This window comes from Dreissena polymorpha, chromosome 1 (genome assembly GCF_020536995.1).
Source record: "Dreissena polymorpha isolate Duluth1 chromosome 1, UMN_Dpol_1.0, whole genome shotgun sequence".
Taxonomy (NCBI): domain Eukaryota; kingdom Metazoa; phylum Mollusca; class Bivalvia; order Myida; family Dreissenidae; genus Dreissena; species Dreissena polymorpha.
The window spans coordinates 200,265,285-200,337,373 of NC_068355.1; the positions used below are offsets into that span (position 1 = coordinate 200,265,285).

Below are 72,089 nucleotides of genomic sequence, written 5' to 3' on the forward strand. Positions count from 1 at the left end.
AAATGTGCAGCTCCATGAGATACACATGCATGCCAAATATCAAGTTGCTATCTTCATTATTGCAAAAGTTATGGCCAATGCACCATACCGGGGGCATAAAAATCTCTGACCCGGATCCACCCCAACCTCCATAACTTTTGACCTAGGGGCAGATCAAAATTGCAAATAGTGCAGGGTCGCACATATGCTCATAGCTACCATGTGTGTAAGTTTCAAGGTTCTAGTGATTATAGTGTAGGAGGAGATAGTGACCAGGACGGACAGACAGACGGCGGAGATAACCACAATATCCCCACGCTTTTCAAAAGTGTGGAGATAATTACCATCGCAACAACATTATTGAATGTGAAATCATTCAAAGCAAGTGTAAAAAGACATAAACCATAAACAGCTTAATGGAAAAATCCTAAGAGCGAGAGTGAAGCACGTAGAACACAATGAAAACAAGAGCTGTCACCATAGGATGACATATGCTCCCTATAAATGCTTTGATAGAAGTTATGAGCATTTTTCGAAACATAAACGCAGATTTCGAAACCTAAATGCGACCCTCAGTTCAAGGTCAAGGTCACAGGGGTAAAATAGTTTGTGCCTATGGAAAAGCCTTGTTCATAAACACATGCATACCAAGTATGAAGGTTATATCTCAAGGGACATAGAAGTTATGAGCATTTTTCGAAACCTAAACGCAGATTTCGAAACCTAAACGCGGACCCTAAGTTCAAGGTCAAGGATACAGGGGTCAAAATTTTTATGCGTATGGAAAGGCCTTGTCTATATACACATGCATACCAAATATGAAGGTTATATCTCGAGGGACATAGAAGTTATGAGCAGTTTTCGAAACGGTTAACCTAAACGCAGATTTCGAAACTTAAACGCGGACCCTAAGTTCAAGGTCAAGGTCACATGGGTAAATTATGTTGTGCATATGGAAATGCCTTGTCAATATACACATTCATACCAAATATAAAGGTTATATCTCTATGGACATAGACGTTAAGAGCATTTTGAGAAACCTAAACGCTAAGTGTGACGAAAAGACAGACAGAGGGACGGACAAACAGACAGACGGATGGTCCGATCGCTATACGCCCTCCTCTAGGGGCATTAAAAACTAAAAAAATATTTTGCAAACCTTGAAAAAGGTAAAAATGAACAAAGCAATTATCTACTAGTCGTAAATAACATTCAAGTAACCAACAGAACACTACTTATTGAAGAGAAATGCCCATGTTATGAAAACCCGTACACACGGAATCGAGTTTAAACTAACCCTAATTTAAGAACTCCACCATCTGCTCTCAATGATAATAACATATGTTTATCTAAAATAAAAAAGTATATGTTTAAATGCAAATTATATAACTCATGTAAAATATTAACAAAAGAACGCCATTTTTCCGAAGTGAAGTGAACAGTGAATTAAGCTACAGGGGTGTTCAAATTGAAGATGGGCAAAGCAGGTAACGAGATGTGTGCCCATAGGGCACTGTTCATATTAAAGTATACAAACCAATGGACAACTAATTCAAATTTAGATTGAATGCAGCTCTAACAAAGCAATGATTTATTGCGTCATAATGTCATGCAAAATAACGTGTGTCACTGGGTCTCTCAACTGATTTCAGAGATTTTTTTATATATTCATGTTTAAGCTCTTTCTTTTCTTATGTTCTTATATATCCTGATGTGCCTCTTCAAGTATTCAAGGGACCATTCTGGATACATGGATAACCACACACCTAACACTCTGTAAAGTCTTCCTCCTATGGATACATGGATAACCACACATCTAACACTCTGTAAAGTCTTCCTCCTATGGATTCATGGATAACCACACACCTAACACTCTGTAAAGTCCTCCTCCTATGGATACATGGATAACAACACACCTAACACTCTGTAAAGTCTTCCTCCTATGGAAACATGGATAACCACACACCTAACACTCTGTAAAGTCTTCCTCCTATGGATACATGGATAACCACACACCTAACACTCTCCTCCTCCTATGGATACATGGATAACCACAAACCTAACACTCTGTAAAGTCCTCCTCCTATGGATACATGGATAACCACACACCTAACACTCTGTAAAGTCCTCCTCCTATGGATACATGGATAACCACACACCTAACACTCTGTACAGTCCTCCTCCTATGGATACATGGATAACCACACACCTAACACTCTGTAAAGTCCTCCTCCTATGGATACATGGATAACAACACACCTAACACTCTGTAAAGTCTTCCTCCTATGGATACATCGATAACCACACACCTAACACTCTGTAAAGTCTTCCTCCTATGGATACATGGATAACCACACACCTAACACTCTGTAAAGTCCTCCTCCTATGGATACATGGATAACCACACACCTAACACTCTGTAAAGTCTTCCTCCTATGGATACATGGATAACCACACACCTAACACTCTGTAAAGTCTTCCTCCTATGGATACATGGATAACCACACACCTAACACTCTGTAAAGTCTTCCTCCTATGGATACATGGATAACCACACACCTAACACTCTGTAAAGTCCTCCTCCTATGGATACATGGATAACCACACACCTAACACTTTTTCAAGTCTTCCTCCCATCCATGGATACATGGATAACCACACACCTAACACTTTTTAAAGTCTTCCTCCCGTATGTATCCTCATGCGTTTCTTTAAATCAACACTATCTTTACAAGTATAACCAAGCATGCTTCTTCGTGTGTCTCATCATGCAATCATTCTGGATACATGCATAATCACACACCTAAATTGTGTAAGGTCTCTCGTCTGTATGTAACATCATCTGTGTCTTCAACGAACTACTTTTTTTACCCGCAAAATCACAAACCCCAAACGTGTTTGGTCTCTCTCCTGCATGTAATACATTGTATCATCATGTGTTTCTTCAAGTGACCACTGTTTTTACATGCAAAATCAAACATTTTACACCTGTACGGTCTCTCTCTCTTTTATGTATCCTCATGTGTTTCTTCAAATCACCACTACGTTTACATTCATATCCACACTCCCCACACTTGTACTGTTTTTCTCCAATGTGTATCCTCATGTGTGCCTTCAAGTGACCACTCAAGTTAAATTCATAGCCAAACACCTTACACTTGTACTGTCTCTCTCCTTTATGTATCATCATGTGTATCTTTAAGGTTTCACTCCTGTTACATGCATAACCACACACCTCACACCTGTACTGTTTCTTTCTTGTATGTATTCTCATGTGTCTCTTCAACTAACCAGTACGTTTACATCCATAACCACACTCCTCACATGTGTACGGTCTTTCTCATGTATGTATCCTCATGTGTGTCTTCAAGTGATCACTTCTGTTACATTCATAGCCACACACCTCACACCTGTACTGTTTCTTTCTTGTATGGATCCTGATGTGTCTCTTCAACGCATCACTTTGTTAACAAGCATAATCACACCCCTTACATTTATACAGTATTTCGCCTTTATGTATCCTCATGTGTGTCTTCAAGTTACCACTCTGTTTGCATAAATAGCCACACCTCTCACACTTGTACTCTCTCTCTCCTGTATGTATCATTATGTGTCTCTTCAAATCGCGACTTTGTTTACATGCAAAATCACACTACTCACACTTATACTGTCTTTCTCCTGTATGTATCCTCATGTGTCTCTTCAAGTTACCACTATGTTTACATTCATAGCCACACTCCCCACACTTGAACGGTGTTTCTCCTGTATGTATCCTCATGTGTTTCTTCAAATCACCACTTTGTTTACAAGCATAATCACACTCCTTACATTTATACGGTCTTTCTCCTGTATGTATCCTCATGTGTCTCTTCAAGTTACCACTCTGTTTACATAAATAGCCACACATCTCACACTTGTACTCTCTCTCTCCTGTATGTATCCTCATGTGTCTTTTCAACGCATCACTACGCTTACATTCATAGCCACACTCCCCACACGTGTACGGTCTTTCTCCTGTATGTATCCTCATGTGTGTCTTCAAGTTATCACTTCTGTTACATTCATAGCCACACATCTCACAATTGTACTCTCTCTCTCCTGTATGTTTCCTCATGTGTCTCTTTAAGGCATCACTCCCGCTACATGCATAACAACAAACCTCACACCTATACTGTTTCTCTCCTGTATGTATCGTCATGTGCCTCGTCAAATCACCACATTGTTTACAAGCATAATCACACACCTCACACTTGTATGGTCTTTCTCCTGTATGTATCCTCATATGTGTCTTCAAGTTACCACTATGTTTACATAAATAGCCACACATCTCGCACTTGTACTCTCTCTCTCCTGTATGTATCATCATGTGTCTCTTCAATGCATCACTACGTTTACATTCATAGCCACACTCCCCACACTTGTACTGTGTTTCTCCTCTATGTATCATCATGTGTCTCTTCAACGCACCAGTATGTTTACAAGCATAATCACACTCTTCACACTTATACGGTCTTTCTCCTGTATGTATCCTCATGTGTGTCTTCAAGGTACCACTATGTTTACATAAATAGCCACACACCTCACACTTGTACTGTCTTTCTCCTGTATGTTTCCTCGTGTGTATCTTCAAGCGACCACTGTTTTTACAGGAATAATTGCATAAATTATCGTCTCTGATGAGGCCAAGTTCTCTGGCGAATTCATCTCCATACCATACCAGCAGTTCCTCTCCTGCAGCAATAGAAATATTAACAAGTTATTAATAAAAAAAATGTCCTAGAAACAATCAACACCTTAATTAGACCTTGTCATAAATGTGAATTATACCCCACATTTATTTCTGGAAACGAACATGTGCTTTTATTTTATTTCATTAAATTATTAGTAATTGTGTATTATCTCAACATATTCTATAGTTTTGATTCTAATACTGAAGTGTAGGACAGGTTTTAAGTCAAGCAATTGTTTTAGTTATTTATGTTTTTCTTGCTATTTGTAATTTTTTATGTTGGAATGGTAGAGTAGAAAGGCAAGGTGTAAAAACAAACAATTGAGCCTTAATCTGTGAAAAGGGGGTTTAATGCATAAGCGTAAAGTGTCGTCCCAGATTAGCCAGTGCAGTCCGCACAGGCTGATCAGGGATGACACTTTCCACCTACACTGGATTTGTGCAAAGAGCATACTTATTTTCAATGAAAACAAGGGACAAAATTGTCACAAAACCAGGTTTTCATTGTGAAAAAAAATCTGATTAAGGGAGACAACTGAAACTGAACTTTTGAAATGAACAAACAAATTTAACCCCCTTTGTAAGTTTGTTTCAAAATAAATCTATTTTAAGTTGTGGTGACCTTGATATTGGAGATATTGACGTGATTCTTTCGTGCGACACACCGTCCCATGATGGTGAACAAATGTGCCAAATAATTGTAAAATCTCACACTGAATGACATAGTTATGGCCCAGACAAGCTCATTTATTGCCAATTTTGACCTTTGAACTCAAAGTGTGACCTTGACCTTGGAGATATCGACGTAATTATTTCGCGCGACACACCGTCCAATGATGGTGAACAAATGTGCCAAATGATTTTAAAATATGACAATGAACGACATAGTTATGGCCCGGACAAGCTTGTTCCGCCAGCCCGCCAGCCAGCCAGCCAGCCCGCCCGCATTCGCCAATCTAATAACCAGTTTTTTCCTTCGGAAAACCTGGTTAAATATCATAAATGTGAAAAGTGTTATCCCTGATTAGCCTGTGCGGACTGCAAAGGCTGATTTTTCTAGTCTAATTTGTTCATGTGTTCACAAATTAAATAGCCTCATATCTTACAAGAAATAGTCAGAATCATTGTTGTGTATGTGAGCAATTTTATTTTCTGGCCAGACATTTTTTGTTTCATACCTTTTCTCTTTGTTTCCAACTTTTGTTAAAAAATATACCTGCATTGATTTAATAAATTTCTACTGCAATTCCGAGCTCACGTCAATTAACAACACTTTTAGAATGTGAAAGAAAAACTTTGCAGTAGTTTTGAAAAAATATGCGATTTTATATCCTCATAAACTAGCGATGTAACACTTGAAAACAGGGATGTTTACAAAAGAATTCACATTTTCTACTTTCAATACTTACATTTGACGCAAACTTTCTTTAATTGTCATAAAAACCTAGACAACAAATATTTATTATTACAAAAATAAGGGCATGTAATATTCTTTGTTTGACAAACACATTTTGTTTTACATAGCTCATAATAGGAAAGATATTTTAACATTCAAACAAGAGATGTGTTTGTCAGAAACACAATGCCCCGTACTGCGCCACTTTGAAGCCATATATTTGACCTTTGACCTTGAAAAATGACCTTGATCTTTCACCACTCAAAATGTGCAGGTCCATGAGATACACATGCATGCCAAATATTAAGTTGCTATCTTCAATATCTTCAATATAGCAAAAGTAAAGGGCAATGTTCATGTTTTCGGACGAACTGACAGACGGACTGACGGACAGTTCAACTGCTATATGCCACCCTACCAGGGGCATAAAATTATTGTCGATGGAACCAAAAGCGTGAAAGACAGAAAAAAACGTGCTCATATCTTAACGTTTAAAAGGTCTGAGGCTGCAATATGCAAGGTCCTGTAGTGAATCTCAGACAGATCTCAGACTTGAGAAGTTTGAATTACAGATCCAATGTCGATCTATTTATTTAATACCCAAGGAATTTAATATTGGTGCGGCCTTGTGCTGTGGGGAAACTCAAAAGAACCCATAGGAAACCAACTCATATGCGCTGGTACAGAGAATTGAACCAGTATCACCAATGTAAGACTGCTCTAATCAGGCAAAACTTCATTGAATATCACATATCTTTAGTCATACAGCATGCCTGTATACCTGGTGACACTGGCTTCAATGTACTGTAATAGATGCCTCCTTTGTACTGAAACGCCACAAGGTTCTGATCTGCCTCCTTCATTGCACAGTTCACATATCTCATCCAGTTAGAGGTGGCCTTGTTCTGGGCATCCACAAAGTGGCTCGCTTTGCCTTCCGTATAGATCTGAATTGCATAGAATGTTACCATAAACAACCAACAGATAAGTAAGATTGATACACAAGAAAACATGATACCTTATATACCTTGTTTTTAAGAGCAAAATTCTATTTTTACACTGGAATACCAAAGAATACAATTCTAAACTTAACAGTGGCAGTGACCATACACTATTTTCAACAGCACAAACATACTTAGTAATTTGTTCTTAATTTGAAGTGAAGTTTCATTCATGTAAAATAGTAAAGTACTTCACATCCTTGAATTACACACTAATTTAAAACTAGAGCTTTGTCACAGATGACGTATACCCCCACGTGCCGCATTGACACAGACTATTGTGCATGCTGTCTCCACAAAACAAGAAAATCTAATTTATGGCAATTTTTAAGAATTATTATGCCATAATCATTTATAGCCATTTTGACCTTTGAAGTCTTGAATTCTCTCACATGACACGCCGTCCAATGCCTGTGAACAAAATTTATGTACAGTCATTTTAAAATTTCACAATGAATGACATACTTATGGCCTGGACAAGATCATTTATTGCCATTTTTGACCTTTGAACTAAAAGTGTGACCTTGAACTTGGAAATATCGACGTAATTCTTTTGTGCCACACACCGTCCAATGATGGTGAACAAAAGAGCCAAATGATTTTAAAATCTCACAATAAACGACATAGTCATGGCCCGGCCAAGCTCAATTATGGCCGTGTTTGACCTTTGAACTCAAAGTGTGACCTTGACCTTAAAGATATCGACGTAATTTTTTCGCGCGACACACCGTTCAATGATGGTGAACATATGTGCCAAATGATTTTCAAATCTCAAAATGAACGACATAGTTATGTCCCGGACTACTAAGCTCATTCATGGCCATTTTTGACCTTTTAATTCAAAGTGTGACCTTGACCTTGGAGATATTGACGTTATTCTTTCGCGCGACACACTGTCCAATGATGGTGAACATATGTGCCAAATGATTTTTAAATTTCACAATAAACGACATTGTTATGGCCCGGACAAGCTCATTTATGGACATTTTTGACCTTTGAACTTAAATTGTGACCTTGACCTTGGAGATAACAACGTTATTATTTCGCGCAACACACCGTCCAATGATGGTGAACAAATATGTCAAATGATTTGCAAATATCACAATAAATGACATAGATAGAGCTCCGGACAAGCTCATTTTTGACCTTAAAACTCAAAGTGTGACCTTGACCTTGGGGATATCAAAGTTATTCTTTCGCGCGACACACCGTGTAATGATGGTAAACAAATTTGCCAAATGATTTAAAAATCTCACAATAAATGACACAGTTATGGCCCGGACGAGCATATGACCTTTGAACTCCAAGTGTGACCTTGACCTTGGAGATTCAGGCGACACACCGTCCAATAATGGTGAACACATGTACCACGTAATTTTAAAATCTAATGATTAATGACATTGTTATATCCGGACAAACTTTCGGTTAAAACGCATTAGGTGACCCCGTGACCTAGTTTTTTACCCGGCATGACTCATATTGAAACTTGATCTTGACATCATCTAGATACAACTTCTGACCAAGTTTGGTAAAGATCGGATGAAATTTTCAGGATAGACCGAAAGACAGTCGACTTAGTGACTCCTATATAGCCCCCATTACCAGTAATGGGGGTATAATAATTAATGAATCAGTTTCACAAGATGTGTGAAATCTATTCATGCCAGCATGATTATATAGAACACAAAATCGTTACATCAACTTGAAATGTGTCACCGATAGTAATGCCCAAACAACATATTTGGATTTGGACACGGACAAATCAATATTTAATTCTACAGCCTACACACTAAGGATAATCAGCTTTCAAAGTCTGAGAAAATCTGCCAAGCATAACGAGGCATTAAAGACTTAAGTTTGGGACTATATATTCTATAGTGGAATACCAGACAAAGGGTTCTTACTCTGCCAAAACATTGTCACAGAAAAAGTTCATCTCATAACAATTATCTCCAGAAAATAAAGATAACTCAACTGTGAGAACTTGAATTAGATCAACCCAGTATTTTATGATGTGTAAAACAGACAAATGCCATAACTTTGCCAAAGTTTGCTGCAGCAAGTTTTGAACATTTGAGGAAGATTCACCAAATAATTACAGAGAAAACACAGACAAAGGACCTTAATCCTGCCCAAACTCCTAGAAGTCTCGATACCTTTTTAACGATCATCTACAAATTAAAGTCATTTAACAGTTTGCATGAGATCCGCCCAGTAGTTAAAGTGTTGTTGAAATTACAAGCTTTGGAGTAAACAAACATGCTGAGGGACAGACGGAAGTACCATGTTTAATGCCTCCCACACTGAGTTCTGTGATGGCATAATGCACATTAAATCCCCTTTAGAAACTGCTAGATTATCTAAGATGCATTATGCATTTGTTGAAAATGAAGCTCTTTATTTTCTTAATTTAGACTTTGCGAAATAACCCTTGCATTTCACACTAAAAAAGGTATCCATGCATTCAGCTAAGCATCACCTCACATTTACCTGCCAGCAATATCCTGATTTCTGGTTTGCAGCAATGATATCGCCCCCATACGGTCCAAACATGGCCCTGGATTCCAGTCCCTTCTTGGAAAATATTCCAAGACCAGCTCCAGATATTTTGGACGTTTTGATTTCAAAGCAATCTGGCACGGTATGGTCAGCTTTAAGTGGATCCCCTTCTGGCACCTGCAGTTTATATTTAGGTATATGAGAATGTACTGGAAACACTCGTTTGTATTAGAATATTAAGGTCATATTTAAGGCATATCTTAAATATATAGGCAAACATTAAAACAATGAATAGTTGTTACATTTATTACCAGTAATACAAAATCTCAAGTAACAGTCCTAAAAGCCTAAACGTATAAGTTTGTTTTTCCCTTATTTTCTCTTTCACATGTAGTTTATGTTTTTAAGATGAACACAGCTTCACCTTTTCGTCCTGTATGTAGTTATAGGGCCCATGGACAGGGCAGTTCCCTTCAAACTCCTTGTTGCATTCTCCACAGTCTAAGAGAGCAAAATGAACACAAGGCAATAATCAAACTAAGTAAAAGACTAATGTCAGGCACCGGAACATCAGATTTAAAGAAACCACAAATATGTATTATGCATTATGAATATTATTTAACTGGTAATTAAGAAACATATGTGAAAGACAGCCTTTGAGTCATAACACCCTATATTATTAATATTCCCAGAGTCATCAGTTCGTGCTAATATGGTTTCATCAAATGTTCGTTTTTCTTTCTAAGTTCTGTGTTAAACATAATCTGACAGAAAAGCAAAAATACCCCCATCTAAAAGGAGCATAACAAGGGAGCCATGATGGCTTTAAAGCTCTCACCTGATATCAAGGTACAATTATTAAAATAGGTCAATCATTTGACCTAGTTACTGAGTTTGTTTCCTCCTGTGACAGTTTTACTTTTGGCCTAGATATGGTCAAGAAATTTTTTTTTACAAGTTTAATCCAAAAAATCACAAATGAGGCATTTGAAGTGTTATTACTATTTTTCTCAGATTTGACCTGGGGACATACTTTTTGACTACATCTGACCAATATTATAACTAGCTACTGTCAAGATAAACATTCTGCTTCTAATATGGTAACAAGGTTTTTTCTAAAATTGACCCAGTAACCTAGTTCTAAACGAACTTCATCCATAGTTGCACTTGGCTTAGATATTGTTATATATAAACATTCTGGCCAAGTTTTATAAAGATTGAATCTTAAACAAGGCTTTAAATGTTAAAAGGTTGTCAAAATTTGACCTGGTGACCTAGTTTTCACTCAACTTAACCCATTTTGATTTCAAATATTGCAAAGTTAGCATTTTGACCAAGCTTTATCAAGATTGATTCATACATGTGCCTTCTAGAGTAGTAAGACAGATTTTCTGGGATTTGACCAATTAACCTAGAGTTTTACCTGCTTGCCCAAGGTTCTAACTTGGTTTTAATATAAATATACTAGTACATGTACTGACAAAGTTTTATCAATATTGATATAACTGTTTCCTGGAGAGTCGTTACAAGCCAAATGTTGACCATAAACAACACATGACACCTCATTTAAGACTAACCACAGCAGCTCAACTTGGACAGGTCGCCATGCATAATGGACATGGTGTCCACCTAGCAACTGGGAGTTCATGGGTTTGATCTCCACCAAGGGGGCGTTCTTTAGATCTCTCTGAAAGACACAAGGTACTGGTTCTTGTCCCAGGAAACGGACTCGACAGCGTTTCAAATAAGCCTTAGGCTTTAGATGCAATCGAGCTAAAATAAATAGGTTTAAACTAACTAAAGTAAGTTCTCAGTAAGCTAAAAATGATTATTATGATTGTTGGTCTTAAGTAAGACTTTCAAGGACAAGGTAATGGATATTTAGTTCTAGAGATTACAGAGAAAATGGTCATTATCTCGAGGGTCCAGGTTCATACACCTGGCTAGGTTCCTCTCTAGAAGACTGTACTTGGTCTTTTCTTTTTCATGGGTCTTGGCTTTCTTCATTCTCTGCAATAGATGATATGTAAATATGTATGTTAAGTTTCAGCTCTCTATCAATTGTTGAGTTATGGGTGAAAAAAGGAGTAGTAACTCAGGTTCTGTCAAAAATATCCAAACCAAAATATGGATTGGCACAAGTTCATAAGCTAGGGCTGTCCTTGGGGAATCTATATGTCTCCCCAATCAGTCCCCTCATAAAATGCCAGCATAATCACAAATACTGGTCGCAGCAAAAATTTCATTCTTTACCATCTTCTACACATTAAGATTAATCCAGCAGTGAAAGTTTGATCAAATTCTGCCAAGCAGCTAAAGACTTAAAACACAAAATTTTGGGATTGTATTTTCTTTAGGGGAAAGACATACCAAGGACCATTATTCTGCAAAAACTTGTTGCAGCAAATATTTCTTACTTTATGATCATCAAACATGACTGTCATTCAACTGTGAACGATTGAGCAACATCTTACCAGTACTGTAGTAAAAGATAGGTTGGAAACACAAGCTTCAGGACGGACACACGTACGTATGGACCAGTGCAATGCTTAATACCTCCCTATTTGTTATTGCGATAAGAGGAAAACAAGATATCCGTAACTTATATATACCTTAACCATCTTCACCCTGTCACCCTTTTCGTTCATTTTCATCTTAGCTGGTTTCAGAGAAACGGAGACACTAGTAGTCACAGCATTCTCTGCATTTTCTGCAAACATATTACTAAAATTAAACTAACGTAATTACTAGTCTACATAAGTTTTCCAACACCTTCTTATTTAGCCAAAATAATATTTGTGTGACTCTTTCCGAATACAGGATTTTTGGAACAGGTATCAAGTGCACTGTTTATTTCCACCATTTTGGGTTATAAGGCTGGGGTTTTTTGGATCGGGAAATATTGCATCCTTTTGACTAAAATGTGGAAAATAATGTTGTTGATTTTATGCTTTAAAATTTATAATAAATGTGATTTCAATATTATATTTTCTAAGGTTCAACTTATACAGCTGGCTTTGGAGGTGAATGACATATTGAGACTTATTTAAAAAAAAATCTTTTTTGGAAACCTTCCATTGGGAATCTTTTTATCCCATGTGGGAAAACTATATACTTTTTTTTCGATTGGGAATGGGTCCACCTTCCGTACCCAAATTAGAAAAAAAACACACATACATTTATGTGTGTTGAAAATCCAAACTTGACACACTTATACAACATTCCGTGAAAACAAATTTGTAGTAGGACATTTTTAATAATTTCAATGTAAATGTTCTTGGGTCCTCTCAACCCTAAAATCAAATGTCCAACGAATATTAAAGTCTGAAGTCTTATATCCAGCGATTTCTTTCCTTCTTTATAAAGTACCCGAAAACGACAATTTTCAAATTAGGAAAAAAACAACAAATTTCCCAATTGTTCTCATTTTTTTCCAAATTTAAGACTTAAAAAAAATCTAATGCAACATTTAGTAAGTTTCCCTATGCAGCTCTATGGCTTGAACCTAAGTAAATATAATACTGACAACTTAACAACACTTAGTTATAAATTTTAAAGTATGACAATGTGTACCAATTTCCCAATATGAAGACCTCACAATGCAAATTTTTTCAATTTCCAGGGATCATCCTAGCCCAAAATTTTAGAAAGAAGTGACTTCTTCCAATGGTATTGGGGGTAAGTGAGCGGACCTTTGATCACACGCGTAAAGGTACTTTAATATTAATGTTTCACAATTAATTACCATACATATATCTGAAACAAGGGCTGTTTGTAAAACATGCATGCCCCCCATATGGGCTGTCCGTTGTAGTGGCAGCTATTGTGTGAATACGATTTTTGTCACTGTGACCTTGACCTTTGACCTAGTGACCTGAAAATCAATAGGGGTCATCTGCGAGTCACGATCAATGTACCTATGAAGTGTCATGATCCTTGGCAAAAGCGTTCTTGAGTTATCATCCGAAAATCATTTTACTATTTCGGGTCACCGTGACCTTGACCTTTGACCTTGTGACCTCAAAATCAATAGGGGTCATCTGCAATTCATGATCAATCTACCTATGAAGTTTCATGATCCTAGGCGTATGCGTTCTCGAGTTATCATTCGAAAACCATTTTACTATTTTGGGTCACCGTTACCTTGACCTTTGACCTAGTGACCTCAAAATCAATAGGGGTCATCTGCGAGTTATGATCAATCTACCCATGAAGTTTCATGATCCTAGGCGTATGCATTCTTGAGTTATCATCCGGAAACCATTTTACTATTTCGGGTCACCGTGACCTTTGACCTAGTGACCTCAAAATCAATAGGGGTCATCTGCAAGTCATGATCAATCTACCAGTGAAGTTTCATGATCCTAGGCGTATGCGTTCTTGATTTATCATTCAAAACCCATTTTACTATTTCGGGTCACCGTGACTTTGACCTTTGACCTAGTGACCTCAAAATCAATAGGGGTCATCTGCGAGTCATGATCAATGTACCTATGAAGTTTCGTGATCCTAGGCCCAAGCGTTCTTGAGTTATCGTCTGACAACCACCTGGTGGACGGACCGACAGACCGACCGACATGAGCAAAGCAATATACCCCCTCTTCTTCGAAAGGGGGCATAATAAAATATGCTGAAACACTTACTAAAACTAAACATTTTATTTTAAACTGCCATGATGTTAAAGAGATATAGCTCTCTTAAAAACTGTAAAACGTGTGTTTAATTTGGCCAAAATACACATTTCATTCATATGTAATTACTACTTAAGCCAAGAGCCTGAGGATGCAGGATAAAGGGAATATAGGGCAGAGCCCTAGCATATTGTTCTTTTATTAGTCTTTCTAGGTGCAATTTCTGGTTAGTTATTATAGTACATTGCGAAATATTGTCAACCAGACCATCCGTAACATTGCATGTTTATTCGTCATTCTATAAAAATGTAATAAAGGACGTATATTTAAAATCGACGAACCATTCGTATCCGAAAACGACTGTCCGAAAACATGTCGATATACGTCCTCTGCACATGCATATCGTTTGACGGCAGAAAATTAAAACCTGTAACCTAGCAAATACGCAACCAATATATTATTTGGTTGACATATAGCTTTTAAATACAATATTGCAGTGCTTTACTTTGCTAAAAGATAGTTTAAAATAGCAAGATTACGGACATAAGCAACATCCATGGATTGTACGGGTTTCGGACAAAACCTAAGAAGTTTCATCAGTTACTGCATGTTAGTACCAATCAGAATTCAATAATTAAAAGACCGGACAATGTCTCATGGCGATATAATAAACGCATAACAATAACAATACAAATAGTATATATTCGTAATGCTATATTTTATCCCCTTTGCGCACAATAAGTCACTGTTTGGCATCTGGTTATTTCTATACGATTTTTATCGCATTTGCACATTTTTAACTGAATTTAAATTGGCAATTTATCCCAATTAATTCCGCATTATGCAGCAGTCTCAATTTACAATTTGACTAACGACAGAGGGTAACTTGAACTCTTAAAAACCTCCCGAACATTTCGTGGGAGATTCTTCAACAATGCATGTTTATGTTCTATGCCGGCCATAGCTTAATTATTTCAAGATTTGTTGTGTTTTATTCGATTATAAATACATAAATTGATGTATAACACCCGTACATTCTGAAATACCCCAAATTGTAATTCTCCCAACTGAGTGTCGCGTGCCGGTAATTCTTATGTTTAATGGCATCATTGACTTTTAATGGAATCAGGGATGTATAATAGCTCAAAGTCACTATCATTAAAATCGTATTCACTTGCTGTAAAATCACCTAAAATCTCTTCAAGATTCTCAATATCTGAGAAATTAACAAAATCATCTTTACTGTATGCCATAATGAACAACACTGAGATTGTACATAAAAACATATGTAAATTATGATAAAGGGTACATTAACAAGATAATTGTTATTGTTTGATTTTTAATTGCAATTCCGAAAATGGAAACAGCGTGAAAACAGTCAACGTAGGAACAATTGAAAAGACGCATGCTAATTATCATGATTAATATTCTTAATTAGTGGCAAAGATCTATTGTGATTGTACTTGTTTGTCAAATAAAGGGACTCATCAAAGGTCGATATGTGAAAAAGTTGTTTATGGGTGTTGGATGTGTGACATATTTCGTTTGAGAATATTCTTGTACCGATTGAATGATGGAGGCTAAAGACTTGTTATTACAGTAGACCGCACGTGTATGTTTTGTTAAAGTCAATATAATTAATCTTTTAAACATTGTAATTGATATTATTTATATATAAACAATTTATTTTAATAAACGTCTATTTGAGAATAGTTTTTAGCAACTGATGGGAAAAAACAGATGCAGTATCTGACGCGGTTGAGAACACAGAAAAAATCGGTATCGCGATTTCCGTATTATTTTTTCATCTGTTTTCTAATTAAAATACTTAATATAAACAATCAATCTCCAAGCTTTTCGAACGATGGTAACTTCTTAAATATTTAATTAAAAGCGGTTATAATTTGGTGATCTAAAATTGAATATCGCGTCTCGCAGCCGCTTAAATCGACCGCGGCTGCCAGTAAAACTTTTGATTTTAACTCGACGCAATAACTTGGATAGTTCAAATAAACAATCGAACATAACACAGAAAAAACCTCAATCTATAAACTTGTTAATGAATGTTACTTGTCAAATTTCTGACTAAAAATGACAATGCAATAATATATTTTACAGTGAAGGTGACGATATTTTTACCCGAAACTCCGCCGCAGTTGGAAGACAAAAAAGTAATTACTTTGTGTTTAACTCGTCATATCTTTTTTAATATGTTATGCATTGACATATAAATTAGATATTTAGAAAGAGCAACATTTCAGCTTTCTAAAATGGGTAACATATTAAATATTGAATGATAAATGACGTGACAATCGGGATTTAAATTACCATGGTCAAATATCATCTCGATTAACACCCGATTAACACCGTTAAGCTATTACGCGTTGTCGATAAAAATAATAATTATCGGCTTTTCTGATTGGATTATCAGCCACGACAGCATATTTTCGCCGTTATTGGATTTATGCATGGAGTTGCGGATCCCTCTATTATACATCCCTGATGGAATGTTCCCACGTGCTTGACTGCGTTTTTGAATTAAACTTTTAATGTGTAAGTTTGTTTCTCTGTTTGTGATTTTTGTTAAACTCAGTACTCAAATATATTATGACTGAAATTTAGCAATGAGATTCGGACTGTTTTACGTTGTACAAATCGCCAAGCATAACAATAAATGACCATCACGGAACAATGGCTGTATTGGTTCCCGGCAGCCTTGACAAATAACAAGAGCCGATTGAAAACTGTAAACAAGGTCGGGAGCCTGGCATTCTATACATAGATGGTTACGTCAATTACACTATTGTCGGTAAAACCGGCGTGTACACAATCAAAGACCTATCAATATGTATATTGATAGGTCTTTGACACAATGCCTCAACTGGAATAAACCAAGGCGACTTGCATCAGCGGTCAGTGATGCGTAGCAAATCCTCTCGCTATCAGTAGATCGGATAACCGATAATTGCACACAGCAAACAATTGCAGTATTAGTGACGGCATTGCGCACACGTGCGACAGATTATCAAAGGAGGAAATATAAGAAAATGTTGGCGATTTTGTTATCGCTTTGATGTAATCAGAAAGCGATATCAAGCATCGTAAGGCGACAAAGTCGCCCTCTAGGATGATCCCTGATTTCAGAGTTTTTTTGCGCACGTTTTTCCCAATTGGGCTGGTTCCGGTACATGTACTTTTCCTAAGAGGGCAAACAAATCGCTGCTTATATCAGACATTCAAATAAGTCCATATATAGAAGTCCAAAAGAAAATATCAGATTTTGTGAATCTACCCAATATGATGTAAATGCAAGTAAATCAACACTACCTCTTGCTGAAAGACTCCTTCGCTGGACTACGCCACTGGAAGAATCTTGACCTCGAAATCTCTTTGGAGCCACAAGAGTTGAATGACAGCTCTCGCTTTTCCTTTTATCTCTTTCAAAGAGTATCTCTACAAAGTCATCATCTGAAGATTCAACATTTAAATGATAATAAATTTATGATGCCGTTGTCTCTGTCAAATATTGAATGCATTATAACAGAAGGACATAATTAAGAAATGAAGAATTGATGCATGTGTGTGAACAATCATCTTGGATCAGATTGTCCAGTTTGCATAAAAAGTGTTTACTTTGAAACAACTGTACCTAACATAGAAATGTTCAGCACATACAACAGTTTCACACTCAACCCCAGGGCTTTTTTCCAATCTTTTAATGTGCAAACAGCATATCATTAGAGCACATTTTCTGACCAAGTTTCATGAAGGTTGGACAATAAATGTGACTTCTAGAGTGTTAACTGTTTACATGTATTAGGTTTCATTATAGTCGTATAAGGAAAAATGCCCCGCCCCCTTCGCTGCTATGTATTTAAATAGACCAGAACTATTTTTGAACTCATCCGAGATATCATAAGAAAAAATATGAACAAGTTTCATGAAGGTTGGACAATACATGTGACTTCTAGTGTTTACAAGGTTTTACTATAGCCATATAACTTAGGAAAAATGCAGCGCCTCCTGGTTGCCATGTTTTTCAACCAACCGGAACCATTTTCGATAACATGTTTACAATATAATTGGGTAAAATCTTCTGACCAAGTTTCATTAAGATCGGACAATAAATGTGGCCTATAGAGTGTTACAAAGGCAAATGTTCAATATTTTCGCAAATGGCTCAAATGGCGAATGACAGCGCGAGCCCTGTGAGCCAACAGTTAAGGACGCAAGACGGACAAAAGGCAATCACAATAGCTATAATTGCCATTTGTCTGTCTTGTGTCCTTAACTGTTGGCTCACAGGGCTCGCGCTGTCATTCGCCATTTGAGCCATAAGCACGTTGTGCTCAGGTAAGCTAAAAATAAAAATACCTGAGTCATCTTTTTCGGAGTTTGAATATCTATGAACATCAAGGTTTGAGTAAAGGTCCTTTTGTATTGTCTCTCCACCCATATTTGGTCTGGCACAATATTGGTCAACATTTGAAAGCTCAATCTCTTCCCTTGTCAGAAATAGAGAATTTAGGTAGGCCAGTTGAGCTTGATCCTCGATTGTGTTTGAATGATCAGATAAAGCATTTGGATCATTTTCTGTTCTATTGCCCGAATCTGTATCGACATACTGTTTAGCTATACCACATACAGAATTGTGATCATTTGTTGTTATATTTTCATTGTCCATATCTGTGTTAATATACTGTTTAGCTATACCACGTACAGAATTTACATCATTGGCTGTTGTATTTTCATTGTCCATATCTGTGTTGATATGCTGTTTAGCTATACCACATACAGAATTATGATCATTTGTTGCTATATTTTCATTGTCTGTATCAGTATTTATATACTGTTTAGCTATACCACGTACAGAATTGAGGTTATGTGTTATTATATAACTCTGGTCTGTATTTGGATTTAGAAACTGTTTTGTTGTCCCACATACAGAATGGAGCTCATCTGTTTCTGTATACATGTACGCATTTGAATTTGAAATCGTGTTTTGGTTCACACATACAGAATTTAGGCAAGCTTGTTGCATAATTTCATTTTCTGTCTGTTCTGATTTCACACATTCGGAGGTAAAGCCATCTTGTTTAATATAATCTTGATCCATATGTAAACATCCTGTTTGTTCATGTACTAAATTGAAGCTACTAGTATCTTGTTTGTTGCAATCTGGTTGTCTCTCTTCCCATATAACCTGTTCTGATTTGACACACACAGAATACAAATCAGCAGCCATATTATACCATTCATCAGTCTTGATTTTGACGCAAACACAGTTTAAGTTACCTTGTTTTTGTCCTGAATTTAAGGTCACCACACTTACCCTAGCAGACATTGTGTTCACGCTAGTTTGGGTTGAGGAATCAAATTCCTTATCATCGCACTCTCGCTTTCCATAGTATTGCTTTCTGTCTTTCGTTTTCTTATTGTGAACTCTTTGGAGGCTGCCAGAAGATGCCTTTTTTATGAATGCGTCATTCTGGAAATAATTTACACATAAAACAGGTTCATTCATAGCCAATGTCATGAGATAGATTTATAGATATCAAGGTTCTCAATAACTTTTGAGCCAACAGGCCCAAATGTGAAGCCAACAGGCCTTCTAGGGGAGTCAGGGGGGCATGCTCCCTCTGAAATTTTTAAAATTGAGCACTTGATTTTCTGCATTTTGGGCCATGTTATGTCTATTGTTAATAGTGGTCAACCAAGCACTTATTTTTGAGCATTTTTGTGTGCATTTTATGAATTTGATCTTTTTTAACTAACAAAAGAGAAATGGAAAGAGCTCTCTATTACTTTTGAAAATTTTAAACTCTACACAGGATGAACAGAATGTCAAATTTTTTTACTGCTTTTTGACCGATTCCAATATGCGCCTTTTCATTGTTGTTGCTGTAATGCTTTAAGGGAGATAATGAAGCGACGTCTATGCTTAATAGCAAATAGGAGCCAAATTACCGAAAAGACACCCACATTTCGACAAAGTCAATTGCCAATTTTCCAAATCTGAGCGATTTTAAACCGGCCAATATCTGATTTCAAACGGCCGATTTAGCCAGCAGCCGGCTCTTATTGAGAACCCTGAGATATGATCACAACACTTATAAATCTTTAAAAATATTGCAATTAATTGCAATTACAATCATTACATAGTGGTCTTTAAAACAAATCTTAATATATATTTTTTTTAATATTCTATGTATGAACAAGATGCGTTTGTGAAACACAATGTCCCCCTATATGATGTTTGACCTTGAAGGATGACCTTGACCTTGTGAAGGATGACCTTGACCTTTCACCACTCAAAATGTGCAGCTCCATGAGATACACATGCATGCCAAATATCAAGTTGCTATCTTCAATATTGCAAAAGAATTCATAAAATAAGCGATTTGGGCCACATCTATTTGACCTCTGACCTTGAAGGATGACCTTGACCTTTTGCCACTCAAAATGTGCAGCTCCATGAGATGCACATGCATGCCAAATATCAAGTTGCTATCTTCAATATTGCAAAAGTATTTATAAAATAAGCTATTTGGGCCACATATATTTGACCTCTGACCTTGAAGGATGACCTTGACCTTTCACCACTCAAAAAGTGCAGCTCCATGAGATACACATGCATGCCAAATATCAAGTTGCTATCTTCAATATTGCAAAAGTATTCATAAAATGAGCTATTTTGGCCACATATATTTGACCTCTGACCTTGAAGGATGACCTTGACCTTTCACCACTCAAAATGTGCAGCTTCATGAGATACATATGCATGCCAAATATGAAGTTGCTATCTTCAATATAGCAAAAGTTATTGCAAAATGTTAAAGTTGGCGCAAACAGACCAACAGACAGACAGGGCAAAAACAATATGTCCCCCACTACTATAGTGGGGGACATAAAAACTATATTTTATACTTAATAATCATCTGCTATTTTAAAGTTCAGACTAAACTATACCTTGTGACAATATGATAACAGACTAATACCTCTAAGAACAAAAAACAACAACCAAATACTGTAAAAAACATTAATTCTTTTTCCCACAATAATTTCTTTCGGGATCTTAATCTTATCGTCTATATTACCCACCCATAATTTGCTTTAAAATTAGAAATCGGGCATATATGGGATTATCGAGTAATGGATAAAGATGGGAATAGTTGCATGTATGTGATCGAGACAGTTGACAGGTATGTATCGGGTAATCCAGAGACTCCGGATATTATGATTACTACAATCAGTTACATGTATGAGTTCTCCATGGCTTCAAACTGTATGATAATTGCATAATCAAACATGCAATTAACACTTCTCCAGGTTCGGCATCCTACTGTTTATGTTCAATTATTTCATTTTTAGCAAACACGATGAACATCGCAGTAGATAGTATGGGTCCGCAGTGATTCGCGGTGTTCGCCAAACGGCCCCAGCGCCATTTGATCTGAAAACCCATCGCGGGGTTCATATTGGTAAGCAAACACAGTCAGTGAGATAAACACCGAGGCGAGTGGAGTTTGTTTAAGTACACGTTGCCTGTACTGTACATATGTAAATATTTAATTGTTATTACTTGTTGGACTTTTCTTATAGTTTGCATAAGCACCAGAAATTAACATTGCATGTTTACAATAAGTTAATTTGGCCTGATTGCTCAAACTTTCCATGAATTGTTGCATGACGTCATACCCGCGAATAAAGGGTAGCAAAACTAAATTACTGACGCTTTACACTGATGTAAACAAAGATTATATTTAAGACTTTTGCAAACAGAGTTTTGAATTTATATTTGAATAAATCAGCAAGGTATATATTTATTTTAAATGATTAGTGTTTGTTTTTGCTGATATACATAGGTTATGATTAAAATATTGACATTAAATGTTAAGGACATATCACTTCCTGAAATGGTCAGAAGTGGGTGGGGTAATGTTAAAGAATAATTCCTTATAAAAGCATTCTATATTAAGTTTGGAGAAATATGCATAATTAAAATATCATATACTTCACAGAGGTTGAAGAATTTTTCCAGAGCCACTCGCCCTGCAGGGCGAGTAGGCCTGCCAATCCACTCGCCCTTCACTTTAATCTACACACCCTGCATTAAAAAAATAGATATATATATTTATAGTTATGATCAACCAGAACCTTTTAAACCTACTTAACATAGTGACACTAAATGCAAACAAATTAACTACATTATCTGATGGATTATATTTGCTTTCCTTACGTTTTCTGCACCTCTTTCCTTATCTCAATTCTTTCCGCTTCTCATTTTGACGACCTTTCTAATTCTTTCTGTTCCCTGTCGCCACCACCCTGCAGATATTTTTAAATATAACCCTTTTCCATTTTAATATTTCAGACGAACTTTTAGAGAAAGACACGCTTGATTGACAAACGGTTACAATATGGTAAATTTTGCCTAAGGCTTCTGATCACGAAGTTCGGAATTATTCTGTTTATTAATAATTATTTTTTCTGTTTATTTTTTATTAAATATAAGAAGTATTATAATTAACCAGTGATGTATTATTGTTTTATTGATATTTACATTAAAATTCACAGAATGACCAATAAATTTAACAGTTTTATTCACTTTTAATCAATTAGCTAAGAGCACTGACAACGACGAAAAGAGCACAGCCGATTTAGAGAATTATTTTTACTGTGCCCGTGACGTCATTTTTCTTTGTCAAAACGAAAGTGCAGTTTCTTTGTGTACTAAACATATTTTTTGTTCATTCGAAAAATTGTTTGCAATTTGTATCGATGTGGAAGGAGTTCTGGAACTGAATTCATATTTCTCAACTTGAAAAACAGCACTCGCCCGGTCGGTCGAGTATTTAACAAATTTTACTCGTCCGACCATCAACTTCACTCGCATGTGCGAGCGGTCAAGTGGGTTCTTCAACCCCTGCTTCAGTGATACATGAACCAGTTGTAATGAAATCTTTCAAAAAGAGTAAATAATCACATATTTTCACCTTAAAAACCATTTTAGTCCTGGGCGACCAAAGTCCTTATTTTCTTTATAAATCCACTGTTACCAGCTGGAACATACACCACTGTAGAACAAAGTGTTAGAGTATTATTAAATTTAACACACTAGAAACACTGAAAGAAACATCCTTTTTTGTAAGAAAAAATGTAAACAACTGGAGTCAAAAAATAACACACTTGAACAAGTATGGTGGGCCAGAAATGATAATTTACACACAAGAAAATAAAAGATACAGAAATATTGAAAACATTTAAATAAAATCTCTTTAATTTTATAGCGTATATTAATTATATATGAATAATGATATATGTGTTTGCTAAAGTGATGTTTTACACATTTTCAAAAGTTTTCAATAAAATTTATATTTATCATTTCTGGTCAACCATACTTTTTTCTTTCTATTTTTGGACTCCAGTTGTTGACATTTTTTATTACAAAAAAGGATGCTTTTTTCAATGTTTCTAGTGTGTTATATTTAATAATACTCTAACACTTTGTTCTACAGGGGTGTATGTTCCAGCTGGTAACAGTGGATATACGAAGAAAATTAGAAAATAAGGACTTTGGTCGCCCAGGAAGAAAGAGGTTTTTAAGGGGAAAATCTGTGATTATTTACTCTTTTTTCTAAGATTTCATTAGAACTGGTTCATGTTTCACTGAAGTATATGCTATTTTAATTGTGCATATTGTGGGATGATTGAACTTTACCGGTACGCAACACTTAACATCAAACAGCGTACCCTAACCCTAACACATAACAACTAACGCAACACCTCATAATCTTTTTTATCCTATATCTTTCATTAGTATCAGAGGCCACCACCCCCAAACCCCTGCTTTGTCGATAGTGGTAAATAACTGCGTACTGGTAAAGTTCAATCTAGCCCATATTGTTTCAAATTTAATATAGAAAGCTTATATAAGGAAATTTTCGTTAACATTACCCCACCCACTTCTGACCATTTCAGAAAGTGATATGTCCTTAAGGTCGCGAATTGACGGTAATCGAGGATATAAAGTATTTAGTAATGTTGTGTACATTATCTGTATTATCTCTTCCAACCTATTGACCACAACTGAAAAGCAGGCAGTAGTACCACTAAAAAAACAGTTAGAACTGCAAGTTGCAAGCCGCCTTTCGGATTGACTGAAAAAATATTGTCATCAAAACTGTTCAAATTGGGATTATTTACATTTTACCGGAAGCAGGATTTCTTAATGGTTCAATACGGTCACCATTCAAAACGGTAGCAATCTACAGTCTGGTTCCCGCGGTAAAAGTAAGATTAAAATATATACTTATTTTAGTTTTCAAGGAATTAAATCTAAAAGCATCAGCTGCTACTAAATATCTGTAAATGAATGTGAATTGACATATCTTTTCTTCTGCCAACATTAAACGCAAGTTTACAAACATGAAAATTGCATTTATTATTACGGTAAGTTAACATTATGCAAACTAGGACTTGAAATCTGTCTTTGGCGATTAATTTGGACACACCAGAAATTGATTGCGCAATAATCCATAGGTAAGGGCTAATATGATTATAGGTGCTACCTTATTTACGGGCAAAAGCTTTTTAAGTTTTTTTGATAACCATGTATTTTTAATAATTATATGGACATGATTGTGTTCAAAATATGATAATTGTTGCAATAATTGAGTAATGCATAAAAAAAAAATCAATCTTAAAACGAGTTACATGTTCCAAGCTTAAAGATCTAGCATCTTATATATATTTTTTGTTTTCTAGCCACAGCAATTTATAGCTGGTTCGGTGTCTGTGGTATAGTGGATGGGGTGTCTGCTAACTGGCTTAATCACTGGGAGGTCTCTGTATTGATCCTTTAAGTGGGAGCATTCTTTAGATAACCCTAAAGACATACTATGGCGTACCATTTGGGTTGAAAGTCAAGAAGACCTACACGTTAAAAAGAGAAATGTACGTCGAAGTACAATAATTGTACGTCGACATGAATATAAAATACACTTCGAAGTATATATTTGTACGTCAAAGTACAATTTGTACTTCGACATTAATGTTTGTACTTCTACGTACACATTTTCTGAACAGCCAATTAAAACGCTAGTCTCTTGAGCCGCTTTTCCTTCAGATTTATTCATAATAAATGTTTAAAATCTCCTTTTTAGTTGAGGACAAAAATGAATAAAAATATCAGAATGGCAAAAAAACAACACAGAAGTTTCAAGTATTTAATGCATTGAAATAGATTATATACAAATTTGAAGAAGATCCAATTGTTACCTTTTTAAAATTAAAATTATTCAGCATATTGTGTGTATGAAATGATCATGCGGGGCGGAGTATCACGACCGTCCAGCGCATTACTGTGTAGGAAATTCCCAACGGTAACCAGTTACCAAGCATTAATGGGATAAATAATGTATTATAAACTCCCCGTTTGTCGTATTTTGTGATAACCGTAACTAGCATAAGTCAGAGGTTAATTCCGCCACGCCAGGTCAATAAATACGCACAATATCTATGAGTTAGCGGTCGATAGTTGCATAATATTGGTATAAATTATAATAATAATAATGTTTAATAAATACGCACAATATCTATGAGTAAGCGGTCGATAGTCGCATAATTCGGTATAAATAATAATAATAATAATGTTCAATGTCAAAAATCTCTTAAAGCAACAGACGTAAGGTGTCTTCTGATTGGCTAACACTCAAGGGTCGGTGAAAATTGTACATCGAAGTACATTTCTCGTTCTACTTAGCAGGTCTTGTACTCTTTCGACGTCATGGTACGTCATATAGACACTAAGTACTGGTCCTACCCAGGAAACAGTTTGTTTCATCAAATGTCTCAATTTAACTTGACAGCTTGCTAAAGCAGTTGCATTTAGCATACAGTACACTGTTTAACATAATCAAAATCATGTGATGTGTCAAATCAATTTTGATTGACAAATTTGACAGGATTTTTTTTATCAAATAAGTTTTAGACTGTCAAATAAAAACACACTACGTATTGAAAGCCATACCTGGAGCTTTCGTCTGTATATCACTGACTTCATAAGAAGAAAGATTTCTACTGTTGGGAAACGTTAACACCACTAATTGTCTTCTTATTTATTATCAATGTATAATTATGTGTAACAGCATAACAACATACTTGATTCGCAATTAAAATATTTAATACATACAGGTATCTTGCAGGTTTCTAGTTTTCTTTCCCAAACTATTGTTGAATAGTTAAAATTTTGCCGCCACTAAAAAACTAGCCATTTTGTAGCAATTCTAAAATCACAGTCTAAACTGCATACACTTAGCTCTATACTTACAATTTGAATGCAAATATTAGAATGCATCATGTTATATCATCCATATTTTTTAATTTAAACATTCAAATAACACATAACACAGTACACATAAAAAAGTATGTGGTATTGTGTGGAGATACAAAACACTTCACATAATTTATTTGCACATAAAATAATAGTTACAAAATAAGTAAAACTAAAACACTGTCATCAACCTACATTTCCAGAACATTTACGTATATGAAATTACAAAGTGGTGTTATTGTATTACCTTTTACTAAATTAACATTGCTGGTTTTGTACTAGCCATAAAACATTTATCATGGATTAACAAGTAACAACCAATTTGTTAATTACACAATAGAACGGAAATCATATTAATTGCACTATGCATTTACTAAACAAGCTATTTGCTACTGTTTAGAATTACACTATCTTACTAAAAATGATCACAGGTACTTAGTGCTTTTACATACTTGTGGTAAGTTTTGTATTACTAGTTTGACAATTATCGGCAGGCACTTGTTGATATACAGTCAAAATGTGCATGGGAACTCTCATATTTTTTCAGCATAATTGCCTTCAAATCGTTAATTTAACAACTCTTTGACATTGTTTGCACATCTGATCTTATTATACAATAGCTGATTTTTGTTTATAGATAGACATATATAGACTTTTCAAAGTTCTATAAAAGTTCACACATGTTCCATCCAAGTAAACAAACAGAACCAATAAAGATCGCCACAGATAATAACTGTGTGTATAGCTTGGAAATTTGATAGTTCAGGAATCCCTCCTTTGTTGATTTCTGTAAACCAAAACTTTCAGTTTTGCTGGATAGAATGGCTTGTATGATGCCTTCACAGAACATCTTCTAAAAACGGAAAACCAACAAATATCTTAAAATTTGATCAATAATGCAGACAATTTATAAATGTCTTGTTTTTTTTTGATTTCGAATCTGAGAGATTTTTTACGTAAGATTGTGGTACGAAAATCCAACGGTATCGGATTTTGTGGTTTTAGGCCTAAACTTATTATAGTGATATGTAACCTTTCGGGGATATCGGTAAAGTGCGAGCAGACGAGGTGTAAATACGTTAAAAATTAAAGCTAAAAGACTAAAAAGTTAGATCGGAATATCTTTAAATTTTGTGAATAAATGTGTTTCTGGTGTATAACAACGACAACTTGCCAGAATATTGATAATGATCACACGTAAAACTTCTTTCTGAGACATTGTGTACAGACCGGTCTTACTGACAATAACGAAGTGACGTCACCATCTATGTATAGAATGCTTTCTGAGAGCGAATGGAAAATGCGTCACATATTCTGACAAATAAACAGTAGGGTGTCGTTATTGAAATACCGCGAGAATACTGGAAGAATAGAGATGCCAACTATACTGTTTAAAACAAATAATTTTTTAACAAGCGTTTGTGATTTGTCAGGATAATAATAACAATAAGATATCGAAAAGATCAAAGCAAATAAATTCGACAGAAATCTGAGATTCGGCAATGTATTAAAGACGGGTTATGTTCACCTAAATTGTGTTTGGTAAAGACTGTCACTATATGTAGTGAACCAGTCTTCGGCTTATACCCACTAAAGAAGAGCATTCAGGGGAGATAATTTAGTAATGACATGATTCTGGAACGGTTGCGAAGAAAAACAAATAATGCGAGAATATTCAGTGCGTTTCGCTACACAATTATGATGTCATTGATATAACTTTTCCTGAGGTATGTATTTACATGTGATTTACCATATGTCAAAGTGTTTTTGATTTGTTCAAGGTCATAAATAGCATCGCGAAAATATATGTCGCGTGGCAATTTTTTTTGAGACGTATCCATATGTGGTATTCCTATGTAATTTTATGTCTAAATTCCCATATGTATGAACGGTCAACGCCCGCTTCGCGGGCTTTTGCCCGTATTAATATGTTCAAATACAAAAAAAAATGATATAACAAATCGTCGCAATCGTGGCGTATTAAAGATGGTGTCCGCCTAGCGACCGAGACGTCACGAATAGAAGAAGAGGATATGAGCGTTTTCATCTTAAAGATTTTTACGCAAACCCTCAACCGTACCCAAGAAAAGTATTGTCCACCACACCCATCATCCCACGAGTTCGAGGTGCGTTTTGATATGAATTGCACATGAAAAGTGAATTTCTCATAATACATCTAATTGGCCAAATGTATTTATTTTTTTATTATTTCTTTTTAATCTAACACAGAACGATACCGCCGAACAGCTGACAATATTCCAGCAGTCCAACGGCACTTTCCACGTCGACCGCATGTCGTTTAAAAAACTAATGTCTGTACATGCATACTTGCGACATGAAGATTCGTTGAAGCAGATGCCCTATACTTCTCGTTATGATGTCAGAAGAAGTTAGGCAGACATTGTCGCCGTATTTCACCACAGTTGAGGTCTGTGGTGTGAAGATCCACTCGTCCAAAACTATGTTATGGACTTGATGTAGGTATGTTTTACCCATTTTATTCATGAAGTAGCGTTAGAAGCGTTATTCAATGTGTTATTATGGCACGATTGGTCATGGTCGGCTCGTGTACTACTTACATGTACCCCGGGTACACTTATGTATACCTACGTGTACCCCGGGTACGATAATTACGAGTATACTAAAACGTAACCGGGAATTTAAAGGCTAAATCGGCCGATGTCGGCTTTTTAAAAAATAATTATGTTCATATTTATGTCAATTTTCTGTTAAAAGGCCTCTATATTATCGAAACTCATACTCAAAAAGCATGTTGATGCAGTTTTTTTTAAATTAAAGTTTGTTTCGTAATTAAGGTAATCGGTAGCGCGTTTTACGACATCGGATTTTGGGCGGGAATAATACTCGGGCATAGTCTTATACCGGCCGGGTAAGTTTAAGTATATATACCGTACCTGGGGTACATGTGAGTATACCAATCGAGCGTTATTATGCTTAAGCATTTTCAATCATGTAGTAGCATTAATAGGTAATTATGTGAAAAGTAGTACTAGTATGCCATAATTTCAAGCACATGACTTTTGTTACAGGGTAGTGTAAAAGAGCAAACGGTGGATAATAAGCTGCAAAAAAGTGTTAATTTAATTATTATTATTGAGTTAATTCACAGGTCAATAATCTCCGTGTTGTATATATGCATACACTGCACCTCCATTTTTTATCCTAGCGTGGTCATTACTATGAAAAATTGACTCACACTATTTGAGTTTCAGGTTTATTTATACTATCCTACAGTATTCACTATGTTTCAACATAGCCATATAAAGGGACTTAAACCGACCACAACCACTTTCAAACTTGGCATTGATATTCTAACAAGTTAACCCATTCATGCCTGGCGTCTAGAAAAAAAGGCCTTGGCAAACAGCGTAGACCCAGATGCCAGGGTTTGCGCTGTTTTTGCTTAAAGGAATTTATGTAAGAAATATTCTAAATATAGAAATAAATATACTAGACATCCCTAATTTTGGAAATAAATTGATCCAATTTAGAAGGATTGGAGAGTCCACTAGTTTTATTTTTACAAACGCGGTAGAGGACCACAAAACGATGTTACTGGTCCTATACCAAATCTCCGTGCCTTGCAGTTTTAAAAGAGAAGATTTTGACAGTTTTCAATATTACACTTAATGGGAAGCAAGGTGCCATAAGGCGGGGCAACTTTTCAATCATGGGCACCATTTGTAGAAACTTGGCAGAGGACAACCATGCCATGTATCATGCTTAATGCAAAACGTCTTTGCATTGGGATTTCACCCCTTTTTTACCCATTGACCCAGTTTTTACCCTTTAGTTTGTTTAATTATTTAGCCATACATGTGTGGGCAGACTGTCAGAAAATCTTCCCTGCAAGCCCATGAAGCCAGAATAGGCTACTGACATTTGCCAGTTTTCTTTAAATAACACAGTGTGACTTAAATTTTCAATAGGAAAGTATCGTGGTTTGAGGTTGCATTTACAAGACGCAATACGATGTTAAGGCCCGCGTCAAGCGAATATGGGTCATATGTTATATGCTTCCAGCGTATCTCCAGCCCAGGATATGCACAGTGAGCAGGATTCTCAGGAGATACCACGGGACCGTGCGTGCTTTTTATAGAGGAAAACGTAGGCCATGACCAGACTACGTCAGTGCGCAGACTAGGCTTGAGCTAAGCTGACCGCATATGCTATTAGACTAGACTATTGTTCGAATGACCGGATGTTTTACAAAAACGCGCAGCGAAAGTCATTGTACAAAAGCCAAATAGAACACCTTCATACGAATTGTTTTTACAGCTTAATTGGCTCTCGTTTAATAATAGATGTAAATACCACACGGCAATCTTGGTATATAAATGTGTCAGACTCCAGAATATTTAAATGATATTATAACTTTTTTTCGAAATCACAAATATAACTTAAGATCTGCCACCCATGACGATATTGGTAATACCAAAGCGAATACAGGTTATAAAAAAAACGAGCTTTTTCATACCATAGCATGGATATTTGGAACAGTATATCTATTGCAATAAGAATGACATGCTCTATCCCTGCCTTTAAAAGGGAATATCGGTGCTAGGCTACAGATATCCTGGGGATATATCTAACGTTATATAATGATCGTGATATCATGATACTCCTAGCTCCCTGTCTAAAATTTCGCTTTTGCCTCCTAGATGGGACAACTTGGAGACTCTTCTACGAAACATAACACAGTTTTACTAAATAATATTGTTTATAAAGTTCTCTTTTTTGCTGATATTGATATTAACATCCATATATATCGTTTATGTTTGTATCTATCTAACCATTGTTTATATATAGTTATATTGTGTTTTGATCTTCGTGTCTTGTATATGGAGGAATAAAAGTATATATGTGTCTGTCTAAAAGGCAAAATGTGTGTTATGTATGGGTGTACGAAATATTGTTTGTATGTTTAACCTGTTATAGACCTATATGTGTATGTTATTTCAAGAAGGCCACATTTAAAAAAAGTATTGATTCATCTGCATAATATGTATAATGTGTCATTGTCTTTATGTGTAACCTTCTGTAAATAAAGCTTTTATTTATTTGTTATTATTATTATTATTATTATTATTATTATTATTATTATTATTATTATTATTATTATTATTATTATTATTATGTAACTTGAATGTTTGGAAAGAAAAATGCGTCTTAATCTGATATCAACATACCCTATGTTACAATGATGCAGAAATAAATTCATAATGAGTAATTTGAGGACACATATGGTGTGATCTATCGTAGTAAAATTTGTACTGATTTGTGGTTAAATATACCGTTCGTGCACTTCATAACAAACAGTTCATGCGGTGGATATGCGACTATTAATTGAAAAAAGAACACAACAATACTAATCCTTTGTTTTTTATTAAATAACTTAAACAACGAAACGTTTCTACCTTTATTTCAAAGTCAGGATATACGCCCAAACTGTTTAAAGATATTTCTTGTTGAAGTTAAACTTGAAATCTGTGTACTTTTAACTAAGTTATAAAATATAGTGTTTATCGCCTTGACAAACCAACTACATCTATAAACATTTACTATTGTTATACTCCTTAAAAAGCATACGCACGCTGCACGGTATTCAGTGTGCAGAATAAACGGGGTTGTCAGGGGTTTACACGGGCTGGTCAGAATGTAAACACACAGTTAAGAACTTTATTTTTGCACGTGTGCAGCGTGGATGCTGTGGAACGTATACCCTTATGTAAAATCTGCGATACTCAGATTTGTAGTCCCGAAAAACTTAACCCATTTATGCCTAGTGGACTCTCCCATCCTTCAAAATTGGATCAATTTATTTCCAAAAGAAGGGATGTCTAGTATATTTATTTCTATATTTAGAATATTTCTTACAGAAATTCGTTTAAGCAAACAGCGCAGACCCTGACGAGACGCCGCATCATGCGGCGTCTCATCTGGGTGTACGCTATTTGTCAAGGCCTTTTTTCTAGACGCTAGGGTTAACCACCTGGCTGAGATCAATGTACCTTCAGACAATACAAACACCGTTTCATGTTATAATGCCTCACGTACAAGACAACATAGTTCAGTTTACTTTAAGGATATGAGCGCTGTACCGAAGGATGCGGTGTACACATTTTGCATAGACCAAGACACTATGACCTTCAGTTAGAGTCAAACTGTAACGACGATGTAAGAAGAAGCGCAAACTCCACGCCTGCGACAAAGCCTGCACGTTCCAGAAGCCATATACCAGTGAGGATATCGAGAGGAAACTCTACACCAAATTAAGACTAAAGAATCTTCAGACGCAAGCGTAGGCGTATCAAACATTTCTGTGTACTTCGAAACCGGAAGTCACAGAGCGTGAATAACATTTTAGTTGTTCTATAATACGGTGTGCGGCATTTAAACCAGTGCCATGTACATGTAGATCAGTTATATATAGAGCAATGCCATATCCGATGACAAAAGCATACTACAGTATCGGTGTAGTTTAAATGACGATAATTGAAACAAAAGCAAATCAAAGCGCTAAAGGCACTGAAGTTGTTCGCTGTTTTCGTCCTTGATTTGCTTGTGCGCATTGCACAGGCTTATCAGTGTGCATAGGCTTATCTTATTTGGCATCATTAAGCCCCGTTTTCCCTGAAATCAGCGAATATGTATAGCTTTCAATGATAAACTCTAGACAGGCCAATGCCGTCTTACGAGCTGGTAAATACAATCACTTTTGAAGTAGAGCAGACGCTCCTAAGCATTCGTCGTCGGCAGTGCAGACAGGCGGCGGTAATCGTTCCTAATAGTGAGTTGCGGTTCTTACCGTAGCTAAGGCTTCTAAGCACATACTGATTTGCAAAATATGTTCTGTTAATTTTGTCGGCCGCTAACGCGACCAACTTAAAAGTGATTTTATTTAATCACTTTTTGATTCAACATTGGTCTTTTAGAATATGTAATACATGAATCTATAAATAGTTAAAATATTGTTACTATAAATTTGACACATTATTATTTATGTATTCTTGAACTCAATTCATATTAAATAAGTTCCCATAAATAAAATGGCAGTCCGTTTCAAGAGAAGTTGTTGACCTTGAAATTGTGACCTTGATTTCGAGCTAGAGTGACCGACTGATGCCTTCTTCACATCATATCAATGACCTAAAGTTTGTGGCTAAGTTTTATGAAAATCCTTATATGATTTAAGCACGGCCGTTAATCACGGGCGCCACCTCTTTTTGCGATGCACTACAACTTAATATCGTCCGGTTCATAGGTCCAACGAAAAAGCCTGGGCAACGAATATTTTTCTCCTATTGCCTAACAACACGCGCTATCCCACCAGTGCGGATTATTCTGTCAAATCTATGTTACTAGTCATTTGGAAAAAATCCCACGTGTGAACACCCTGGAATTCACATTTTTCATCAAATTTTGTCTGAAACAATTAATGCTCCGACAAGTAAAATGTGGTTCTTGCCAATTGAAGAACATTTGCGTCATGAATTTGTATTGATTTTTTAAAATTCTATTACCTAAACCAGTAAGGTACCGATGTTTCCTTTCGAAAAAATAGCTACATTAGTATGTTATGCTTTCCCAGGGGACATGCGATTGGCGTGATACGCCATCTTGGTAAGAATGTTGTTTTTGCGCTATTGCTTTACTGTGTGGTTAACATGCAACGGGAACCACGATGGGGTTGATTTGTTAACATGGCATTGTGTTACAATTTCTTAATCCAACCCCCTCAGAATCCGAAAAAGCAATCAAGGTCGCCGCAACTTTGGTGGGTCAATAGCGAAAGGGAATCCAAGCGCTGTAGGCGCTGAAGGCCTCGGTCTAGATTTAGTGTGCATGGGAAGAAGTTGTGTCCAAATTTCTCCCTTTGTCCGAATTTATACGGATTGTCCCTAGCGGTTGAGTGCAGAAGCTCAGAGACTGTAAGAAAAGACAATACTTGTGTATATACTAGAGTGTACATTGACGGTGGATGACTAAACGATACTGGTGGTGGGAACAATAACCTTTTGTTCAACTCTACAGATCTGGTAAAGGTTCGTCTACATAGGCGGTGAAGATATACAACAACAATAATAAAGTGGCCGCAAAAAAAAACTGTTATTGTTCGCATAAAATAAATCACTTGCAATGGTCTAAAATAGCTTTTATTACATAATTAACAGATCAGGAAAACACTCATACTTCCTTTGTAATGTGTATACAAAAGAAAATCCACTTACCCTGATAAAGAACTGTGTACAGATTGTGCACTTTGTCTCACGTAGAACTTTTCGCGTTCGATTTGCGCAGTGAAATACCATAACCGGTATCTTCGTCTATTTCCGAGAATGCTCGTGAATATTTTTTTTTTTCTTCATTTTCTTTTTTTTTCCTGGAATGTCTTGTTAACGCAAAATAAAACAATAATATTAAAAAATAAGTTTATAAATACCAAATATAAGGTCTTCACATTTTTTCTCAAAAACACATTGTTCTTACTGTCTCCATAAACACTCGCATCTTTTCGGCCTAGACCGTCAAGTCAGGAACTTATTCTCGCATGAATATTTAACCAATAAAAACTATGTCGAAGTCAATGCTTTATAGCAATTTTGCTTCAATTATATTTTTTGCACTTTTTATGACACTGTCATGTTATATAGTAATGTTCTGTATTTAAAAGACGAGTTATTGAGATCTGCGAATAGCTACTTTTATTGCGCACGAATTAAGTGGTAATTCGGAGTTTTGGGAATTAGGATATTGGCAGCATTGATGTTTTAACACGTCTATATAACGTTGAATCATATTATACGGTGGCAAAAAGCGCTATTCTAAATTGTTAAACAAATGTAAGATTACTAATATAAAGTATATTTACCTGTTTACTGTTAATGTTTTCTTAAGCTATTTATTTTATCTCGATTGCATCTTCAATGTTTACATCGGTATAGAATTTTGAATTATATTATACGGCGACAAAGAAACGCTATTCTTAATTGTTAAACGCATTTAAGATTACTATTATATAGTGTATATACTTTTTAATATACTTTTAACTCTTAATTTGTCATATCTCATTTATTTTACCTCGATTACATCTACATGGTTTACACATTTACCATTACTATTATACAGAATTTATACTTTTATTACTATCATATAGTATTTATACTTTTAATGTTACCTTTTTAATGTTATTTGTTTCTTAACCGTTTTATTTTATCTTTGATGCATTGAGAGCCGAAGGCTTGTTGGAACGCTCTGGAGTACTCTTCCTGGATAGAACCAGTACTTGGTATATTTTGGGAGCTTGATGGAACGCGCCCTCATTGGGGATCGAACCTGTGACCTCCCGGTCGCTAGACGGCCACCATATCCACTACGCAAAGTCGACACTGTTGTTACTGAAAATACTGTTAAATTGATTTGCATTCATATGTGGTATTATAAATGTGATGTTAAAAGTATGTTAATTGTAAGACACCATTTAGAAGGATTTGAATGGATTTGAAAGCATGATAACTAGCATGATAACTAGTCTATTGGATATACTATGTCTGTTAAAGCATGATAACTAGTCTATTGGATATACTATGTCTGTTAAAACATGATAACTAGTCTATTGGATATATTATGTCTGTTAAAACATGATAACTAGTCTATTGGATATACTATGTCTGTTAAAGCATGATACTAGTCTATTGGATATATTATGTCTGTTAAAGGGACTGTCCAACAGATTAAAGCGTCGTTCGACGCGAATCGATCTTTTGGGAAACTACGAGGATTGCTAATATAGCTAAAAAATACCTCCGAATCTGACGTGAGCGTTTATGGTCCAGTGGTAAAGTCGGGATATATTTTACTCCAAGCTTCCATGACTCTAGGGGTCAGTGGGTCGAGCCCTGTGGAGGTTAACGTTTTTTTTTCTTTTTTTAAATTGTATTCTTATTTTTTACTGGAGATTTTTAGTTCAAATGTTTAAATTTATCACTATAAAGCATTCAAAGCAGTTAATGACAAGCTTTAATACATGCCAAAATCTCTTGGACGGCCCCTTTAAATGAAGGGGTTCTCCTTAAAGGAAAAAAACTGTGTTATTTTTATTTGTATTGCAACTGTTGAATACTATGTTGATTTTTGGGTGGTGATCTATATTTACACCATGCATTACGTTGTTAACTTAAAATACATGAAATAATTATAACAAATATGATGTGAAAATATACTTATATTGATCATTTGTTTATATTAAATTGTATGTCGTTGTCAATACTTCGTTAATTCTAAAAATTATGTCATGTTCGATACCATATACTGAAATAATTTCAAGACGAATAATTTCATAAATGCCAATACAGACATGTTTCCCTCGGGCAGAAACGAATATCCATTTTGTTCAAGATTTCATATTGTATAACTCATATTTCAGCACGATATCACGATTTCTATAACAAACGTCATCGTGGAATGTATCAACATATGGACGCCATAACGGTTTACGCATTTATGAAGATCTCCTATGATTGAACATAAATTTCAGAAAGATATCACGATTTGTAAAACAAATGCCATCGTGAAATTTTAAAAATATGGTCGGTTGAACAATACGTTGTTAAATGAATTGCGAAATTGTGCTCGGATTTCAGTATTATTACCATGTTAATGGATATGCTGTTGGTTGTCTGGTTCGAATGTTTTATGTTACATATTGTTCATAAATATTAGACTGTCTCTACTTTGAAATATTTGTATTAAAAAACGGTTGTATCGAATACATTCAATGCAATAAAATACATGTTTAGAACACTTAGTCATAAATGACAAGTAGGCCTAGTATACAGTTAGTTAGTTGGCAAGGGCGAGACATAACAGGCCAGACCTAAGATAGATATGATTTGCAATTCTGCGTGTGTTAGGGTTTGGGGAAAAAAGAAAAATCCATTGGAATGTTCTCAACTTAGGTCAATTGATTCATTGTTCGTTACGCATTAGTATTTTTTTTATATAAATAGTTGCCATGGTAACATATTTTCGTATAACATGTTAACATATATGTACCGATCGGGTAGCTGAAAGTTTACAGCTCTATACTGAACGTGCAAAATGTAAATATATAAATTGGATTTCACCAAATATGTGTCATTTATTAAAGGTCAACATACTACCTTTATTGAGAATTATAAAATGCTATCCAAAAATATAATGAACTTTTTAAATATGGTGATCAATGTTTTGTATTACTTGTCGATTTGCGTTGTTTGTATAACGTATATGCCACTCTTTCATTATAAATAATAAAGTCTACAAAGACTTAAAATAGAACACAAAATAACGATCGTTCGCTTTAATTTTTAATAGGTGAGTTCCAATGTATTAAAAACCCTATTTTTATGATAACCGCTTTGGTGATCATAAAAATTCGCCAGTTCATGTAAATATCACGATTTGTATGTTTCCGAGAAATCTCTTACCAAAACATAGATCTATGCCAATAAAGTAACAACCGAAAGAACCATTAATAAAAACACGACAATAAACCATTTCTTTCATCTGGACAAAAAGTTTTTTTAATACATTCGAAATCACCAATTAAACAAAAGTAGAACATCGTTTAAATACAAATCGACATCTAAATTAAAAAACAAACAGATATTATTTAAAATATAAACATTCAGAACAAAAACTTCACAGTTTTAACAGTTAAACACAGTTAGTTTGATTATTTACAGTGAATATTTGTTCATCATGGTTGCTTAGTAGCCTGCTTGCCGACGTATTGGTCTGATATTATGCGAAATCGCTCTTGAGTCGTGTGTAATTTTCATAAGGATCTTACATCACAAATATATGGCCATGAAACTGTATAAACATAATTATTAACCTGTGTTCGTAAGATTTTTTTAAAAACATTTATCTTCTGTAAAAATCAAAATAATCGATTGGGTTGATGGTGTCAAACCGCCATTTCGAAAGTAAAGCCCTCCTTGAGTCGTGGATTTTTATTGGCTGTTCCAATGTCAATATTCGGATGCTTAAAATAGACATCGCATGACAGGTTACTTTCTACATGCGCAGAACGATATTTGTAAACAAATATGTAAACAGACGCTGTAGCTTAACACATACTACTAAACAAGGGATGCTTGTGAAAACGAAGAAAGGAAGAAATATTGTTTGTATTTAAAAAGAACGTATCGACTTACGATAAATGACACCATTTTTTTCGCATTTTCGATCAGCAAAACGATGGTGACTGTGTCAAAACTTTATACTGAAACGAATTGCACCATATGCGAACGTTCGGTCAAATGATTTCACGCGATCTCTACAACCACGACTCAAAAAGGACCCACAACTAAACAATAACATCTTTAAACCACCCATTACTACGACGGTTATATTTAAATTTCAGACAATAATTAGATAACTAGCATCTACCAACTGCCGTCACGTATATTTATGTACTGTAATAGAGTAATATTTAAATCGCCAGAACAAAAATCAGTTCTATTTCTCACGATATTTTTTAATGCAGCTGTAGCAACTTCAAGTTGTACTACTCAATTTTCAAATTATCATCGCCAGGCCAACTATAGCGTTATTCCTTTCAGTGTTCTTGCAAGTCCCCACACTTATCATCTGAATCAGCATTTAAAAAGAGTTACTCCTGAATGGGCTTTATTATGAAAAAAACAACGTCATCAATCGTAGTGTAAAAATGAGGTCGACATATTTAAAGTCTTTTAAAAATCATTTCCCGCTAATAAACATTAATATAACTGTTCAAAATAGGTTCGTTTTTTATTGTTAATCAAATTAAAGTGATCTCAAACTCATTTTGTCAATTTGCGGAAATTAATTTTACGTAAGTCAATATTACAGTCGAGAGTTGTTTGTATCATGGGTTAAACTGTTGAACTGTACTCAAGTGCGAAGTAAAGGACGCTGTGTGATTTTTTTTAAATATCGCGGGAAACTATTAAACACAATGTCATCAGACATCCTGATAGCATTGTAATCTGAATTCTTGTTCTTCTCCTAAATTTAAATATTAATACTAGCAGAAATGTTTGTTACTTTTGGGAAACTTTATGTGAAAGCCAAGAACTGCTTTAATGAATAATATAACATACAATAATATACAATATGTTCTAAAGCATAACATATTTAAATAAATTTAGTTGTATTTACACTCCATCAAGTCTAATAAATGAAATGTTGAACGCCTAGTGAGACATATTCGCTCGCGAACGCCAATATTGCCAATACAATAAGTTGCTAAATATTTGCACATGCCAAATTTGTCGTACTTATCTTCCATCTTGAATTTATTTGACTCTCAAATTCCAATCCAGCTTTAATTGTTTCCTTACAGAACAATCATCACATTTATGTCAGAATCATAAGTAACCAGGAGAATATCAATTTATGATTTAAAGAGCACCTCTCGACTTCTAATAATCACACTTATTTTATGTGTTATGGTGCTTTATGTTAACTCCTGTTCTCGCAATAAAATGGTACCGGCTACCATAGCTTATATTGTAGCCTTTGATATGTTCTGATTTTGCGCGCCGTAACAGGTCTAGTCCGTCACTCAGTTCTAAAGAACCTGTCCGCTTGAAGTTCCGTTGACTAGCAAAACTTGTGTTACGTTGCAGGTAAAAACCCTTCTTGGTTAAGTTTAACGACACGACCTAATAGCTTTATGATGCCCTTTTGTATCATAAACAATAGATGACAAATAGTACAGTCTATGTCTTTAAATGTTATCTTAACCACACAGGGACCAATAACAAAAATACAACTATTTAAATTTATTTTACATATTTAAGTTACATATACAAATCCAACAAACAACTATTAGTTTGTTATGGTTACATCCTGCTATTTCACACGCCAATCGGACTTACGATCTGTCTGTTTTAAGTGGCCGATCTGAGTTTCGGACGCCTTTTGTGTCGTGAGTGTGCCATATTTCGAAAAATTAAAATTTACAAGACATATTGTCGTGACAATTAAAAGCATGATTTCATAGCTTCAAAAATTATCATTAAATAATAATCATTTACTAATAAAAACTATATAAAATATAGTTTATTTTTAAATATTGTATAGTATATGAAACATTGATAAAAACACTGATCCGAACCTACGAGAATCTCGTTCCTGCCTCTTGATCACGAAGAACCTGGTATCAAAGTGACCAGAAAGATTTCATTACCATTATATAAAAGCACAGAACTTATACAAGTAAGACAAATCATAAATTAATACAAGACTAGAAACATAAATAATACATTGACAGATTTTGGACCAATATCGCCTATAATTATTGAGCACACAGTAGGTTTAATAACGACTGTATTTGATGAACTGATCATATACTTTATATATCCAATGTTTCTTCCCATAATAACGCCTACTTTGATAAAATAACACACCGTCATTTTCCTCAATAGACAAAGTATGTTAAACGTTTGTTTGTTTGTAAAGAGGTTGACCTACATAAATCGTCGTCAATGCGATTTGTTAACGGTCGATTATTTGATTCTAGCAACTATTATTCTAAATTTGTGTCGCGTAACGGTGCTTCCACAATCGAGTATATACTAGCACGTGAATCTCACTTTAATTTGGTCACTTATTTCGCAGTGTTCAATTTTAGCCAGTGGAGTGTTCCACTGGGGGCTAACGAGGTCAAAGCGTTCTCCGTTTCTCTACGACGTCGCGTATATGTTTTACTACGAAACATTTTGTCAATACACTACTGAATCAGACGAGTTTCATCTTTTCTGGTATTTATGGATAAGAGAACGGAATATCCAGTAATGGTAAGTAGTTTTTTTTAATAACAAACTATTTACAAATGCGCGTAGTTTCAACCTTTACATGGATTTTGAGCTAAAACCAAAATATTTAGATTTGAAATAATGAATTAGGTGGTTATTCTGTTAAAATAGCCAATTACAGTAACTTAACTTAAATGAAAATACATGTTACTTTGATACAATGTACATTAAACATTTTTAACTACAAAACATGTAACGAACATATATTTTAATTATTTAAATGCTTTGTTTCGAAGGAAATAACAAGTCGGTTTATGTATAGGTTTCGCACAGAGTATGTATTGGTTGTGCGACGAAGTACAAATATAATGTATAGGTTACTCAACGAGGTTTCTGTATATATTTTAGGACATAGCACATGCAGTTTACAGTTACCGCATACTGCCATTTCCCAGTGCTATCGCGTTATCGTACTGTCGTCATCGTATTATCACATTGTCGCCATCGTACTATCGCACTGTCGCCATCGTATTGTCGCACTGTCGTCATCGTATTATCGCATTGTTGCCAGCGTACTATCGCATTGTCAGATTGTCGCATCGTACTATCGCACTGTTGCCATCGTATTGTCGCACTGTCGTCATCGTATTATCGCACTATCGCATTGTCGCACTGTCGCCATCGTAGTATCGCACTGTCGCCATCGTATTGTCGCACTGTCGTCATCGTATTATCGCATTATCGTCATCGTCTTATCGCGTTATCGTACTGTCGTCATCGTATTATCGCATGCTCACCATCGTACTATCGCACTATCGCATTGTCGGTTGTCGCCATCGTACTATCGCACTGTTGCCATTGTATTTTCGCACTGTCGTCATCGTATTATCGCACAATCACATTGTCGCCATCGTACTATCGCACTTTCGCCATCGTATTGTCGCACTGTCGTAATCAAACTATCGCGTTATCGTACTGTCGTCATCGTATTATCGCACTTTACATTCAAATTGCTATCTACAATATAATTAAACTGATTAAAACAGTCTGTTAAAATTGTAACAGGGGCGAAGGTGTAAATTATAAAGTTAAACGACCCTTCAATAAAAGGAGTAGGGAAACATTGTAACAAAACAAGATATTTTTCACACAAAGATTTAACTCCACTTTAAAAGTTGTATCCTGCAAATCCTGTGAATGTGGAGGCTATTAAGTAAAGACCGGCAAATGACCTCTTCTGGAATCTTAAATTTTACAAGTATGATGCTTATGTAATTGCGAGCATGCGAAATGATTTGATTTACAGCCGACTCTCATTATCTTGAAGTTGTAAGGACATACAAAATAGTTGGAGATATCCGGAGTTGGAGATAAACATTCGAGGAAAACCGCAGACGAAAACAGAAAAAGGAAAACCGAAAGTAACCGCAATGTAACACGAGGTAAACTGACTGGCCGTACTTTACGCAGTAAACTATAACCTGTGACAGATACCCACTGCCCCACCTTTACAACAATACATTGGATTAGGCAATTGCGGATTTGTGTCATTTGGGTCCCAATATCAACACCATACAGCCGTTGCAGGTAAAATCATGTAAACGTACATGAAATTCATCTCAAAATAGGTGGCGATAGCCGATTTTTAAGAAAATCGCTTTGATATATACAATGTAAAAATCAAAATCTGTAAAAGATAAAAAATGATCGAAGTTGGGACATGGGATTTACTTTGACATAAGCAGAGTTTCGGACGGGAGATTACAAGAATCGACTGTTATTTGATAAAGAGTACCGTATGATAAAAACCTATCGTCGGTCTCTATCCAAAACAACGTATAAGGGATTGTCACAAGCTGAAGATACGTCATTTTTATTGAGACCGACGACATTAGGCTCTCGAGTGTAATTTGAAGGGAAAGGTCAAGACTATCGTATAAACTTAGACATTTCACAACGTCTGCCAAGTTCAACTGTCGTCTTATAGATGGAATTTCGATTTTGATCGTTTCCTTTGGCCTAGTCGTGAAATTAATTATATAATAATATTGCACATTACCATGTCGACTGTGCTGTTCGTATCATGTTGTGCCGTTGTTAATACCTCCTCCTCAAATGAAACACCCAAGCACTCAATGACTCTCACTCTCTCTCTCTCTCTCTCTCTCTCTCTCTCTCTCTCTCTCTCTCTCTCTCTCTCTCTCTCTCTCTCTCTCTCTCTCTCTCTCTCTCTCTCTCTCTCTCTCTCTCTATATCTATCTCTCTCTATATATATATATATATATATATATATATATATATATATATATATATATATATGGAGAAAGATATGAGTGAACAACCAGATACACAGACAAACAAACAGACAGACAGACAAACAGACAGACATATTCCTATAGGAGACTTCGGCGTGTGCGCCTAGCTACGGTGCAGAATGAAGCAGACAAACTGTGAAATCCCCATACCCAAAAAAAGATGGTTCATTCACAGTTATATACTCCATACTTCTACCGCAACACATCTTCCAATGTTGGAACAGTTTATACATAGAATGGACAGTTACATGAACATTTATTACAAACATGAAATCATAGTTGTATTTGGGTAGGATCCGATAAGGATTCATAAACTACCCTAACACTATGTTAGAGACACAGCGGTAGATAGTGGGTATTATATATATATATATATATATATATATATATATATATATATATATATATATATATATATATATATATATATATATATATTTAAGAAATAGTAAACTCCACTGAGGTCCCTATGGCATTATAGTGACCAGCCAGGCAGCCACAAATTGTATATGGACCTCAGCCTGAGGTCCATATACAATTTGTGGCTGCCTGGCTGGTCACTATAATGCCATTGGGACCGAAGTGGAGTTTATCATTTCTTATATTACACCGAAGATTTTCCCCTTTACAATTTTACAGTGCTGTACGATTGTTTATGTTTTAAAGGTGATAAACTGAAAAAATTCGCAGAAAGAATGACGTCGTTTCGTAAAAAATGACGTCATTTTACAGTAAAACAGTGCAAATTTAGTGGTGTGTAACCCCGAACGGTCCATAAACAAACAATAGTGACCGGTCCATATACTATTAGATTCCTCTATCGCATTTTACAGACTGAAACCGGTCATATGGATATAGAAGGACCAATATCTCTGAGGTGTAATATAACAAAACATCTGAAAATAAATAATGGCTGCTGATGAAGACCGTGAGGTCGAAAGCTTCGGCAAAACATAATACAGCGTTTTTGTTTATATATATATATATATATATATATATATATATATATATATATATATATATATATATATATATATATATATATATATATATATATATATATATATATATAATGTTCTTTTAGACATCATTATCGATTGAAAATAGTGTGACAAATAGACACATTGCTCATGATGACGAATGTCTATGGTTGTCACAAGTGAAAGTAATAGTATGTCTTAGCAGACGTTATAGTAATACGACTTATATATGTCTTTGTTTAGTTTTGCGTGGATCGGTAGTATATATCATAAAGTGTAATTGAGTCTAATCATTTCTTTTTTAAGAGCATTTATTTAATGATGGGCAGTTAAAGTGACTGTTATAAAATATTATGCGTAGAATTTAATAATGTGGTTCCGTGAAAGACTTATATAAGGCAATATTAAGTTAAATTTAGGTATCCGGATAAAAGATCGTCCGGAAAAATTTGAGGGTGGGATTGGAGGGAGATTAAAGCTCTTAATCAATTTCAAAAGTTCTGTCATAATTTTACTACCCATCAGATCTTCCATGAATCTACATCCTCGGGCTATTTTAGTCTACGCAACTAGTTTGTTTACACTTAAAGTGCATTTTAACGGCAAATTTTACTCAAACCGATGACATTTACACTTTCTATCAAATGGGACATGCCGATCAGTCATTGTCGTAGTATGTTGCATGTCTGCAGAATGATAACTCGCTGGTGGAAACAGAGATGTACCGACACGAACGCGACGAACACATCAACAAGGGGAAGAGGAGAACTATTATCCGCCAGAAAAAAGGAAGTTACGTAAACAGATGGCAAGTGGAAAGTAGACGGTTTCGGAATTGTTTGACATCTTGGGGCATAACATCCGTCTTCGTGTCTTGAATTATCTTTTGTAAGCGTTCTTCACCGTGTTCTTCACATGTCCTAGTTATCAGAACATATTTATAAAGGTGGTATTAAAAAAAAGAAAAAACAGCCTAAGTGTCAAAAATGCTCATTCATTTACAACAAAATAGTGAGTTGAACATGCACATAGTGATGTGCGGCATGCACATTAGTCAACAGCGAGAAAATGTATCAACCATTTGTAATACATTCACCGCACTATCTATATTCTGCCATAAGGTTGGATTCTTTTTTTATATCTACACCAGATGGCGGGCCTTAAAGTATCGGCATCTTCATTATTTAGATGTGAATTGCAAACGGTAAATCAGAGATACATTTGTGATGATTTGATTATTGATTGCTATTAAGGTCAACTATTTCATTTTAAACAAACATCCATCTTTCGTAGTGAAACTAGAAAACAATAGTTAACAAATCTTCTTTTCCATAAACTATACATATATTTCACAACATGTGTTAGACAGTTATGCCGAATAAAGTTGAAATAAATGTATTTCAAATAAACATTACGATCAATTTTTTTCAGCTGCTTTTCAGTGTTAAACCGTTTATTGAAGTTTAACATACAGGTTTTACTTGTATGGAGAATAAAAAGTGCATTGTTCTTAAAAAATATTCACTATTTTAATCGATGTGATTAAGTTTTGGATTACCTGTCGGTTTGTGTTATTATTAAAACGTTTCATGCAAACGTTTTTAAAATAAAGTATACATTCTACAAATAAAAAACACAATCAAGAGCTTTCTTACTTCTTATTAGTAGTTTTACGTCAGTTCATGTTGTTGTAATGATTAAAATTTTAACAAATTTTGCGACATCTCTTACCAAAACATAGATCTATGAAGCTTAAGTTACTGGCAGAACAAATTCACAAACACTTCAAACGAACCCTTTTCTTTCCTCTGGACAAATAGGATTTTGAAATATATTGGAACCTCACCAATTTAACAAAAAATAGATCATAGTCCACTAATAGTGAATTTAGAGTAAAGACATTGCACTTTTAAAGAAGACGACATAATTAAGATACTATTACGTTTTAACAGTGTGATACGGACGCGCCATGACAATTAAAAACTGTTATCAAAACAGAGAAGATGAGGAACAAAGATTCCTAGTTACGTTAAATGAGGATACTTCTTGATAACGAAAATAATAGGTAGGCTGATTTATCGTCGACATAAAATTTATTGGAATTCCTTAATAGGATGTTGAAGTTGTAGCCATTTGGTTTCACATTTTTCGTTGAAAGAAATATTAATCAAATGCATTTTTCAATGGTATGGTACTTTTATATTAAATAGTCTTCTTTATGATGTTATATCTAAAGATATTTATCTTACCACATTGTACATCAAGATATCGTCAAAACGTATCGTATCTGGGATAATAATTTTGAAACAGTGGTTGAGTGACGTCAAAATGACACAGCCATTTCGCATGCATCTTTTTATTAGTGTTCGTGAATTTGACGTGTTTTACTCGATTCTCATTTCTTTTAATACTGAAACATTAGTCATTCCAATGGTTTGAGCAGTTCTGAATTGAGTAAGGTATAAATAAAACAAATAAATAAAAGCAATTAATTAATAAATGTAGAAGGTAAGAAATAGTTCGTCAACACATAGTCTGTTAGATTATGGCATTGTTAGGTAGACTTGCTTCCTGCCGCAACCAGTGTTTAGTACCCACCTCCGGCTCATGCGAGCATAGTTGGTGGTAACCATAATGACCAGATGTGGTTTCTTCCGGCTTTTCCGGTTTCTCCCGAGCAGATTCAATTCAAACAAAATTTGCCAAACTTGCGTGAGTTCAGTTATTTAATACGATAGGAGTACTTAGACATACACCGGGTCCTCCGATTATGCAGCATAAAGAGCGGATGGATCTCATAAACTCAAAATACTCACTCACACACATATACAATGTATTTAAATACTATACAGACGTTTATATTTAAATAAAATAACTATCTGACATAATTGTATGAAACGTTCAGTGATTTTCAACCTATTTACGAATACTGTTTTATTCTGAATTTGTGTTAAAAACGTTTTTTTTGGCTACGGCGCGCTATATAATGATGGGCGTATATTTCACCCTTGGCTACGACGCGCTATATAATGATGGGCGTATATTTCACCCTTGGCTACGACGCGCTATATAATTATGGGCGTATATTTCACCCTTGGTTTCCAATATCATGAGCATTAAAGGTTTTTAAACTTAACGCGAGATAAAAGGTATAAAATACTTCTTGCTCGTGGTGTTGATTTGGTAAATATGTTTCCAGTGAAATCATAATAATTAAAATTCAGTCCTGAAACCGGGCATGTCACTTTGTCGATAAGTGTAAGCACTGACCTTTGTTTCATCTTCATTAACGTATATCAACGGCAAAGTATTTGTGTTCCAAACTAACGGAAGCCATCTAAATATAAATCATCGCATCGCATGAGGCAAGACGTGACAAATTTGCGGTTGACTTTGGTTTTGTTTCTGTTGTTGATGACAATACAAAATATCAGAACGATTTGAGTATAGTTAATCAAACAATTCCTTCCTCTGATTGTTCATTTTGGAGCATTGATGACATGATAATTTTGATTCTATATTTCAAACTTATATATTTTTAAAATTGAATAGTGTATGCATACAGTGAACAATAACACTACTAAATACGGAAGCTTTAACTCTTGGTATTGTAGGAATCATCCTTTTCGAGTCTACATTGTGTATTCAAGCGTTCATGGTCATTGTGTCACAGTCACATATATTGTTAAAGTCACTTTAAGCTCTCCGTAATCTAATAGGCCAACATATTCGATATACCAACCATAACTCTTTTTGTGAGATAACCATTTTCAAATGACTTCTTAAGCCGTAACATGAATGTATGGCTACACCCTTTGCCCTAATTGTAATACATTTTTACGGCATTGAACTTTACGAGATTTTCGGTTCGGAACTCCTGCTCTAACGTATAAGGCTGTGAGATATATTTAAGACGCGTTGCTTGACATCAATATAAATATTATATGAGAACGTGTTTTATAGTAGAATGGTATATCATATATGCATGGATGTTTGCATGGACTAATTTCATTTACGAACAGTTTATAAATTTAAGTGTTAGAAATTACATTGTTATTTAAAACCATTTGAGTACACATCGCGTCATGCATTCCTTTATACACGAGAGCAATGCCTTCTACTGTTGTTCTTTTACATAATAACATAACATCGTCTACATCAAATCCCAAGCCATTTGCAAAGTTAATTTGATGTCAACAAGGTTATGCTTTATTTACATCAAGAACATTTACTTCCTGATATGTTTTATACCACTATGTCACGCGAAACAAAAACGACGACCCACATACAGCGAGAGGTTCATGACACATGTGCTCTCATATCTGCAATCTTTCACCATTCGAACCTTTTTATGGAACAGTTTTGCATAACATTTGGATCTAATCGACCAGCTATCATTTTAAATACAATTAAATTGACATAACTAATTACGAAAATATTTACATCCAGAAAAAACATATTTGAAGAAGTTTTAACGCAGTTGAATTAGCATCAAATACATATTTGCTCATGTTTGCTTGCTAGCTTGTATATCAACTTATTGTTCGGATAACATGATTAGACCTATTTCTAAATGAAAAAACACTTAGTCTCTGTGTAATATTCGTCTTTTTTCAGACTAAGGTTCAATTTTAAAATCCCTTACGTTTGGGAAGTTTGTTGGTCATGGTTGTATACTTATGTTAAACCCACAAAGCAAACTTTCGTTAAATGCTCTGAATAAAAAAATATGTTGATCCCATAGCAATAATTTGAAATGACTTGATAGAGTTTGTCTAGACAATATGTCAAGTCAAATAACATCGGTATTGATGCATAAAAGCTAGTTTTAAAAATGATGTATCGTAAGGAAAGCACATTTCGAAAAAAGGACCATAACCTAAGCGTGTCTGTAAAGGTCTAACAGACAATGTTCCATGCGAACTATCAAATGATCTCATCCAAAATGTAGGATAAACGCACAGAAGCTATTGTATGTTATTTTTAACGAACGGCAGTATCTCGATAAAACATGATTTTATCACAATATTCAAACTTCTAAAATTTGCTAAAGTACTCAAAGTTAAATATTATATAAACGTTTGACGAACATCGCATGCACAATGTTTGAGCTATGCACATACGTTTGTTTATGTAATTTTAAACAAAGCTTATAACTCCTATAGAAATAACTCATTCGCGAACTCTTGACAATAGAGATATGGCACATTGAGGAAATCATTCTGTAAAAAAGTGAAGAGAATCGCACGCGAAATGTAGGAGAACAGCATAGGGTGAATAGCAGAAGCTCACACGAAACAACACACGCACGCACGAAATGATTTCTGTCATTTGTGTAGTTAGTTCTGGCTACCATAACTTACATGGTAGATTTTGATATTTTGTGCGGGACATAAAAGGTCTAGTGTTTAACGTTTCTGGTAAATCATCTCAGTTTTAAAACGAAACAAGAGATGAAGAGTCACTCAATTAAATGACAAACCCCATGAATAATCGTGTGCTTACAGGAATTTCCGAAAAACACATTAATTTACCAACGACAAAATAAGATTATTTTCCGTATATTTCCCATTATTTTACATGAAACCGATTGCCTCGTGTTGCGAGACAATTCCCTGAAATGTAAAAATGTATTATTTGTAGATGAAAGCAATTGGTAGTCGCACGACAACGACAGTAACATGTTCATGGTCGTTTTAATTTACAAATTGTGTATGAAGCATGCTCTCTTATGAAGTTAAAGGTCTTTCTTACATGACACTGATTTTTTTTATATAAAAACATACAAAACAACAGCAACAGAACTAGCCGTGGTCGTTATGCGACCCAATGGACAACATAAAAAGATGTCCGTATATCGTCTATGTGTGAATTTTAGTCGAAACAAATTCTGGGATTGTTTTTATGTGGCGATATTTTACATTGGTAAGTATACCGGCATGATCAATGACAATAACTGCTAAAATCGCACTCATTTTAAGGTACAACTGGTTTTTAACGAAAAACACATACGTTTAAATCTTTTTATTTTACAGTAATTGCATTTAAAGCCTAAGGCATATACCAGTACTTGGTAACTATAGGGGAGATCTTAAGAAAACTTCCACGATTGCCACAATTGGAACGAACCCTTTACCTCCTGGCGTCTAGGCGAACACCGTATCTACAAAGTAACCGCAACCTCAACGCTTCAGAGTCACATTGCACGCCAGTTGTAAGTATGCTATGTTCAAAATGAATAATTAAGATCCATTGTGACTATCAATCAATACACTACTCAATTACGTTGCTGATCAGATATCTGACCATTCATGCATATTAGCTACATATATCAGTTATTTTAATTATAAAAGGCCTTTAGACTTGTTCCTGAACACCCATTTTGCCACGGCAAACTGATGGAAATATTGGAGATAACGAGCGAAATAAAAATAATTTGATTCCTATTTTGATCTAATCACAGGCGGACAGTACAACACATGTGTAATTATCCATATGAATTATACAGTTTTGCCAAACATTCTAAGCGCTTTATTTACATTTATTGCCAATACTGTACTCGTAAAACAATCATAGTTTGACCTCGTTTTTGTAAGTGCATTGAAACAGTGGTTGTTAAAAACTAAATACGACTTGCTCCGATGTGTAGTTTCAACTGTTCCTCGTTGATGACAACCAAAAGCAAAGTATACAGTTGTTGAGCTCTGTTCGCTGTAATAACCCGAGGCCTATATTCGATAGTATTGAGAACATATCTAAGCCGACCAAATACAGCAAGTGTATTTAGCCCATTAAATGATATAACACACGATTTTAAGAATAAAAAACAGTGACTTTGCCGTTTGTGGTCGCTTTATGTTATTTTCTCTTTAACTTCAACCCAATTGAAAATTTTCATAAATTGTAACCATGCGGGCGACGTTCGATAGCCAGCAGTATTTACCGCGGAGCAAACTAAATCTGAAAAAAATATTGGTTACTGCATGATTTTCATTGAGTTTAGTTTAAGAGTGTGTGAACAAAATCGAATATTAGTAATATTACTAAATGAGTAAATTTAAATTCTGCTGCTCATCTAAAAGCGACTATCGATACATTTTTTTTGAAAACAGGTATAACGTTGGAATGTTGACTATACTTCACTCAGGCGACACCACTCGTCGCTGCAGGACGTTACATGATATATTTAAACCAGTTTAACCTTTTCATATTCATAAATAAATTACAATTACTATAAGTGACTGTGGTAAAGATGTGGGATCGTAACTGCATTATTGAATCCCATCACATTCTGGACCAGACAGTTCTGTATTGCAGTCAGAATAAGAACACGTAATCGTCGATTGTCTATATGGCTTCTATAATCATGCTTAACTTTAAAAATGGAAAGCTCATTTCTTTTGAGATCACTCTAATTGTTATTCGCTGTCTGATAATATACAATGAATTACCGCAAATTCCAGATTCAATATGCTACGTTTTTACATTCCCTTTGCATCACATCTGTGGTTTCAGACCAAGTCGTACGCTTAAATTGAAGATATGTTCTGCAAATTCAATAACGAAGCGTGGAAATGCACCAAACATATATTTTGCTAAATCATGAACACGTTTTTCCAAACATGCCCAGAAACACGCACCGACCGAAACGCCCATGATATATTATCATATGCCGACAACTTTGTTCAAAACTTCAATTAATACGCGACAATACAACGGAAATAAATACGCTATAAAGTATGCATCGTTGAAAAATGTCTTTCATTTCCGCCTTCGAATAATACATTTTCCCTTGTCTGTGTTATCTTAACACTATCTTTTTATTAAATGTATTCATCTTTTATACCCGATGGCGTTTAATGTTAACCGCTAAGCGAAGATTTCCGTTCGATGAATGCGGTTGTTTCATACAGATTTACATGTTCTTATAAAGTTCTTATAAAGTCGCTTTTCATGTGTATAAAAGCTCGGTTTTCGTTACAGGAGGACCATGTCGGCAGAAATTATTTGTAGCTAAGAATATTATTGAATTTGTAGTTCTAAAGTCACTGATACCGTTCATACAAATAAATAATACACAATCTTGTCTAACATAGTTTGTTTAGAAAGATATGTTTACGACATTTAAATAAATGGTTTCTATTCCAGATTATCATTATAAAGGCATCTGGCCGGAAAAACCTGTTCTTGGCCATCCATAATATTTTCAGTAGCAATTCGGGCAGGATTGAATGCCGTTATTATAAATACGCTGCATACTAAAATACTTCAGTCGCCGGTGCGTAGGTTGACCCAGCAACGCCAACAATGATGATAGCGACTTCCGCCTTGATCGCAGTGAGCCTCGTTCTGGGAAAACAGACTCTTTCTTCTGTCGGTTAATGGAAGTCTCTCCTCAGCGTAATTCCAGTGTATGCGGGAAATGTTGCCCCTTATTAGCATGTGAGCACTGCATAGGCTAATATAGGATGAGATTTTTAAGCAAATGCATTAAGCCACATTTTTCCAGAACGAGAATTTCAGTGTTTCTGCTGTTTGTTCGTATAAAAAGCCCCGCGATAAGTCGCCGACACAAAGTACACTGCTCACATTAAAAAATATGCCTGTGTGAAATAAGAAATAATATACATTACGTTCGCTGCTATGGATACAACATTCGCGAACGCATACTTCGAGATCCATTCTCAATGAATAGATAAACATTACAACTCGAAGCAATTTTGTTTAATACCTTTCTACCGACAATTTTCCAACATCAATCAACATTGGGCGACTAATCTTCAAGAGTTATTATATCGTATATACATCGCCGACTCGGCTGAATCAGTGGAAAGATTTGGAAGAGCTCGCATATTGAGATATAGATGTGAAGAAAAGATAAGAGATCATCAAGGCAATTGAGTTGATGCTTACCATTGCCACTGAAAACCATCGGTATAATTATGTACGAAACAGTCATCTATACTTGACTGGTATTATTGTCAGAGAAATTATCTTACATTTAAAGTGTTGCTAAGTGTAACAGTTATTGACGTGTGCTCGTAACAACTATAACCATAATTTGTTTCGAATCTTAGTGGTGATAAAAACCTTGCCAGGAACAGTGGTATTAAACATTATTCAACACATTTTACGTTAATATTATGAAGTAGAAATACTTTAAAACTTGTTTTTACTGTGATATTTTCTGCATTCCAATGTTGCATTATACATGAGATGAACAGAATATGTTTATCGTAAGAAACCGTTAAGATTGGAATTGATTTAACCCCTATACCTAGAGTCTAGAAAAAAAGGCATTGGCAAACAGCGTAGACCCAGATAAGACGCCGCATCATGCGGCGTCTCATCAGGGTCTGCGCTGTTTGCTTGAATGAATTTCTGTAAGAAAATATACATGCGGCGTCTCGTCAGGGTCTGCGCTGTTTGCTTGAATGAATTTCTGTAAGAAAATATACAATACAAAAAACAATACAAAAATACAAATAAATATACTAGACATCCCTAATTTTGGAAATAAATTGATCCAATTTAGAAGGATGGGAGAGTCCACTAGGCATAAATGGGTTAAAATCATTATAAAACATGTGTCTATTTGATTTCTCGCGTCTGTTAAATTTAGGGTATATCATTCAAGAAACATTTTGTTGTATCTAATTTATATGTATTGTATTGTTGGAGAATATGTTGACTTCTAGTTGGAGGTCTATTTTAAATTGTTCACTTTACTGTAAACTTAAAAAAAAGATTATAACAAATATAATTATGACCATATCCTTTACCATAAATGTTAATATGAATTTAAATAAAGAAAACATTTATAAACAATGTAATAATGCGATATCGGACATGTCCATTTTATATTTGATCAACAGTAAAAGCAGAACATTCTGCATGAAAACACTTGTACATTGTCACTGAATAAGATAGTCGATTTGGGAAAACGGGAAAAAAGGAATGTGCGTGAAGATTTCCTATAATTGAACACAACTTTCAGACAGATATCACGATTTTTAAAACAAATGTCATCGTGACATTTTAAAAATATGGTCATTTGAACAAATCGTTGTTAAATGTATTGCGCAGTTGTGCTCGGATATCAGTTAATGGATATGATTTGGGCTGTCTGGTTCGAATGTTTCATGTTACATAATTGTTCATAAATATTAGACTGTCTCTAGACTGTATTATAAAACGGTCGTATCGAATAGATTCAATGCAATAAAATACATGTTAAGAACACTTAGTCATACATGACTAGTATACCTAGTATACAGCTAGTTAGTTGGCAGGGGCGGGAAATAACAAGCCAGACCTAAGATAGATTTGCGTGTGTTAGGGTCTGAGGAAAAAAAGTATAGTCCATTGGAATGTTCTAAACTTAGTTCAGTTGATTTATTGTTCGTTACTTTATGCATGAGTATTTTATTTAAATAGTTGTCATGGTTAACATATTTTCGTATAACATGTGAATATATATGCACCGATCGGATAGCTGAAAGTTTACGGCTCGATACTGAGCGTTCAAAACGTAAATATGTAAATTGGGTGTAACCAAATATGTGTCATTTATTTAAGGTCCACATACTACCTTTATTGAGAATTATAAAATGCTATCCAAAAATGTAATGAACTTTTAAAATATGGTGATCAATGTTTTGTATTACTTGACGGTTTGCGTTGTTTGTATAACGTATGTGCCACTCTTTCAGTATAAAGAATAAAGTCTACAAAGACTTGCAATAGAAAACAAAATAACGATCGTTTAAAGCGGTTATAACAAAAATTCGCAAGTTCATGTAAATATCACGATTTGTATGTTTCCGAGAAAACTCTTACCAAAACATTGATTTATGGCAATTAAGTTTCTACTAAAAGAACCATTTATTAAAACACGACAATAAACCATTTCTTTCTTCTGGACAAAAACGTTTTTTAATACATTCGAACTCACCAATTACCGGTAAACAAAAGTAGAACATCGTCCATCAAATGTGAATTTTCGAGAAAAGACGACGTTGCAATTTAAACGAAAATGACATAATTAAGATACGTTTTACAAAATGACACTAATAGGTCCATAAAAGAGCGCTATCCAATTATTTTTATATCTAAACCGAGAAGATGAGGAACAATCAAAGATGCATTTTGACTTTAAATTAGGGAACTCATAGAAAAAATAATTAGATTTATCATTGACATTAACTCCATAGAAATTCCTTAAGAGGAAGTGGAAGTTAAGGTCATTTAGTGCCCGAGTTTCCGGCGGGTGAAATGTTAATCCGTTAATTATTTAATTTTATGTCTCTTTTATATTCGTAAGTTTAACGGTCTTGTTGTTGATGTATTATCAGACGTTCTTGTATCATAATAATCACGTTCTATATATAGAAACCATCCAAAAGAGAAATGACTTAAATAATGATTAAGATATCCTGTTGTGTACCGACGTTGTGTGATGTCACAAAAGGAAGCGTTGCACATTTATCAAGCGTTCTTTGTGTTTCGTTGAACGCCAATTTAATACTTAAGGTCGAAGAAATAATACACTGAGGATTTTTTATGGGCATTGATTTTGTTCTTTTGAAAAATGTTATTTTTTGCTTTTATCAGAAAGGAGATGGTCAAATTTTTTATAATATCATCGTAATTATATTTCCATTTTGGAAACAGAAACAACTCAAAACAACACACACATTTTATATCGAAGCAGCATTTTCTTTTTTGAACGGTTTTCAAGAATTGTGCATATTTTACTGCATTTTAAGTTCTTGTTATGTTGAAGCATTCAATATTAAAGCGGGTTTATACACAATATAATAGATTATACAGACGTTTAAATGTTGAATAACGGGAGAAGTTGACACTCTTGCATGAGAAGTTCAGCGATTTAAACCCTATTTACGACAAATGTATTGTTCTAAATTCTTGTTAAACATCTAATGTTTAAGTCTTCGAGATTTATATCAGTCGGATGGCTTGACATCGATTAAATATAATATGAGAACGTGTTCTTAGTAGAATAATGTAACATATCGGCGTGAACTAATTATAATTGATAGCAGTTTATGAATGTAAGTGTTAAAAAATATACTTTTAATGTAATACCCTTTTTTTGGATTCGAGTTACGCCTTCCTTCATACACCAGTGCACTGTCTTCTACTGCTGTTCTTTTATACCACAATAATACATCGTTAACATCAAATCCCATGCCATTTGTAAAGCTAATGTGATATTGGCCATATTTGTCCTTGGCATCGAGAACATTTTGTTCTTGGTATGTTTTGTATCACTACGTAACCGCGATACAAGAGCGATGATCCAGTAAGACAAGGACTTGCATTAATATCTTTTATTTGTCACCATTCGAATATATATTCTGGGAAGTTTTGCATAAGATTTATATCGAAGCGAACATTTATCAATCTTAAATGCAATTAAACCCCTGAATTAAAATGACATAATTTATTATTTATAATCTTAACATTCAGTTTGAACAATTAAACGTACTTTAATTAGCTTTAGTAAATAATTGTTCCTGGTTGCTTAGTAGCCTGTTTGTCAACGCATTGTTCTGATAACATGATTAAAACAATCTTATTAAAAGCACACAGTAACTAAATGGGTGCGTGGCGAAGGTTCGTACATTTCCAAATAAGAGACTATTTAAGTAAGTTTCGGTTACGCCAGGTTGCTGGTCTTTTCTGTACACGCATGTTAAACTCACATAATAAAATCATATTATGTCCACAGAGCCATAAGTTGGATTCTTCATGAAACACGTTAAGCATAATATTTGTTTAAGACAAACCATGCAGCAACAAATATAATTTGTATAACCTGACTGGGAACTAAAACCTGATTAGTTTTCATTACACAATTCTAACAACAATGTATGAGTACTGGTATCTATCAATTTGTTTCTTATAGACCATTGATATGTCAATAGGTTAATTAGTCTGATCACGTTAATTGTTTTTTAATCGGAAAAGCAGCCGTCAATTCATTTTTGGATGTAATCATTCAAAATAAAATCAACATGTTTAATCGAACAAACAAATCAGTTTTTCAATTTGTGTATCTCATAGGTTTTACAAATAGCATGATTAGACGAAGGGTTTAGTGTCTGTGACAATCTGTTCTGTTTCTATCAGCCAGTGGCCAGATAAAAATCAATCACAATTAACGTGCGACAGTTTGAGTTTGGCAGTCATGACTTTTCCTATGAGTGAGAAGCCATTTTCTACCACCGCAGCCTCGTACAGCAAACAGAATCTTATGACAAGCAAATCAATCAGGAACACACACTAATTTGAAGCACACGTCACAATAGCGTTAATAAAGAGATTTCATAGGTTTAGTTCGGACTTCCAAATCATGTACTCATTAAGACTCATTAAAAGACTTTTAAAGACTATACCTTAGCTTCGCCATAGACTTGAAGAGGTTTTTGATGTATCCAAAATTTGAAATGCGAAGTTAAGGAAACCGTGTTTTTTGTTTAAATATCGCGGAAAGATGGCAAACAATTAAACACAATATCATCAGACATCTCGACAGCATTGATTCTTGTTCTTCACCTTAATTAAAATATAAATAATAGCAGAAATGTTTGCTACTTTTGGGATACTGCTTGTGAAAGCCAAGAACTGCTTAAATAAATAATATAACATACAATAATACACAATATGATAATATTTAAATACATTCAGTTGTATTTACACGCAGGATCTCCATCAAGTCTTATAAATGAAATGTTGAACGCGAACAGAGACATATTCACATTGGAACGCCAATATTTCCAATAAATAAGTTGCTTAATATACACAAATTCCAAATTTGTTGTGCTTATCCTCCGTCTTGAAATTATTTGATTCTCAAATTCCAATCCGGCCTTAATTTGTCCTTATAGAACACTCATCACATTTATGTCAGATTTGTAAGTAGACAGTGGAATATCGATTAAAAATTTCAATAACACATCTCGACTTCTCATTATCACACTTACGTTATGTGTTTATGGTGCTTTATGTTTCCTCCTGGTCTCGTAACAAAAAGTATCTGCTACCATAGCTTACATTCTAGCTTTTGATATTATCTGACTTTGCGCGACGTCACTCAGTTCAACAGACCTATCCGCTTTTAGTTCCGTTGACTAACACCTTGTTACCTTACTTGTGTAACGTTGCAGGTTTAGTTTACGACACGACCACATAGATTTATGCTGCCATTTTGTATCATTAAGGGGAGTTGCTGCAGGTTTGCTGATTTTTTCCATAGATTAGATTTTGTCCAAAATTTATATTTAAGATAAATATATATACAAATACCATATGAAAAATGAAATAAAAACATAGGGTCACCGGCCTTGTTTTGATTTTATTCACCATTATATTACATGTACTTTTCAATAAAACTGAAAAATCTCTAATTGCGTAAAAAAATAATAACCTATGAAATTGGCAACATGTAGATACTATATGAGCTAAGATACATCATATACCATTTAAGTAAATCACACACTACCAATAAAATGGAATACACAATTTAAATTTTAAGACATTTATTTTTTTATAATTTTTATGTCACCAAATAAACGTCAGTTTTTACTAATGTAACCACATACATGGATTTTAAATTTTTTCTGTCAAATAGAATTATGCGAAACTTCTCAAATATGTTCATTCACGTATTGTCATCATAAAACAAATAAAAAGGGGGGTCACCGCACTTTTAACAGAGATTTTTTGTTTTACTTATCCCTACCGTCTAGACGTCAAATTTTATAAAATACAGCAATAAAGCAAAACCCAAGTACCCGTACATAGATTGTAAGAAATATGCATAAACAAGAGACATGTCATACAATCTTAACTGGTTTCACAACAGCATACCAAAAGACATTCATAAAAAACAATATTTAATAACAAACATAATACCATACAGTATCAAACTCGACCTTAATCATTAAAACCTTATATGTTTCGGCATATTTAGAAGTTTGTGTTTAAATGCTTTTAATTGATAAATGTACACAACAGGACTAAATATCTCCAGTATAAAACAAGAATGAAATTAAAGATAGAAAAAAAAGTAAAAAATAAAATAAATTCCACCTGGGATCGAACCACTGATCAGATCGATAACATAACCTATTATGAACCAACTCGGTGATTTCTGATGATATTGATAACAAAAATATTGAGTTGTGATAATAACATCATCGGTGTTGCTATAAATATATATTAACATTAAATGAAAAATAAACAGTCTATGTCATAAAAATGTAAACTTAACCAAAAATGAATAGAACACAAAACATATGGGTGCGGGAAAACATGAACACCAATGGCGCAATAACAAAAATAAATATATTAAAATTTTGTTTTGCATATTAAAGTGTGACAAATCAGACAGGGCCAAATGTTGATAATAATCAGGGACCTATACAAACAAAGGGATTCGCTACTTCAATGAACCAAAGAACAAGCTAATGCGTTTGTTTGTTTGTTTTATTTGTGCATACATGTCAAACAATTTACAATTCAATGCAATCAAGGCAATAAATAACGTATAGATTGCATTATTATCATATTCAGAAACACGCATTACATGAATGGTGCAATTTATCACAGATCCAAATAAGATTACGACATGATGTATACACAGGATTACCCGTAAAGCTTAGACATGTAAACATGAAAAAGCTTATTTCTAACGGGGTCCCTGGATTTAGTCAAACAGATCTTATAAGTGACTATAAATATATTGTTTTTTCAGTTCTTAATATCGAATCGACACGATCCTACACATGATTTCTTCTACAAATTAAGTGAATCTTTCAAAAGTTGACATGATAATACACTGACACAATAAATAACATAAAAATAATGAATTACATAAAATAAAACAAATCTAAAAGTAAAAATACATGAAATTCTCGTTTAACTTCATATCATTTAATAGATGTGTCTTAACAAGTTTCTGCGTTGTTACGAAAAACGGAAACGAGACTTGCGACCCAACGAAACTTCTTTCGACGAGGCAAATTTTCACAGCCGCCATTTTGACACAGTGACAAAGCGATCAAGTCAGATTAAGAATAAGATTACAAATTAACCAAGTGTTGCCAACAAAAAAGTATTCATTACAAAGATTTGTTGAATTTGAGACATCTTATTGTTTTATTTGTTTAAGACTATTCCTTGTATTTACTAATAAAAACAACGGTTGGTAGTTTCACCAAATCATGCGTATCATTGTTTACACTTCCACAATCCGATAAACATATGTCGTGGCTTTTTTCAAAAGGCTTGGTCAAATAAAACTCTATACTATTCATGTTAATTTACTTAATTTACTTTATTTGCAAATTCATTATTTTATAATAGCTCAAAGTTTATAGAATTTTAGTCATTTTTTATTTGTAATCACTATCATTGTTTACACTTCCACAATCCGATAAGCATATGTCGTGGCTCTTTTCAAAAGGCTCTGTCGATACTTGCCCTATATTTATCATGTTGGTATCTTTACAAACGTTACATTTCAATGCATTGTGTGGTGCAAATTTAATTTGCATTATTTGCAAAATCATAATTTTGTATTAGCTCAAAGATTATACAAATTTAGTCTTTGTTTATTTTGCAATCATTATCCATTTAATCAAATATGTCGCAGCATTTTCCAAAGGCTCCGTCAATACTAGCCCTATAATAATCATGATGGTATCTTTACAAACGTTACATTTCAATCCATTGTGTGGTGCAAATTTCATTTGCATTATATGCAAAATCCAAATTTTGTATAAGCTCTAAAACAATACAATTTTAGTCATTTATTAAAATTTTATAACCACTATCAATTTGATCAACATTTGTCGCAGCATTTTTGGAAAGAAAAATTAAGAGACAAACAAACCTGTGTATAATTGTGTACGGTTCAATGAGCATATTTATCTTTTGTTTGAATAGCTGTCATTTTGCCTTAATTTATATACTTATATTGCCATACTTATGTTTTAAATTCATATTGTTTTATATTTTCAGTGCGCTGAACAGAAGCATAAGAGCTCTTTTGCTCTTTAGACGGAAAGTTTGACCCCGCAAAGGAAAATGTCATGACGCCAGCGAAACTTGGGCGTACAAACCCAGGTCATTTCCGCATTAAGAACTGTTAATGGTTGAAAAACATTGTGGACTTTCAATAGTGCTGACATTCATGGGTGATCACAGCTATGCCAAGGATACTGCTACTGTCTGATTCAACACGGAAATTGGATTCCTTTCTTTTCATGAGACGTACCTTGACCATCCCAGCACTAAGATGATGTTACTATATTCATGTCTACTAGATAAAGCAGTGGCGACAACAAACTTCATAAACCTTCAGACTTGCTGAAGACAAAAGAAAATTCAATCTGAATTAGTTTTAAATATTCAATTGATTTAATTTAACTGTTGCATTGTTTTCATAAATGAACACATTCCAGCAGTGAATATCTCTGCTTAACTCAAAAGTGACTGTTAGATCTTTGATCATGTTAATCAAAAAAGTGTTCCCAGAACTCATTATAAATATAAATTTTTCAAACTTGGTTAAACAAGACAATTTGGTATTTAATTTTAATAAGCTTTTTGTGTATTGCTGTAGGCTTTAAATAAATCTTCTGCATCACCATGTTAGGAGGAACCGCAGTCTTTTGTTGTTGAAATAATAAAAAGAATATTAATCTTATTATTAAGTTCTATTTTACATTGCAAATAGTTATGTGTGCTTTTTTTATATACATGCTATTGAGTTTTTAAAATATTTTCTTTAACTGAATGCTCATAACACTTAGTAACATGAATGCATTGTTACACATACTCTTAACATTAAATAATACCAAGATTACCTTTCATGCATGTGCTAATGTGTATGTTTCATTGATTTACTGATTTATACTGAGAAATAAAACATAAACGGCTTTTATGAATTGCCTCGCCTTCAAATTATGCTGATTTTTGTTCAATACTTGAACACGAAATCGCGAAAAGACTTTCAGTACTACTATGGATATCATGTTTAAAAGGAGTTCAACAGAATAATGTAATGGCATGCGAACCTTCATTGTCTCGGATGATAAAGAACAATTATACATTTTAAATTGTAAGCAATTGACAGGCGTTGATAATGTTGATATTTTTCACACAACAGAGTAACATTTTTGATTAATTAAAAGACCGGTCTTTGCTACATGCACATATGTGCGCTATACAATGGCAATTGAAACCCTGAGAAACAAATGGTACTGTTACTCGTCAACGCATCCGGTAATTGGGTTCTGTGTAGCATACTGCGTGTTAATATTACTAATTATTTATTTACAAGGCAAAATTGAACGAATATGTATTTATTGATTAAATAACAAAGTCGAATATTGCGAAACAACTATCACCATGAATGAGCGAAATCGCTCGCAATCGAATGAATCGATCTGCTTTCCTTCAACTACATGAAGGTCAGTCTGGCTGCACAGCTTCTGAGCGACTCTGTTGGTGAATATTCAAATGACATGCGAAACTTTGCTGCGAATGTTAAAAGAACAATTATACATTTTGAGTTGTTTGGACTTAACAAGTTTAGATTATGTTGCTATTTTAAATAAAGCATGGTAACATTTTAATTCTATTAAAGGATCGGTCTTTTGTACATGCACATACGTGCGATAAACAACGGCAATTGAACCCCGGCGAAACAACCAGCAATTAATATTCATCAAAGGGTCCGATAATTGGATCCCCGTTCGACATACTGCGTAATAATTAGACTAATTAATGATTGATTTTGAGATCAACAACGCAACATTTGAACGAATAGGTACTCGTTTATTTAACATAATATAATTTGAATCCGAAAAAACGTAACCCGCTTAATAAGCGAAATCCCTCGCAATCGATATCGTGTAGCCGCATTATCGCTACACAGGGACCAATCGATAGAGATTATCAAATCTCGCGCACCGGTTTATTTCGCGTGCTGTAACGGGATATCGCGAGGTTGCGCATCCCTTTGTTTGTATAGGTCCCTGTAATAATGCATGAAAAACACACAATCCGAAATAAGTTTTGGATTCGTTCGATGCTAAACAATATTACACTGTTACATATAAATCCTCCACGACGGAATTGTTGTCCCTAAATTTTGGTTAAAATCCAGAGAGTCTAGCTAAAACTGTGTTTCGTCACAGAAATAACTTCACATGAGATACGTCATAAATTGCGTGATCGGGGCGATTATTCATTTCTGGCCCTCAAGCAACGAGGTATTAACCTCTAAATATTACACCTCAGAGATATTGGTCCTTCTATATCTATATGACCGGTTTCAGTCTTTAAATTGCGATATTCAAGCCTAAGAGTATATGGACCGGTCACTATTTTTTGTTTATGGACCGTTCGGGGTTACACATTACTAAATTTGCACATTGTAGAAGCGTTTTATTGTACAGCGTAGTATTGGTAGAACGCTTGCGCGTTCGTTAGTAAACAACAATGACGTCTGCTGTCAGATTTGCACATTTAACTGACAAAGATTGAAAAGAAATTTTAGAGAATAAACACTCTAAAAGCACAAATTGTGAAACTAAGTATGCAGTCTCGATGTTGAGGGCACATTTAAAAGAAATGGATTATCCGTTAGTCTCATTTATAAGACGCGCAAAGAATTTAGAGATACTTTTTATATGGGCAAAATTCTTTGGAACGTCTCATCGTTGAAGGACCTTTTTTGTGGTGGAAACCAGAAAGTTTAAATTTTCATCAATTTGCGTAAAATTGCAAAATAACATTACCAACTCATTCAGTTTTAATTCAGAATTCATTTTTACATCATATATCGTCGATTCGAAGTTAAATAGGCATAAATTCTTCAGTTAAACTTCTGCTTAAATCGCAAAACAATCACTGACCTGAAGCCATGTCATGAAACTGATTTAAATATGAACCAATCAGAAGAAGGCATTACGGTGTAACGTGTACGCGTAATTTTATTTAACATGAGCTTTTAACACCGACTTTTACGTAACTAGATCTAGTATGCTAAACTTTGTCGATTTAATAAGCATATGTTCAAAACAGATATGGTGCAGTTTCTATTCACTGTTCTAAGTTTCAGTAAGTGTTTATGCATGTCTTTTTCGCACCTCTGTCTGTGTTGTTTTATGTACTTACATTCTACGTTACAAAGGACGGTATACTGTGCGATCTGTATCAATATTATTTATGTACAGTATAAAAATAAAAGATGTAATTTATTTCAGAACTTTTTAATTGTCAATTTAGAAAAAAAATGCTAAATTAATCCAGAAAAGTATAACGTCGGTTTACTATGTAACGCGCTGCACCACAACAGACGAACGCAAACTGTATTTTACGCTGTTTATTCTTCCACTTTAAACCAGATGCTTTACATCGAGGTCGTGTTATCGATTTATATCTACACAGCGAGCGAATCGAGAGATTTTGAAAAATTGAATAGTGGTCGGATTTAAATTGCTCAGGCGTGCAAAATTCAAAGTGTCATTACATAATTTTTACGGAACATAATCGAGAAATGAATTATCTACACAGGTATGTAAATATTATTGCAATCCGTTGTTATTAAGTGTCTTATATCGGGGCTTGAATGTTGCGCACAAAATCCTTGCGCAACAATATAGACAAAGAACAAAAAATTCCCACCACATAATTGGTCTTTCACCCTTTGTACGCTCCAAATATTACCCATATAAAAAGTAGCTTAATATTTAAGAGCGTCAAAAATTTGGACTATTACCCATATAAAAAGTAGCTTAATATTTAAGAGCGTCAAAAATTTGGACTAGATTATCCGTAGGACTTTGATAACATAGAAAAGGAAGTGCTCAGTGGTGTATTGACACAATTTTACGCTGCTAAGAAACAAGAATGGTGAATATTATAAACGTTCATCTTTGCTGGAAATAAGAACTAGAATTGCTAGGCATCTAGCGAAATTCACAATAGACATCATAAAGGACACAGAGTTCAAAAGGGCAAACGATATGCTTTTGTCTATGTGCAAACTGATAAGCAAAGAAGAGAAGGGTGTTACAACACAAGAGGCCCATTGATACAGAAGATATCAAGAAGCTGTATTCATCTCTTGCATTTGATATCAACACACCAACAGGTAAAACTTTGAATACTATATTGTAAAGATTAATTATTGAACACATTATTTTTGCTGTTTAACTTAATTACAACTTAACCAAGGGTGCAAACAGTTTCATAAAATCAACAAGGAAGCTCATAATTGCAGTGTCAGTGTCTTAAAGCATTACACTTAAATGGCAGCAAAATTATGCAGCTATGATTCATTGGTAGATAACATATTTGGACTATACTGATGTGTGTCACAGTGTGTCAACTCACTGTGAATAACTGAACGTTTTTATGTAAAAGATGTAATAAATACGGAATATTACGCTAGTCAATTGCTCGATGTGTTTGTCGAGTGGCTTGTGTGATTACGTATCTCGTGAACTGAAGATTGACATGTTTGAATTCCACTATAACGACAAGGGTTTTTATCTATATAAGTGTATTTTCAAACTATTTATTTTAGCTCGATTGCATGGAAAGCCTGTGGCTTTTTGAGACACTCAAGTCTGTTTCCTGGGAAAGAACCAGTACCAGTTGTCTTGAGGTGATCATGAAAACGCCCCTCCCCCCAACTAAGAATCAAAACCACAAAGGCAGATAACATATCCGCTATGCCTCCGTGAATATTACATTTATATTTAAAAATTATATTTTGTATTCAATAAAATAAGGAAATCAATATATTTTAATTTAAATTTTCTTTACATAAATTGCCTTCAAAGTTTGACCTGTCATAAATATGGTGAACATAACCGTATTGTGCATTTGTTTGTTTCAGGGTTAGAGTATGTGTTACAGAGATCAGAGGCTATTAAGAATCACTAAGGCTTTGAAAAAGCAGTTGATGAAAAGACTGTGAGAATGTACGCCACCAACACCCCAGCATGCCTAGAAGCCAGCCTCAAACTCTACTTAGAAAAACGAAACCCATAGTGCAGTGATTTTTTTCAGAGACCAAAAGATGTGTTTTGTGAGTCAGAAACTGTGTGGTTTGAAAACAGAGCTCTTGGGAAAAACACATAAGGAAAAATGATGAATAGCTTGTCCAAATTGGCAAATCTATCTAGAATCTACACAAACCATTGTAAACGAGCAACAACCATAACTGCTCTCAGTTATGCTGGATTCCAAACGCGACAAATAATGGCAGTTTCAGGTTACAAAAATGAAAGTTCTGTGCGCAGCTATGTCCAAGACCCTACAACAGAGCAAAAAAGATCCATGTCAGCTACTCTCAGCAGCCTTGTAAAGGACGATGAAAATCACTTCAATGATGGTTTCGATGATGCACTTGCTTTGTCTGCATCTCAAGCAGAGCAAATACTGCAGGATATTGCCAAATGTGACAATGATTCTGGATCGAGTAAGTTCAAGAAAACAACCCATGCTTCTGGCCAAAGCCAACCACTGCAGGAATCATTCCTTAATGTTCCTAACGTAACTCATACTATAAAAAGTTCAGAATCTGTTTCGTTTGTCGAATTTGACAATAATTTGACATTCGGAGTTTGTTCAGGACCGTCACCTGTCTTTAACTTTCATGGATGCAACATAAACTTATACTTTAATCCAATGCCTAATATGAATCCATGAGGAAATATCTCTGGGCGTTTTTTGTGACAGAATGACGTTGAGTAATTTACTTTACAATAAGTAAATGTGAACTTAATATTTTTTCTGTTGAAAATATAATACAAATCCACGAGGAAAAAATTATGGGCTTTATTATGACAAGAGTATATTGTTTATGATAATTTACTGTTGCAATGAGAAATGTTAACTAAGTATTTGTTTTTCTGTTTAACGTAAAATACAAGTCCTTGAATACAGTTGTACATATTGCTGGGCTTTATTGTGATAAAATGTATTATTAAGAATAATTTACTCATACAATGCATATTGTTTGTTACTGTTATAAAAATGGTCAATTATTAAATAACAACAAACTATAGTTTTATAAAATATACAATATGTATTTATGTTATTGTATAAATAACATAAGTATTAGTTGTCATTTGTTGCATACAATATATTCAAATGTTCTTTAAATGTTTAAAAAGTCAACTAGTTGTTTTGTTTAAAGTGAAAAATACACCAGCATTCAAAAATAAATTAACATGTATTTCCTAAAGTATAAAAGGTCCAACATTGCTGCTGTTCTGCAGGGCTACAAACTTCTGAGATTAAATCCATATGTTTAGATTCTAAAAATCATAAAAAACATAGAACACTGTACAATGGTACAGGGGACACTCTTCGATGTAACATAAGAAATAGTAAACCCCACTTCGTTCCCAATGGCATTATAGTGACCAACCAGGCAATCACAAACCGTGTATGGACCTCAGCCTACGGACCTAAGCCTACGGCTTCGGTCCATATACGGTTTGTGGCTGCCTGGCTGGTCACTATAAAAATGCCATAGGGACCTCAGTGGGGTTTACTATTTCTTAAATAATACAATTTAGCATCAAATATTGGCGTCCACACTAGCTAAGCTTGCAGAATAATTAATAACGATTGTTTAATAGCAGATTAAACATTGAAAAATCTTTGATATTTTTTAACCAGACGTCTTTTTCTTGAGCATATTTTTCTGCATGCAAAGTCGTTTCAAAATCATCTTGATATGATTTGATATTAGAGTAATGAGATTCCGGTAAACATATCATCAAAGGGATTCTTGCATGCACTTATCTGATTCAATCAACAGTGCTGCCATTTTTTCATTTTATGACCAATATTTCAGACGGGTAAAATAACATTAAAATTCTCCTTAATAAGCGCTGTGAAGACAAGACATTTAAATGTCTCTCCAATCTGATGCAATCGTTCTCCGCTGATTGAGAAGTTGTATATATACTCGTATAACTAAATTACGACACATTTAAATTAATGCGGGAAGTTCAAAGTAAGTAAGTCCACACGAAATAGTGTTTTTCGGTTTTCATTTTGTATTTCTATCGAACCAACATGTACAAGAGCTGCAATTCATTTTTGACACCAGATAAATAACTAAATCGGGAAAATATCAAGGCCATTCGTTTTGTTCACCTCACTAATTGTTTGAAATGTATGTCTTGCAAACAGTGGATGGTTTCTTCATGTTTAGTATGAGCACGTAAAGTATAACATACAACAGTAAATATGTTTATTAAATAAACAGTTAATATTTTGTGATACCAAAATTTGTTAAATGTGCTTGATTTATATCACCTAAGTGAATGTGTCGTGTATTGTATTTTTAAGCATAAATCTACTATTTTTATTCATTGTAACTTGCAGACTCCTTTTCAAAGTATAAAAATTAGAGCGGAACGCAAATATGCACATTTTAAGCCAAGACCACGAATCGTATATTATTACAACTTTTGATTTGAACGTGTCTCCAAAAATATTAAATAAATATTTAAATTACGAAAATTAACCGTGTTGATAAATTGCCTGATTTATTGAATAGTTATACAGAAGAGCTACGAATTGTCCACCTTGACGTTTGGTTAAATGTTCCGAGAAATAAAAACATGAACGTGACTATACTCACAAAATTTAACCTTATACGTGCAAAATGAGTAGAGATTACGTCGATTCTTTTCGATAAAATTTAATGCCACGATCAGTGTATTAAACTAGATTTAATATGAATTGAAGAATACAACTTGAGGAATCGTTAAATGACGTTTTGCGTACACAACCGCGCTGGTTGTGTCTCAAATATTATACGTGTCTTCGCCTGCCTTGATAAGCGCTGCCAACATGTATAGCCTTACCACAATATCACGAATACTGCCGTACAATGTGAGATTCTACTTGTCCGCGAAGTAAATGTGTGCAAACTCATTTTACGATATTCGTGTTACCGTCAATTTTATTATTAATAAAGTCAACTAGTTGCGATAACCTACGTATATTTTGTGGTCATATACTCGAATGCATCTTGTACATTCCTTGGCACTGAAGTTGACATAACTGTTTTTGAAGTTTAATTGTTGCTATAGACTTCATGTTAATTCTTATATTATTATAATTCGCGCGCTACTATTCGCATACTAGTATTGATAATCAAATGGCAATAACTTCCTAAACAATGATTTGACTTGAACGGTCATGATTCAATATGCTTATATATACCCAAGGCCTAGAGTGATGATATCTAGTGGCTGAAATTTGCGCCGAAACATATTATTATTAAAAGCGCTCATTACCAAATCACAGTAGCGGAACGACATGACCATTTGCGAGTTAAATACTAAAAAATGAAAGCTAACGAAATAGAGAAAATAACATTCCATCGAATATGGATTGTTAGGTCCTAAGATCTGGCGTTGAAATGCGTATTTTATTAGAAAACGACATATTAAGCTTCAAAGGGCTATACCTCTGATTTATGATATTATCAAAATGTATATTCTTAATTCTGATGATAAGTGTCGGATGAGAATTATGACAGACAGAGGGACGGTTGGGCGGACTGACATGGGGAAGGTTGTAACAAGTATAAGGGAACTTCGTTTCAGACCCATGCAAACTAGATTCCATCATATTAGATTGCAGACTGACGGACAAAACGAGACAATATGCTTCCTTTTTTGGGGACATATATACAACATGGACAGTCGTCGAAGAACTGTTAGCTAATTTAATGTAAATGTTAGTCCGCAAAATGACATACATTTAATGTATGACAAGCATGTAGAGGTAATTCATTATAAACGCTTGTATAAGATACATGTGTTGAATGTATGCTAATTACACGTGAACCTTTCTAATATTCGTAGATAAGGAAGACCATGTAATTTGTTTCAGTCATAAACGCGAGCCTGTCATATAATGTAGTTTCCTGCAGACGTGGTGAAACAAAATTACATACACTTGCATAACTAACTAAACTATCATTGTTGTTATTTTGAATTGTCCATAAAAACTTGGCATTTTGAATTATCCTTTAAGAAACTTGGCATTTTGAATTATCCATCAAGAAACTTGGCATTTTGAATTATCCATCAAGAAACTTGGCATTTTGAATTATCCATCAAGAAACTTGGCAGAGAGTGATTGGTCTTACGGAAACGGTAAATGTTTTGTCGAAATTGACGGCCAAAAAATATGCTATTTAAACTAATACGCTTTAAGAAGGTTTCTATTCTGTTTAAAAAATTAAGTCAGATTGATAAAATTCTTTAAATCGAGCTTAAACAAAACAGTTTATACTATTGTACGTAGAACTGCACAAATTATTGTAACTTGAACTTCAACAAACTTATCCAAAGTAATATATTTATTATAATTAGATCATTAAAGCGTATTTGCCAAATTCTTGTTATAATACGCAAGGAAAATTTAATAATTCTTATTATATAAGGCTGGTATATTGAAAAAATACTATACCGTGATTTCAATAAAAGACGTTTATTGAAGATCTATACAATATTTGAAAGGTTGATTATCCTACTCGTCCGCCTCTTACTATATTATTTACGAGGTAAAATGTCAGTAAATGCCATTGTATGATTCAGATGACATTTAAAAAATTATTACCAGAAGGTTTTTTGAACTGATAATATTTATCACGAAACGGCGATAGATGGTCACGTTTTTTGTGTAATTAGTGAAACAAAACGTGACTTTAATTTCTGTGTTTCCACAGCACTCATTTCTTAAGTTTATTAATTTCGTGGATATATGGAAAATTGTATAATGTTAATGTGTGTAATATGTGCACATGGTATATACGAAGATGTCCGCCCATCCGTAATATCCCTGATATATGACCATTGCCTGATGTTTTGTCTCAGTGTGTACATTTGTATTAGTTTATTCCTTTTTGAGATATATTTATTTTTAAATATATAAAATATATATTTCTGAAAATAAAACGTACTATGAGAATATATTCGCGTTCACAATAAAAAAGCACATCAATTGATAACTTCAATATAAAATGAACACATTATACCTCGCCATTAATAACAAGACTATCTGGCAGAATCAAACGTGGGCTATTAATTAAATGATGTTTCCGTCCAGTATTCAACGTACTTCCTGAAGACGCGAATATATGATGTACATACGCGAAAAAGTTTAAAAAAAATATATTCAAGGAAAGAATGGCAATATTGTTAGTCACTCGGGACTGACCAATAATGCGCCTGACTCCTTATTTTTTTGTATTTGTGCATCTTTTTTTATTTCTTCTATTGTGTTTATACGCAATTCGTTTTGATTTTCAGATATCTAATGTTTACAAAAT

The 72,089-nt window shown here is 34.5% G+C and overlaps 2 long non-coding RNA genes across 51 annotated transcripts; one reads left to right on the forward strand and one right to left on the reverse strand.

Moving 5' to 3' along the window:
- Positions 1-1,555: 1,555 nt before the first annotated feature.
- Positions 1,556-24,442, reverse strand: LOC127864600 (uncharacterized). 50 transcript variants are annotated; one of them, XR_008042148.1, is made up of 12 exons: positions 24,288-24,442; positions 18,610-19,723; positions 17,563-17,703; positions 12,217-12,314; positions 11,503-11,614; positions 10,029-10,105; positions 9,596-9,781; positions 6,886-7,051; positions 2,539-4,710; positions 2,339-2,388; positions 2,089-2,138; positions 1,556-1,945 (listed from the first exon to the last, which is right to left on the reverse strand). It is a non-coding gene; the product is annotated as an uncharacterized LOC127864600 (long non-coding RNA). The 50 variants fall into 50 exon arrangements; XR_008042134.1 differs by having other exon boundaries at positions 1,556-2,138; XR_008042142.1 differs by lacking the exon at positions 2,089-2,138 and having other exon boundaries at positions 1,556-1,995; positions 2,289-2,388.
- A 4,013-nt stretch (positions 24,443-28,455) lies between these two features.
- Positions 28,456-31,554, forward strand: LOC127867846 (uncharacterized). The gene is made up of 3 exons (XR_008043684.1): positions 28,456-28,695; positions 28,799-29,050; positions 30,614-31,554. It is a non-coding gene; the product is annotated as an uncharacterized LOC127867846 (long non-coding RNA).
- Positions 31,555-72,089: the final 40,535 nt, after the last annotated feature.